At 37.3% G+C, this 60948-nt stretch overlaps 2 protein-coding genes and 2 pseudogenes across 2 annotated transcripts; 2 read left to right on the top strand and 2 right to left on the bottom strand.

Moving 5' to 3' along the window:
• Positions 1-573: 573 nt before the first annotated feature.
• On the top strand, positions 574-19175 carry LOC101601084 (flavin-containing monooxygenase 5-like). The gene is given in 8 exon segments (XM_012947353.2): positions 574-708; positions 1877-2065; positions 2496-2658; positions 4114-4256; positions 7142-7341; positions 10125-10474; positions 13645-13717; positions 18794-19175. Coding segments are annotated over 8 exon segments (1635 nt in total).
• Positions 19176-21505: 2330 nt separating this feature from the next.
• Positions 21506-22763, bottom strand: LOC101600786 (annotated as a pseudogene).
• Positions 22764-25185: 2422 nt separating this feature from the next.
• On the bottom strand, positions 25186-29914 carry LOC105943616 (annotated as a pseudogene).
• A 2254-nt stretch (positions 29915-32168) lies between these two features.
• On the top strand, positions 32169-53815 carry LOC101600489 (flavin-containing monooxygenase 5-like). Its single transcript, XM_045142342.1, is given in 8 exon segments — positions 32169-32303; positions 40248-40436; positions 40856-41018; positions 42367-42509; positions 43742-43941; positions 45591-45940; positions 50563-50635; positions 53425-53815. Coding segments are annotated over 8 exon segments (1644 nt in total).
• The last annotated feature ends 7133 nt before the right edge of the window (positions 53816-60948 follow it).

The following is a 60948-nucleotide window of genomic DNA, read 5'->3' as shown; positions in this document are numbered from 1 at the left end:
ATGGGTAACATGCTTCCTATGCAAGCATGAGGACCTGAGTTTGTATTTCTGGCATCCATGTAAAAGCTAGGCAGAGCAGTGTGTGCCTATAATCCCAGTGCTGAGAAGGTAAAGATAGGATTATCCCAAGGGCTGGCTTGATAGGTAGTCTAGCTGAATTGGTGAGCTCCAGGTTCAATGAGAAATCCCGTATTTAAAACTAAGATGTAGATTCAGCACTCACTGATAATAAATCATAAATATATCTGTTATAATTCTTTGGTATACGTATGATTTTTACCACTTGTTGAAGAGGAAAATAAATTTGAATATTATTGGCATGGATGTGCTTGTTTGTCTCACAGAAGACAATTCAAAGATACAGAAATTTGATGTTTATGTGCTGAGGAAGACCCATAGGAAAATGGTAAATATTCATTAAAAAAATTTAAATGGAGAGTAACTTAGGAAGACATCAGGTAATGAAACAAGTAAAGTTGCATCCAAAATGACCACACTAAGATGAAGAGAAGCAGTGATGTGGCAACATCTCAAAACAAAACTGAAAAGTTCTTCTTCTTTATTCAAGCGACCATGAGTGTGAAAAAAGTTGCAGTGATTGGTGCTGGAGTCAGTGGACTAGGTGCAATTAAGATCTGCTTGGAGGAGGGACTCCAGCCCATGTGTTTTGAAAAGAAAAATGATATTGGAGGGCTGTGGATCTATGAGGTAATTTTATAAATATTTTCACAGACTATATGATGTTATGTGTGTGTGTGACTAGCAAATACAACTGTAATAACATATAAATTATTTCTTAAGTATACTTTTGAAGGCAGTAATATCTCACACTCAAATAAACTCAAAACACTTTGCAGCATTTGCATAACCCTATTTACTTTCATTTTGCTGACAACCCCACATAAAGAAGTTGGGGTATGAATATGCAAATTTTATAGAAGTTTCGCAGACTCAAGCAGCTTGTATAGTTATCCCATGTTAAGCACACATGACAAGAAGACTCTTTTACTCGTAGTTGTGATATTTCCCTCCAAACAATGGCTCCCTCTGTATGTTGTTTACTAGTTGCAAGGGGGAAAAGAGTATATCTAGCAAAAAATGTGTGCTTCATTACAGATGCAGTCACATGACTGAAAGGAGTGGGTTTATATTAAGGGTAGTGTCTCCATGAACAGGAAGTATGTGTTGTCTTATCTCTGATGTATTAATAAAGACAATGCATTTTTTGCATTCTGAAGTATACTGTTTGGTAACTTCCATGTTCAAGACTCCAATATTGTCACTATTATTCCTTTATAGTTTAACATAACCCACATTTAAAAAATATAGAGATAGTTAGATAGATAGATAGTCACTATTATTCCTTTATAGTTTAACATAACCCACATTTAAAAAATATAGAGATAGATAGATAGATAGATAGATAGATAGATAGATAGATAGATAGATAGATAGATATAGATGTGTGTGTGTGTGTATGTATGTATGTATGCATGTATACACATACATACATATTTGGTCTCAGGTCACCTAAGTTTTGTTTTCTCCCTAGGACCTTTACTTAAATCAAATTCCTTTGGTGTGAGGTTGCTTTTGCCCTTTGGTACATTCTCTGATGTGTTATTTTTTTCGAATATTGTTTCCATTTCTTTATTGTTGGTGTCACATTGACACAATCACTATAAATAGAATTGTATGAAGAGAACCCATCATTAGTAAACTAGTCTACTGCCATCATTCTGCTGTGCAATATTGCAGAAAACCAAAAAGTAATAACTTTTCAAAGAAAGCAAATATCATTGGTGTGATCATCCCTTAAACATTCTTCACTGTGTTCTTGGAACCTGGAAGCCATGGGTTTCTTTGCTTACTGTAGGAGATGCCCGAGGTTGGAAATCCTGGGGTATACAAATCTTTGACCAGCAATACTTCCAAGGAGATGACTGCCTTCAGCGACTACCCTTTCCCTGACCACTACCCCAATTACATCCACAACACCAAAATGATGGAGTATCTCAGGATGTACGCCAGCCATTTTGGGCTTATGAAGCACATCCAGTTCCAGGTAAGGAAAGAGACCACTGCCCGTGACCTGCATGAGTCAAGCCAGAGCCAGTGGTGGAGGCAAAGGGTCAATTTGCCTTTCCAATCAGAATGCACAAAAAAATATGTCTTCGTATTCTCATGAGTGTGAAGAATGTTTTTATTTTAGTCTCTTCTCTTACCCAGAGGAGCATTATGTGGGAATATGAACATAAAATCTAAATTATAATTAATGGTATTAAATGAAAGTAGGAAAAAGAAAATAAAAGTAATGCAGCTTTTGCATTCCAGAGTATTTTAACAATTGGGAAGTGACCATCTTAGGACTCCAGAGATCCAAGATCTATGACCATATGATACTTCATTCACCTAAACATGGTATTCTAAGGGAAGAAAGGAAGGCTAGTAACAATACTCTAGAAGTAAGGGCATCATCATTTCTTGTTTCTCAGTCAAAGGTGTGCAATGTGAGGAAACACCCTGATTTCTCATCCTCTGGACAGTGGGAGGTTGTGGTGGAAGCTAATAGGAAGCAGAAAACCTACATCTTTGATGGAGTCATGATCTGCAGTGGTCACTACAATAAGAAGAATTTGCCTTTACAGGATTTTTCAGGTATTTATCTGATAAATATGAAAGAAAAAAAAAAAACCTGCATTCTAGGGCTGGAGAGATTTCTTAGCAGTTAAGGTGCTTGCCTGCGATGCTTAAGTACCCATGTTCTGTTTCTCTCCAGATGCCTCATAAGCCAGATGCACAAAGGTGAGACAAATGCAAGGCTGCACATGCCCAGGTGGTGCAATCATCTGGAGTTTGACTTCAGTGGCTGAGGCCTTGGGGCACCAATTCTCTCTCTCTCTCTGTCTCTCTTTCTCATGAAATTTTAAAAATCTGCCTTCTAATAATCTTAATGACTGTACTATCTCAGGCATTGAATATAAGTGTTTACATGACCCAGAAGGATAAAAAAAAAAAAAGGAGTGCCCTTAATTTTTCCAGACTAGCCAGGCAAAATCTAACAGAAGAAACAGCAAACCTGGAAACTAAGAGTTCCCCAGACCTTCCTGGGATAGAAGCTGAGTATGAGCAACAGTCAATGTGAAATTACTAGGCAAACTTAGATAATGGCATACATTTGATGTGGATGGGGTAGGTAAGATTTAATGGAAAAAAAAACACAAAAGAGCAGAAGGCGGTGGGGAGAGAAAGAAAGAAGATTTGGAGGAGGCAAGTACATGTTCACATATGTATTTTACAAAGATCAGTCTTGCAGTGGTGTGGAACATTAATTAATAGAAGACAACTAAAGCAGGAACATCAAAAGGGAAAACTTTAAGTAGACAATTGGGCTGGAGAGATGGCTCAGTGGTTAAGCATGCTTCTTGCATAAGCATGAGGACCAAAGCCTGCCCAAGTTCATCTCTCCACATCCCACGTAAAACAGCAGGATGGGGCCATATGTGCCTGTAATCCCAGTCCCACAGGGGAGCAGAGACCCAAGAATCAGTGGAGCCTTGGGAAGCAGTCAAAAGAGGTTCAGGCTCAAACTAGAATAGATGGAAGGGTGATGGAATAGGACACCCATTGTTCTACTCCAGCCATTGCAGATAAGCCATCCCTGCCACAGGCAAGTATATGGAGTGGTTCAAGGGCATATACACATGCATACACTACACATGCGACAGTGTATATGATTCACATACAATTTCTTTCACTCATCAGTGCTAAGGATCTTTGTATATTTGTGATTCTTTACATACTTATGATGAAATTCACTTGACAAAAGCAGAAAATTAGAAAAAGGCAATAAAATGCAAAAGTAACAAGAATCAACATACTGAGCAAATTTAAAATTCAATATTTAAAAAGAAACATTTTTCCTGTTTTGAGTTTGGTCTTAGCCACATAACCTCTGCTACTGAATATTATATACCTTGGATTAACTTATTTTATAATAACTGTCCAAGATCAAAGGACACTATTTAAGTAACATGAACTTCAAGTTTAGGAATACATTCGTCTGAACAGCCTTTCCCAGTTGTATTTGTGACTTCAACTCTTCCTTCACAGGGATCCAGAGGTTCCAAGGCAGGTATCTCCACAGCTGGGAGTACAAGCACCCAGACAGCTTTGTGGGGAAGAGAGTGCTTGTGATTGGCATCGGGAATTCTGGAGCAGATGTGGCTGGAGAGATCAGTCGTGTTGCTGAACAGGTTTGGCGTTATAGCTGGTTCTGTTCTGGGAATAACAGTTATATCTGCAGAGGCCATGTGGGTCTAGACTTTTGCTGCAGATTTTGTGGTGGTACCCCAGTTTTGAGTTTTGACTTCTATATCAACAAGACAATGGTGTATTTTTCTTTTTTTTTTTTAATTAGTTTTCTATTCAGCAAATACCGGCAGTTTGGTACCGTTATGAAGCTCATCTGTGACCTACTCCCTCCCCAATGGCCCCTCTTTGTTGATGTATATGGGTCATACCTTGTGGAGTTAGCCCACAGTTATTGGTACGATAAATCTCTCTGCATATCATGACCCAACATGTGTCTCTGACATTCTTTCTGCCCCCTCTTCCGCAAAATTTCCCTGAGCCATGTTGGGTTCATTTTTGGTCTGCTTCAGTGAGGAGGTGTTGGGGGCCCCTGAGGCTCTGGCTCTCTGATTTGGTAGGAGTTGATTTTTCTCTATGTTGGTCTCCTTCCCCTTTGTGCTGGTATCTGGTTCATCAGGAAAACAGCACCCTTGCTTGTTTTGCCAATTTTCCTTAGTTTCAGTTGGGGCCCTTTTGAGGTATGATGGGGTGGCTCTCTCTTTAGGATCTGCATCTATCTGAAAAAGAGAAGCAGATTCCCCAGTGGAGAGTAAGATAGCACCAGGACAAATGAGATAACCCTTACTTTTTTATTAGGGAGTTTAATAGGTGTTGGCCCTCTTGTACCCCATGATTGATGGTAACTTGATATTGGAGAGTGGGCTTATGTTTGGATATGGTTCTGACTTGTTTCCCAGTTCCAGCTAAGGGTCCCGTACCACTGAGGGGATCAGTTAGCCAAATCAAGAGCAGCTGGTTCCCCACCATGGCTGTGTGCCACTATTGCACTTGTGTGGGCATCACAACAGGTTATTTGTTGCTAAGTAGGTTAGACCATGAGTTGCTTGGACAGATATTGGTCATTTCCACCAGTCACCCATGTAGCACCTTCTGGCATTAGACACACTGTCTGGGGACTGACTCTCTCCTGGCTTCCAGCCATGCCATACATTTCTACTGACTAGATATGAATGAAAAGAACAAAAAAAAAAAAAACAGAGCACCAAAATAATAGTGTCCTTTTACACCACACTGCACCAGAATGATGAAATAATGCAATCTGATTAGTCAGGTGGCATAATTACGTAATTACACATAGCTATGCTAGCAAAATGGAAATTAAAACTGAAATGAATTTTATAGAAAACACCAAGTTTATATTGTAAATTAAGTTTATGCAGTAAACAATGAACACAACCATGATTAAAATATGGTCTGCTGATCTATGAATAAGGTATAAAGGACAAAGCAGAAATTCCATCAGCAAATAGAGAAGCACAATCTCTGCTCTGTAGCAAATGGTGTTGACTCCCACAGAGCAGGGAAAGTCATTTTCCACAATTCCAAATTAATTGTTTGATTTTGATTCATCGTCCCACAAAGAAAAGAAATACCGTACATGCCATGCACCATTAACTAGACACTGCTCAAACATGAGTCACATATCTCTGCGGTGACCATCTTACCTAGTAGTGCTTATATCTTCATTTAAAAGCTGCAACCTTTTTAAAAAGTCTCATATAAGTGACTAAAAATAGATATATTTGTACATTTAAAAGACTTTTTTGATGGGTATAATATTTCAGAGACACCCAAGACCCATTGAAATGAAAAAAATAGAACTTAGTATCTAGCACTGCATGTGCCATCTCTATCGTACCCAACAGACCCCAGAAAACAATGTAGAGGAAAAGGTGCATTGACGATGAAAGCTGATCTCATTGCTAGCCTGAGAAACTACTCTGGAGATGATAGTAGACACTGAGGGACTCAAAACTCATCAAAGTAGAAGATGAGAGGTTGCCAAGAGCTCAATACTAAATTAGACTTCCAACATACCCTACAAGGTTCAGGGATTATTTCTGAAGAGGGGATGAGAGGCAAATGATGGGGTGTGCTGTGAGGCACTGTCCTCTGCATATGATTACCATTACTGCCCACTGAGAAGAGCCATCAATGGAATGGAAGTAGGGAAGGAAAAACAAAAGAGGTTAACCTGATAGAAATTCCAAAAATTTAGAGTATGTTCATCTATTAAAGTCCTCAATAAAATTATTTTTAAAAATCAAGCAAAATATTTCTCTAAACATATAATCTCTTTTGTATGCACTTTAAACATTTTTCATGCAACTTTCCACTTCTAAATGTAAGAAAATTCCAGTATAAATTTTCCTACCTAAACTTTGTTTATATTCCTGATGTTTTATTCATGTGTTTCTGTTATCCTGAAATTTTAAATGAAAGACCTTACAGAGAATATGACACTAACTTCTAACTCCAAACAAATATATTAGCCTAAAATACTCCAAACATGTAGCATAACTAAAGAAACCATTGCAATGAAAACAGGTCCATAACAAACAATATTTGAGTTGAAAGGACTTTGAGTAACTAGACATATTTATAGAGTAATAAAGAAGGAAAGAACAACTGGGTGAATAAGGTGATGCTAAAAAGTTAATCCTATTTCCTTTACAGTTATAAACACTTGCTGAGGGCAGGAGAGAAGACTTAATGGTTAAGGTGCTTTCCTGAAAAATTAAAGAGCTCAGGTTCGATTTCCCAAGACCCATGTAAGCCTAATGCACAAGGGGACACACATATCTGGAGTTTGTTTACAATGGCTGGAGGCCCTGGTGTTTCTCTCTCTTTCTCTTTCTCTTTCCCCCCTGCATATTTCTCTGTCTCACAAATCAATAAATAAAGTACTTTAAAAAATACTCACTGAGAATGTGAGTCCAGTGTGATTAGCAACAACATTTACAAAGCACCCATTCCTTTGTTGCAGGTTTTTCTCAGCACAAGGAGAGGTGCATGGATATGGAATCGGGTGTGGGACAATGGGAATCCCATGGATGCCACACTCTTCACCAGATATAACAGAGTCATCCAAAAGTTCTGCCCCAAATTCCTAATCAACAGCTGGACAGAGAATAAATTAAATTCAAGGTTTAACCATGCCAATTATGGGCTACAGGCTACACACAGGTAAGGCCTAGAATGTAAGGAAAGCAAATATACCTACACTACTATAAGTCAACTGAATCTACAAGTTATGTGGATATGGAGCAAAGGAAGCTGTTCTAATTCCTCATAGAATTTATTTTAGTGAAGACTATCAAAATTATTTTCATCCTACTTGGAGCTCTTGGTCATCCTACTAAGGTTATAAAAAAGCATATGTAGGGTGCGTAATGAGGTAGTAAAGGCTTTTGAACTTGTCTTATTTGAGAATCATACAAATGTCATAATGTTACAACTCTCCCTCTGCTTTTTTACTGTTATCTGCTTCATATTCACACTCGAAATTTAAAACTATGATACTCCTATTATCTTCAAGCCTATCATCACAAAAGAAAATTCCATTATTTATGTATGACAACCCCATTTTTGCACAGTGTAGTACCTTGACATCTTCAGCTGAAGAGGAGGCTTCCTGCCCTACCCTATTTTATGATCCTTATCCCCAGCCATCCTAGGTCTTACCTCTGAACATTGTTATGATTCTGGATGTCATCTTAAAATTAATTCTGTGTTTGAAAATTTTTAACTTCCTTTTCTTACTCATCTCTACCCTAACTAGTTCCCAAACCTTACCTAGTCTTTTGTACCCTATCTTCTTCCTGTGTTCCTCCAACTCCAGGACAACCCTTCCTCTATTTTCTCTCTTTCTTGCCTAACCTAACGTTAAAACTTAGTGTCATTCATTAATCCATTCTTGGTCCTATTTCCTTTTCACCATAAGTAAACCTGTCTTAGAAAACAAATAATTAATATTAAGACATAGCTAGAAGAATGCATACAGAGTTAACTATTTAGCACTATGTTTTGAATCCTTGATTCCCAGCTTGTGGCAATTTTGGAGGTAGAACCTCTCTGAAGGAGGTGTGTTTCTGAAAATGGGCTTAGGGGTATTATTGCCAGAGCTCAGGTGACTCTCTTGCTGCTTTCTGCCAGCTGCTATACCAAAAAGTGATGTCCAGCCTCTGCTGCCATGATGAAACTTCCCCTCAATACTATAAACCAAAACAAACCATTTCCTCCTATCACCTGCTTTTGTTTGGATGTTTTGTCTTAGCAATAAGACGGTAACTACAACAGAAAATTGGTACCAGAGAAATAGAGTTATTGCTGTGATAAGCTTAACTATGTGATTTCTAGTCTTTTGGAATTGATTTGCAGGAACAATATAGAACATCCTTGAAATAGGGAAGCCTTGAATTGCTTTTAGGAGAGCTTGATGAATCATTTTGATGAGAGTTGAAAGAAATAAGTGTAGAGAGAACAGGGGAGTTTAGAAGCTTGGATTAAGAAGGGAAGAAAAACTTTGTTGGGACTGAGATAGAGACAGTTTGTGTGAGAGACTGACTATCCTCTTCTCTTGTCCTGATAACTTAAGCAAAGTTAAAGTTTAAAGTAGTGGTTTGATGTCTTTGGTATAAAATAGAGAAAGGATACAATGGATGTAAATTGGTACTGAAAGGAAGGAAATTCTTGGTTTCCAGGGACTATAACCCAGTTCAACTATAATTGTTTGAGAGAATATCATCATTGAGATTGGATCATTTGTTCTGCATTGAGACATTAGCAGGAATGTTGACTTTTTTAAAAGAAGGAGGCATAAAAGATGGAAGCTGAAGGAGTTTTCCTGCTCCTTAAAGTCAGCTTGATCCCCTTCCTGAATTAAAGTTTTGTGGCACATCTGGTACTAGTTTTGGAAGTCTAACAAATGCAAGAAATAGTAATTATATTTGAAACAGAGTGGTTTTGGACATGGCCCGTAAGTGATGTGGAACAGGTAATAATCCCTGGATAGAAGCTATTAGGGAGCCATGGTATAGAACCATAAAGATGAGGGATGGTTTACAGCGGAGACCTCTGGATTTCAGAGATTCCAGAGGTATGAAATGGCTGCCAAGAAGAGCTCCTGGATCAAGATGGATTGTTCACTGGCCTATAAGTGTGCCATCTAGAGGAGTGGAATTTAGATCCTAAAGAATTTATTACTGGTCCCAAATGCTAGACATGGAGCTATCAGATTTGATGTTTGACCTGGTTGCATTGGTCCTTGCTAAGACTTAGTTTTGCAGTAGACATTCTTGTATTTTGATTCTCTAAATCTCACAGTTAAGACTGTCTTGAGTTTCAAGGAAGCTTTGTACTTCTGAGCAGTGTTAGGATTGGTAAAAATCTATGAGATTGTTTAATGTTGGATTAAATGCATTTTATATCATGAGATGGTTGTGAGTTTATAGGGGTCATGGGTGGAATGTGGTAGTTTGAATCAGATGTTCCCCATAGACTCATGTGTTTTCAATGCTTTGTGCCCAGCTGGTGACAATTTAGGAGGTAGAGCCTTGCTGGAGGAGGTGTGTTGCTGGGTTGTGGGCTTCAGTGTGTTATAGCTAGCTCCCCTTTACTAGAGTTCAGCTCACTTTTGCTGATTTCAGCCAGCTAGTAGTACAAAATGTGATATTTAGCCTCTGCTACTGCCAAGCTTTCCCCAGTCATCATGAAGATTCCCCTTGAAACTTTAAGCTGAAATAAGCCCTTTCTTCCCAACAGCTGTTTTTGGTCATATTTGGGATATTTTGGCATATTCTATCCCAGTCTCCATGAAGTAACTACAATAATCATGCTTCTGAAGAATCCCATAATAAGAATAAGAATTATTGAAATTATGGAATAACATCAGGAATTTTTACCTAACCAAACTTCTTTATTAAGAAAATGTATACCTACATCTTGATGTTGTATTTCTTTCCATGCAGAATTCTTGACTATAAAACAGTTTTCAGTGATGACTTACCAAATCACATAATTACTGGAAGAGTACTGATGAAGACAAATGTGAAGGAGTTCACTGAGACATCAGCCATCTTTGAGGATGGCACCGAAGAGAGTATTGATGCTGTCATCTTTGCCACAGGCTACAACTTCTCTTTCCCTTTCCTGGATGATGACTCAGGAATCCTGGACAGCCAGCACTCCATGTTCAAATTAGTCTTCCCTGTTCAGCTGGAGAAGCCAACACTAGCGTTCATTGGCATCCTGCAGCCAGCAGGAGCAATTATTCCCACATCCGAACTCCAAAGTCGATGGGTTGTGCATGTATTCAAAGGTATGCACTGGCCCTTTTAGGAGGAAAGTATGTACTCAGTACACTATGCTTTACAAACCACTCAGAAACCTTCTACATAAATTTATCTGCCCTCTTCTTCTGTCAGTTTGTGGAGTTTCACTATAAGAATATAACAATATTTGCTTCTCTAGAAGATAGATATTTAATTTCTAAGAAAATTCTATTAAAAATCAAAACATCCAAGGAATAAGCTTTTTATTATTGCTTAATTATTGATAATTTTATATATTGTATACAATGTATTTTGATCTCCCCACTTACCCGCTATCTTCCCCTCTCACTAAAACCTTTTTTCCTACTTCCTCATCTTAATTCCATGTCTTGTTTTTTGGCCCACTGATTTAAATTAGAATTATTTGCATACTTGTAGGTGGGAGGATATTTACTGGAGAAAAGGCAATCCTCCAGGGGCTATATCACAAAAGAGCATGAATCCCCTCTCCCAGAATAACCAGTTTCTGCTATATACTCTGGAAGATTTGAGAGTTTCATGAACCCCTCCCTTCCTTATCTATGATGAAATATTGACGTTTTTAAGCCATGAATTGTAATCAGGTAGTATTTTAGTATAATTGACCACCTCTTTGGTTCTTTTCAGCTGAAAGCTAATATAGGATGAGATTTTATGGAAACAGAAAACAAACAAGGTAAAGTAAGTGAAATTACCTTACTTTACTGGCTAACTTAAATTATGTGGCTCATATTCTTGACATAAATTCATATTTCTGAGCAAAACAAATTTTCTGTTAAAATAAAATTAGAGCAGAGTTTGGCAGTTTGTCAAAATTTTACTATCATTTGTAAGGACCAAAGTATATTGAATTGTACTGGACACATTCCCTTATATGCCTAAAGAACTTTGACCAAGTTCTCTACCCTCATGCTCTGAGACATATGATCATTAACTAAGCAAGTCAGGACTTGGGTACACTGCTTTTCCCTAAATGAAATTTGTGTATGTACACAGTCAAGTGGATATAGAAATCAATCATTTTTCTATGTTACATCATTCATTTTCTGAAGTCATGTGGCTATTCATTTCAAGTAATTTGAGTTGAGTCCATTCAAAAACTTCTAAAGCTATACTTAGGTATATTGGGTTTCCTGTTGTATCATACCTCTCTTTCTCCTGGTAAGTATGTATTTTCTTTGCTGACTTCCACCACAAATACATAGCTAGAAATGTGGCATCAACAAATGACAGCAGTAAAATGTTAAATGCTAAAAAATGGGGCTGGAGAGTTAGCTCAGCTGGTAAAGGTGCTTCTTGTAAAGCCTGATGACCTGGGTTCAATTCCCTAGTACTCACATAAAGCCAGATGTACAAAGTGGAACATGCATCTGGAGTTCATTTGCAGGGGCACTTCTGTTCTCTCCTCCTCTCCATCTCTCCCATAAATAAATAAATATTTTTAATTGAAAAAATGAATGGTGTGGTGACCTTATGAAAGATGCAGAATCATTTATCATGAGAGATAATATGATGATAACCACATCTATTAGGTTTATTGTATTTTGAGGTTTCTGCTCATACCTAATTGCCTTTTGGTAATGCAAAATTGTCAAAAGATTTATTTTAGCATAATACAGATGTACAATAGCACACATATCATACATGAACAATTTGCTAGATGAGGGTTCACAATGTCAATACAAACACAATGACTTGACCACTGTTTAGATTAAAAACAAATGGACTGAACCAGATCTCAGAAGCCTTCTTTCTTCTCTTTTTCTTTAGCATCACCAAAAAGAGCAATGTCTCCTTCTTATTGTAGCAGTTAGGTTTGCTCTGCTTCCCTTGTATAAATGAAGTCATAAAATGTGCACCACACATTGTTGGGCTTATTTCTCTTATCAGAATATTGTAAAATGAATCTTTATTTTGCCATCAATCATTTTCACTTAATATATAACTTCATGTGTTCATCCATCCAATGTATAGATATGGATATACATACATATCTACAATTTATTCTATATGGATAGGCATTTAGATTTATTTTGAAAAGTGATACAATGAAAAATCTAATGTATATGTTCACTGAACATGTATACATAGTTCTGTCTGGTATATTCCTAGAAGAATAATTGAAGTTCACAAAGTATGAAAATGTATACAGTAATATTTTAGTAACCTAAATGTCCTTTAAATTTCTGCAACTCTGTTCTTTTAATTGTTTGCACCCTTACTTCTAAACTGTGCTTTGAAAGATATTTGAGAATACTCATGTGTAAATATTATTTTTATACCAATAGGTGTTATGGTATGTGGCACCCAGTGAAACAAAAAAGGGAAAAACTTAGTACTCTTTCTGTCTCTCTGTGATTTAACCTTCTGCTTTCTGTGAATTCTTTGTTTCAGACACATTCACATATTCACTAATTTCCATTTATAATTATTAGCTCTTCTTACAAAATGCAGTTATTACAATATCGGACACACTCCATTACTACTCACTTCATGAATACATAATGAAAACTAAGATAATTTCAACCGTTCTAAATACAGAAAAAGTACTTTGGGATGTCTATGAAATGTTAAAATAAAAGAGTATATTGATATAGTTCACAATATGGTTGAAAGTACTCTGGAAGATTCTTTCCCCACCCCCCCCCAAAAAAAGAGCCATAATATATGGTTTTCTTAGTATCCAAGAATTGTGAGTATGGATGTAAACAAATAAAAATTATAAACCTAGTTTTCTTGATGAGAAGCTGACCCCCTTACTGATAACATAAGAATGATGATGGGAAGGATATTATCTTCCTTAAGGATTTTTTTGTTATTTGTTTTTATTTGAGACAGAGATAGAGGGAAAGGAAGAGAAAATGAAGGAGAGGGAGGGAAAGAGAGTGAGAAAGAGAGAAGAGAGAGAGAATGGGCATGCCAGGGCCTCTAGCCAGCCACTGCAAACAAATTCCGGATGCATGTGCCACCTTGTGCATCTGGCTTACATGGGACCTGGAGAATTGAACCTGGGTCCGTAGGTTTTGCCTTAACCACTAAGCTATCTCTCCAGTCCTTGAGGTTTTTTATACTGGACTTTATGATTTTCATAGAGACATGATTATTACATTTGTTCTATTTTGAAACTATTCTTTCTGTTCATTTTCTCCTGTGGCCTTCCGAACCATCTTTTTCTCAGGACTGAAAAAGTTACCTTCAGAGAGTGACATGTTAGCTGACATCAACAGAAGGAAAAGGTAAATGGCAAAACAGTAAGGAACCTAATTTTTGGTTAAAGTAAATGAAATCTGTCCAAAAGAGATGCTGTGTTTTATATAGTTTCTTTTTTTTTTTTTTCTTTGAAAAGTCTGATTTTATTTTTTCTTAACCAAAAAGAAGTATATTTACGTTAAATTAAGAATGTTTAGCTTTCCACTGATCTTTCAAAATACTTGCCAGAGACAAACAGCGCTAGAACTGTAAAGTTAACAAAACCCCAAACCACATCTTCTAAGAACATCCCCAAGGCATCCATGCTTTTAATTTAAAAAGAACAGAATTTGAACCAGCATTGGAAATCTAAGTACAATAGGCTTCAGGAGTTAAAAATCAGATTTCTTTTAAAAAAAAGTGTTTTTAGGTTCATTTTAGCTTCAACAGACTCATACCCAACAATTCCAACAGAGCACATTATATCCAAATTATTAAATACATCATTTCACCTTAGAGTAGGAAAGCTGTACAAATGGAGCTTCTAAGTTATTACATACAGAAAATATCCTTTTCACAATCATGTTTGCTAACAGAGTTATGCAATAAAACAAATTCTACATTCAGGGTACAAATGACAAATGCTCTCTCACTGTCTCAAGGGTCCATGTCATTCCTTGTTTCTTACCCCATGTTGCCAAATCACAGTTGCCACACAAGTCAATCCATTTACCTGAAGTGCAGTTCAGTGTGCTGGCCTTACATACAGCACACGTCCTGCCAAGAGCCTGGGACGCAGGAGGCGAGAGAATCTATAAGAACACGATCTAGAACACTTCAGAATTCCAAAGCGACACGCCCAGACTCCAGTGCACACTCCTGGTGGGCTACTCACGTGTAACGAGGTGAGTCCAGCATGCACACGGACTCTGATTTGTTCAAGTTGAGTGAAGCAGACAAAGAAAACCTTAATACTAATAGGCAGTGCATAATTAGAACTGATTCCTTTTGCTGCTCTTTTTTTTTAAACATAAACTAATCTTCATCTCCAAAAAGACACAACATTCTCTGATTTCAAGCCATTTTCTTCAAATCCATCATAAGCAAACAATGTTGTGATTTTTTTCCCCGGTGCTGAAGACCAAACCCACGGCCTTGCACATCCCAACCCCATGAAGAATGCTTTGGAATAAAAGAAACATTTTTTCCCCAGAATCCTTTTTTGTATTTGGTGTGATGTATTTTTCATTTTTTTCTTTTTCAAATTTAGAAAGAACTCACATCTGGATGCTATTTAATATTTCTGATATAACATGCTAACAGGACTCACAAATAGGGTTTCCTGTTATATGCTGACATGTCCAAAATTCTAATCACTTTTCCTTTGAGCACAAAAGATGGCTGAGAAGTAAGCAGTTATGATGTTTCAGCACAATATATACTGAAAACATGATTTTTTTTCTTGCCCAAATTTTAAATTTTACTCCACTTCCAATCTTAAAACAAAGAATTACTGGTAAAAGTCCCACATTCCAATGTTATTTTTAACCCAACAATTACAACCTACTGCCAGTAATTATTTACATGAACCTGCATGTTTGAAAGCACTGGCCAGTTACCGAAGAGAACAACTGTATGACTGGTACTGGGCACCGGGTTACCATGGAATAGACAAAAGGATTAGGAAACACCAGCTCTGAAGCGCTTTTCTACCTGTGATGAAACAAAGGCATTTTTACATGTTGCCTTCTCTATGACAGTCTACAAAGTCTAGTCCCAGCTGATGGGTTCATAATAAATCCGTAGGCCACATGGTAATGGAATACCATTAGTTTCTTTATATAGTTTGCAACCAAATGAAATCAAGTAAGATAATTTTAGTTCATTGATATTGTGGTGGGAAATGTGCATGTGGAAATAATGCCTGATTGAGGAACATAAATATCACTTGTTAAATAGACAAACAATACCAAATTTATGCAAGGAACACTACATAAAGGGAAAACCATTAATAAACAAGGGGAAGGAAGCTTCATTCATAGTCACAACTGAGGTCATGAAAGCTATAAGAAATGAGCTAAACTCAGAAGTTAACAGGAATATAGGTACTTCTCAAATGCATAATCAAGAGTAGCTTAAGGACTTGCTTACCTATTTCAACTTGTTAAACATCTACTCCATATACTTTGCAACAAGCTCATATACTGCAAGAAACTTTGGAAGAAATGATCAGGTTATTACAAGTTCATTACTAAAATGACAAAGCTCATAAAACTCTATAGATATACGTATCATTGGTATTTTCTATGATGTCAAGTCTCTATTTACGCTTACTTTTAGTGGGGTTTTTTGTTGCTAAAGTAAATAGATTTTTTCTTTTTATTTTTAATTAATTATTTCTGGGTTTAAAGAAGTTATTCCTTCATGTACAGTAATTTGCTATTGGAAACTACACTTTTTAATATCAATATTTATCTTAGGCTGGTTAAGTATTCAATAAAACAGCTATAATTTTTACACTTCCTTTTTTATGTTTATGTCATTTACCTGATAACACTAGCCTTCTTGTACCATAAAAGATGACCCTAGGGCTGGAGGGATGGCTTAGCATTTGAGGTGTTTGTCTGCAAAGCCAAAGGATCCAGGTTCGATTCCTCAGTACCCACATTAGCCAGATGCACTAAGGGACACACGTGTCTGGAGTTCATTTGCAGTGGTTGGAGGCCCTGGCAGGCCCATTCTTTCTTCCTCTCTCTCTCTCTCTCTCTCTCTCTCTCTCTCTCTCTCTCTCTCTCTCTCTCTCTCTCTCCCCTCCTCTCTCTCCCTTTTTCTCTGTCAAATAAATAAATATATTTTTTAAAAAGACAATCCTAGATAGGGGGCAGGCTCTTCCTGTATTATTTCTGATTTTGTTTAGACAACTTTTAGTGTTTTACTGTTAAGTGTGATATTGTTTACTGAATCTGAGAAAGTGACCTTGCATTCTCTTTTATGTAAAGAAAGGTATGTGTATTTCATCAAATGCCTTTGGCCACATTCTAAAATGTCATGGACTTGCACTGTTGACATGTTGATATCATTAATTATAGCAATTATCCATATGTTAAACATTTATTAATACCTTAGTCAATATATATGGTTGTGTTAAATATTGTTACTGTGCAATTCTTTTTGATAGAATTGTATTTATTACTTGCATAATTTTTATACATTAGACTGGTCAGTGATTATCCCTTTCATTCCCACCTGTTTTGTTCTGTTTCTGTTAACTGTCTTTTGAAGTATATGATGTGTATGCTAACCGTATGAAATTCATGATGAAGGTTCTGCAGAGGTGGCAGAAACCTGGGCTTCAGTAGGATGGTGACGTCACCACATGAAAGCTTGAAATTCATCACTAATGTAAATTTAAAAATTAGACACTATTGAAGAAATAATTATTTTGTATTTTGCATTTTCTGTGGTATTATTGGTTTAGTTAAATTGGACTATTCTGTTAAATATAAAGTCATATTTTATTAGAAAAGTTTGTCATTATCTTTTAATTTTGCCAGTTTAAGCATACATTTATGTAAAATATTTTCTCATCTTATAATTCCCTATTTTTTATTTTTTTTATTAATTAGTTTTGTACTCGGTGAATATAGTCAAGTTGGTACCATTGTTAGGCTCATCCATGTCCTACCCCCTTCCCCTGGCCCCTCCTTGTTGATGTATATGGGTCATGCTTTGTGGAGTTAGCCTTCAGTTATAGGTAGGAGAAACATACAGATCCTAAGGAGAGAACCACCCCATCATACTTCAAAAGGGCCCCAGCTGAAACTAAGAATAATTCCCTATTTTTTTAAATAAAATGTTAATTTACTTAATGTGTATAGTATTTGCTTCCTTTATTTTTTACTAAAGCAGTAAAACATTTATTAATTATTCTTATTGTCAAATTGTCACCTTTGAAACTCAATACTAATTATCATTTTCTCCAAATTCATGAATTTAGTATTCAAAGTTTTGATGCTATTTTCCTTAGCCTTTTTTTTTTTTTTTTTTTTTGAAATAGGGTTCACTCTAGCTCAGGCTGTCCTGGAATTCACTACGTAGTCTCAGGGTAGCATTGAACCCATAGCGATCCTCCTACCTCTGCCTCCTGAATGCTGGGTTTAAAGGTGTGCGCCACCATGCCCAGCTGCCTCTTTATTTTAATGTTCCTGTCTAACATCTTCATTCACCCACTTGGCTCATTAACCTTTAAGTTTGTTTGTTTTAATGACCATAATATCTCTTCACAACATCTTGAAAAGTTTTATTTGAGTTGTTTGCTGTTGTTGTTGTTTGAGGCAGGATCTCACTCTAGCCTAGCTGACCTGGAACTTACTCTGTAGCCAAGGCATGAGCCACCATACCCAAAAATATTTTAAGTTGCTGGTATTTTATTTTTGTCTTTCTTTTATTCAAGTGATTTAGCAGAATGTTGCTTTGGTTATTTATTTATTTATTCATTCACTCATTCATTCATTCATTCATTCATTCAAAGGGTGCCACTATAGTTTAAGCTAGCCTTGAACTCACTAAGGAGCTTGTGATCTTCCTTCCTTAGCCTAACTAGTGCTGGGATTATAAGTAAGAATCATCACACCTAGATTATAGTAGCTTTTCATTTTCGATACTATAGAACAAGTCCTATAGGAGTAATCATTTCTGATGTTCTACAGGCACTCAAAGGAAAAATCTGTGTACAGAAGTGATACATGGCAAAGATATTTTGTGTAGCTTGGAAGCATGGAGTGAACAATAGAGCTTTATACTCTTTCACCTAATAGAGTACTTGATAATCAGACTGATTTCATAGAACTAAATTTTGAGTTTGGAAGGGAAATCCATACACAAGATTTCATGCATTCATTCAACTTTTTCTCTCTGTATATGCCACCTTACTCAGTACTTAGGAACTTTAAAGCCCTCAGGGATTTACATCTTGTGTTAAGAGAAAGTAGTATGCTAAATGTATGAAAATAAAAATTTTAATAAGTAGAAAATAATGAGGTTAATAAGCAAATCAAAATAAAGCACGTAGAAATTCATGGCATAACAGTGACTGACTGTCTGACATGGAGGTTTTCATATCTTCCTTCTGATTTCAGGTTTGTGAAAAACCCAAGAGATGTACGTCAAGTGAGATATATAGACTACATGGACGAAATTGCTTGTGAGCTAGGAGTCAAACCCAACCTGCTTTCTCTCCTCCTCTGGGATATAAAGCTGGCCATAGAGATTTTCTATGGGCCCTGCACCCCATACCAGTACCGTCTACAGGGACCAGGAAAATGGGCTGGGGCTCGGACAGCCATCCTCACTCAGAGAGATAGGATCCTCAAACCCCTGAGAACTCGCATGCTCCAACACTCTGAAGCTGCCTCCTCTGGTCCGTTTTGGAGCAAAAGTGTCTGTGCCATTATTTTATTTTGTGTTTTCATGTTAACTATAACGCTTATGACATGTTGGCACAGATGTTTCTGCAATTAGAGAAGAATAAGACATTGTTGTTTGAGCTATATACCTTAATAAAAAATTATATATGGGAAATGATGTGTATTAGATTTATTATCTTTTGTTTTTGTTTTTGTTTTCCGAGGTAGGGTCTCACTCTAGCCCAGGCTGGAATTCAGTATGGAGTCTCAGGGTGGCCTCGAACTCATGGCAATCCTTCTACCTCTGCCTCCAGAGTGCTGTGATTAAAGGCGTGGGCCACCATGCCCAGAGATTTATTATCTTACATATGAATAGTCAAATGAAAACAAAAAGCATATCAATAATACTTTTGAGGAAAGGTTTGAGAATGTACAATTTACTTCCCCTTTTTTCCAGAAATAATTTGATTTACTCAATATGTGACCAAGAATAATAATTAAAAATAGGATTCAATTTAGAAAGTGAGCAAAGGGCTGGAAAGATTGCTCAGTGGTTAAAGGCACTTGCCGGGAAATCTTTCCAGTCTGTGTTTAATTTCCCAGTACCCATGTAAAGTCACATATACAATGTGGTGCATGTATCTGGAGTTCATGTGCTTCCTAATCAGCCGATCTACAGAAAGTGGGGAAGTCCAGGTTCAGTGAGACACAGTATCTCAAGGGAAAGAAGAAATAACAGTGATACGGGAGGACACCCAACTGTCTTGCTCCAGCCTCCACGCATGGGACATGCACACCTGCACACACATACACTCTCACACCAAAAATGTGAGAGATAGAAACAGAGACAGAGAGACCAGGATTTACAAAATACAGGGAAATAAAGTGTAACACAGAAGAGCAGACAAATTCATTATCTCAGAAAAGACTTTCCCCAAATGTGGAAGGCAACAAGCGATGGCAACTGTGACCTGGAGACCAGAGTAACTGAGGCTAGCATAGCAGGTGTGGTCACAGTTCTCTTATCTGCACTGTCCAGTTTTTGAGTCTATCAGTTCTTCTAGTGAGATTAAACTTTTAGTTCCCAGATTATTTCCTTCAGTACAAATCTTTTGATCATTTCTGCCTTGGAAAGTTACCCATAAATTTCGTTTGGAAAATACTGACAGCACGAACAGTTTTGCAACCACATGAGTCTTGTGAAAGCTAAGCTGAGGAGAAAAATAAACAGGAGTCTTACTTGTAGTCAGTATCACAGAAGAATAAGCTTAAGCCAAGTAAGAAGATAGGAGACACCCACTTCGTATTTCTGGCATATACAAATTCATTACTCTGTCATATCAAGGACTTCAGTCCAACTTTACTTTTAACTTAAGGTTAGTTCAGTGCACTTCAGAAACAAGAACTTTTGTGAATTCTTTCCAAAACAATATTCACCAGCTATAACTTCAAGGTTTCAACTTCCTTTTCCCTCATCCTTACATTCATGAGTAGTATTAAATGTGAAGATTTTAAGTCAGATGTAGAGCAGGGTAAAACCCTTGAGAAGTAGACATTCTGTACCTCCCAATGGCTTAAAAATAGGCTAGGTATTGTCCATCAAAGAAAAAAAAAAAGAAAAGATTGACCCATGGTACTTTTGGAAAAAAAAACAAAACTGAGAAAATTAGCAAATAAAGGATATTTCAAATGAATAAGAAACTCTTGTTTGAATATTTCAACAAATGAAATTAATTTCTCATGCACAGAAAAGAAGGATGCTTAAGGGAATTATTAAATGATTTGGTTCCTACAAAGGAATGCTGATTTTTACATTGTTTGGTAAAATTATAATTGAATCTCTGTAAGAAGCTCCTGTGCATTGGGCTCTCTTTGTGTTTCCTTGTATAGCTCTTATTTTCTGCCAATTTGTAATATGTTGAGAATAATTTCTCATTGAATTATTTTCATTCTGCTGTTGTAGGTCACAAAATGTTCACAGATAAAGATGTCCTATTATACTATTCATATGTTTTTTAACTCAAAGAATTTAAATTTATATAAATGTAAAGCTTTAGCATTAAGAACCTCAACTGTCAGACCAATACCTACTGCTGTAATACAAGATATGATACAAGAGTCTGTATGCACTCCAAAAATTAGTTGAAAATACAGTTAAGAGGATTTTGGATTCAAAGTCATCAGAGTACCAATTTAAAAATAATTTTCATGAACACATTTTCTAAAGGCCATAGGAGAACTTGTCACATTGTCAAAAAAAAAAAAAAATGTCCAGTAGCAAGACTTCTGTTGAGACCAAACAGGACACATAAAGTCAACAAAATAGCTTAGAAATAAAGCCAATATGACTAAATCCAGTAACAGATCACATGAAGTACTTCATGTACAACACAAACCTAGTTTAATAAATAAAGGAACACAGGTGACTGTACTCTGGGAGAACACTCAGTTCCTGATGGCCTGTTTACAGCCTTTCTGAGACTCCACGGCCAGTTCCACCCGGGCAAGTCTAATGAATGGTAGGGCCATGAAGTTTGCAGCCATCTTGCCTTACAATTGCCACAGTGCCAGGCTGCACCTCAACGCCTGCTGGCACGTGACAGATGAGTTCATGCTCATGTGGGTCGTATTTATCACCAATGGGTGCCATCTTCTCCAGGCCATGCTTGGCAAACACACTTTTTTCAGCTTTGCTTCCAAAAGCGACAGCCCATGGCAGACTTTCTCCAGAATGAGCTTCTGGTCCTCAGGCTCTGCTCCTTCAGAAAAACACGCAGTTGTCTTCTCCAGAATGTCTGCCACCTCCACCAAGTCCTTGCAGAAGCTCTGGATTCCAAATCTCTTGGCGTCTTCCACACACCTCTGAGTCGGTCTCCGTATGTTCTCACAATCAGCTACAGCTCTCTGGCATTTTAGTGTTAAATCCTGGACTTCCTTCTCCAGTTTCACAGCTTTTAGCCGTAAGGCTTGTTGGGCAAGAGAGGACCGAAGCTCATCAGGAGGGTCCTCAGAACTGCAGTCTTCCCCAGCAGTTCTCCGGGTTGCAGTGCTGAATGTGTGCAGCTATCCCTGCCATCCGCCACCCACAGCGACCCCGCGGCCATGTCCCAGCGGGGACAGGACAGGCACCACTCACGCGGACTAGCTCAAAGTGAAGGACGCGCTCTGGAAACCATTCATGTTTTTATTTACATAATTTTACTTGTTTTCTCCTACTCTGATTCTTTCTTCTTCTTTCATATCTCCTTTACTGTGCAAACACCATTTAGCCCAAGCTGCTCCATCTCTTGGTATTAGAATCTTTTATTTTACAAAGGCTAGAGAAAATGGAGATGCAAGAACCATTAATATGACAAAAAAAAAAGATAGCCAACTTCCCATCACCAGATTTAGCACCTCTACCACCTCTGCCTGAGCCCAGGAGAAATTGCAGAGGAAATGTGATGTGACATGGGTACTGCTCTCACTTCTTGCCTTACAACCAGCTCCAGGACAATGGTGACAGGCACTGCACGCAATCAAAACCCAGCAAAGCAGAAATCCAGAAGTTGCAGAGAACTCAACGCTAAATCCAACTGCCAACATGCTTTCATGGCTCAGGGAACATTACAGAAGAGGGGGCAGAAAGTATGTAAAAGCCACAAAGTGGGCAGGAATACCCTAAGTAGCCCTTACCCCATATCCCACAGAGACTGACCTTCATGACCCCATAGTGAATAATGTAAGCCCACTGAGAAGGGCCCCAAGAAAACAGGAGCAGGGATAAGGGGATGAAAGAGTGTAAACTGTTATAATATATAAAATACAATTTAGAAAAGAAAAAAAAAACTCAGTGTTTTACTATCACTACTTTTCCCCTAATATATTTTTTATTTTATTTTATATTTTTATTTTATTTTTTAGAGAGAGAAAGAAGTAGAAAGAGAAAGAAGGGGCATTAGGACCTCTAGCCACTGCAACAAACTCCAGATGCATGTGCCACTTTTTGCATCTGGTATTGTGTGGGTACTGGCAAATTGAACCTGTGTGTTCACTGAGCCAGCCAGGATTTTTAATAAGCCTATTAGAGGAAAAATTCTTAAAATTTAACCAGAAGAACAGTTAATTTTAACCTTTCGCCTTTTGTCCTAAACATACTTTGTAGTCCCAATAACTTTGCTTTAGAGAAAGAGCTCACTGTCGATAAGTCAAGTTCCGTAGCTACTATAGCTTGGCATTTTGAAAACTGATCTGTCTAAATTATATTTTAATTATATATTTATTTATGAGACCAAGAGAAAGAGGCAGACAGAGACAGAAAGTATGGGTATGGGCATGCCAAGGCTACTTGCCACTACAATTGAACTCTAGATACATGCGCCACTTTGTGCATCTGGTTTGATGTGGGTACTGGAGAACTGAACCTGAGCCATCAGGTTTTGCAAGCAAGTACATTTAGCCATTGAGCAATCTCTCAAGTTCCACTGTCGAGATTTGTATTGTTCTATCCATATTTCTACAGATCCCTGCATTTTGGACCCTACCAAAATCCCAACACACTAGAACAAAAAGTTTAAGCCCCACAAGATTTTAGCCCCCCACCAAGTGTAACAGGCGCCCTGCATCACAGAACTCAGGTGTTCCAATATGGTGTAGAATGTAGAATCATGAAGCACTAAAGTATCAGAGCTGTTTTTTCCTTTTGGACTAAGGGCATAGGGTTAGTATGTGGCTTTGTGTATAACATCCAGACCACATGGTGGTATCTATATTGTCCATGCCACTGACATGCCCTTGTAACACTTCATTATACAGTGCTGGGAAAGAGTTCTAGATTCTCCTTCTAATACGTCACCCCGCATCTTGGCTCACCATGACCTTTTTAATTTTAATTTTTTATTACACACACACACACACGCACACACACACACACACACACACACACATATATATGGGCTATGGACATACTCAGTGTGTAAACAGCACATGTTGGTACCATCCTTACCCTCATCCCTGTCCCCCAACTTTTGGACCTGTACTACATGCTCCTTTTGTTAGTTAGTGTGACTGCTAGACAAGAGGAGTGGGGATCCTGTCAGTGCTTCTCATTGCACTGTACCTGTGTGCATGGTTTTCAGTCCAGGCCTGTTAACCCTACTGAACATGCCACAGCCTGAGGCCTTTGGCATCAGAGAAGCGGATGTCACATTTATCTAAGGAAATATTCATCCCCAATGGCTACTACTACTCCAACAGGGAGTGAACAATGGTGGCCACCCCGGTCCATCGAGCTGCTGGGGTTTACTTTATGTTGTAGGGCATTTGCATAAAATGTGTCAAAAAAAAACCCTATTATCACCAAAGAAGTTATATAGACACACTATTGTGCTTAGCTATAGCCAAAATCAGTATTATTTACAAAATTAACATACCAAATATACAACTTCAGCCATCCTCCATTGCAGGTGCCAACTCAGCTTCCTCTAGCACCTGCTTCCTCCTTTACCTTGGACACCAACAATTTGCCTTTTGGGCTGGGGTGCATGCATGAGTTTGGGCACTCAACTTCTAAAAACACTCCTTTTTCTTACCAAGGTGTACAATGTTGACTTCTGTGGTACTCACACTAATCTTATCCACCCCCATATCCCTTACTTCTTGGGCCAGGCAGTGAGAGGCTCTTTCATTTCTTCTTTCCCTTTGCCAATTCAAGCAATTCAGATTCCAAGAATTGCCTGATGGTCATGGCTTTCTAAGTATACATTTACGATATCAGCCTTTTTTTTACTCATTCTTTTCACACATATTTATTTAGTACTTACTTTATGACAGATGCTGTACCAAGGTATTGAAATTTTACAGCTTTACAGCTTAAAAATAAATGAGTGAATTCTATATTTATTTCAAGAGGTATGAAAAGAGTAGGAAGAAGAGTGTGAAAAAAAAAAAACTTAGATTACATTTTTCCCCCCTTGGATTTCATTCTTCCTACCCCCTTCTTTGTTATAATTTCTAGAAAGAGTAGTGTTTGACTTTTGAGTCTCAGAATAATGCTAATATTTTGTCAGGGGACCAAAGATCACTCTTGTGCATGCAGACAGGAAGCAGATCAGTTTACATTTAAATGGTAAAAGAACTGATTGGCTCTATTGACCCTCAAAATCCAGAGGGATTTCATCCACATTTTGTTTTTGTCTGCTCCAGGGTCCATAGGCCATTTTCACAATGGAGTTTATAAATGAGGCTTCCCTGAGGACTACAGGATTGAGTTGAGTCACGTGTAGAAAAGCATGATGCTTTGTGTGATTCGGATGGCAATCTCCATGCCCTTGCTCATGTCACAGTTGGCAATCAGGAAGTTGTCTGTGGCTTAACAGAACTTGACAATGTTATAAGGCACCTGAGTTACAATGAAAACTATAACTAGCGTGAGCAGAACTTTGAGGGGTTGAGACCTTTTATTTTAGAGAGAGCAAGAGAGATACAGAGACACAGAGAGAAAACTGGCACTCCAGGGCCTCAGCTACTGCAATCGAACTCCAGATGCTTGTGTCCCCTAGTGGGCATGTGAAACCTTGTGCATACCTTACCTTTGTGTGTCTGGCTTAGGCAGGATCTAGAGAGTCCAATGTGGGTCCTTAGGCTTTGCAGGCAAGTGCCTTGACCACTAAGCCACCTCTCCAGCTTCTAGACTTTTTTTTTTTAATGTTTGGCTTCTTGATGAGTGTCCTGCTCATGATAAAGTAGAATACATCATAATAAGAAGGGAAGGTACAAACACAATGAAGATAGCCAACCTCTGAATTAATGCTTTCATTTTAAGTAGTGAGGAAAGATGGGAGTGCACCTGGCATTGTGATTTATAGTGTAAAACACCAGTTGGGCGTATATACAAGTCAAAAGCCAGTTAGACACAACAAGAGATGACCCAGCAAGGTATACCCATTCCTGATTGGCTGAGGACCTTAGTTACTTCCCAATATCTGTAAATACTGAGACAGTCTAGAAACTGCCTTACAGAGACAAAGTGAATAGAAGGAAAACTGAATAAAATATCTACCACAGCAAAATTTAGGATGTACACATCTGTTTTCTTTCTCTGTTTCTTGTAAAAGATGTAAGTGCCACAAGTATGGAATTGCCGGTGATGATGAAAGCTGATGTGAAGAAGGCATACTATCATTGCCAGGTACAGGATACTTCCCAATATTTGTTTTTGGTCAGAGAAGCCTACAAGGCCCCCAAAACAATCCAGGATATTGCCATGGCTGTTGGCTGCACACCAGAACTTAACAGTAAGACTATTCCTGAAGACACTAGCAGTCTGCTGGCAGAGAAAAGTCATCAATAATACCATCAATCAGTGAATCCTGCATTCTATAACATGGACCCACTCAATATGGTGTGTCCTCTGATGCAAGTTTGTACTACAGTAATAGTATTAACCAATAGACCCACTCCATAGAAGGGAATTCATGTCTGAACTGAAAACCAGGTCAGAAGTGTATGGCTGGGGAGAATTCATCCCCTAGGGAAGAAACTACGATTGTTGTACTGTTAAACAGATGTGCTGGCAAACTGCCTCCGAAATATTTATAACTACTTATATAGATCAGTTCTACTTTAAACTCCAAAGTAAAAAGCTTTCCTTTTTTTCTCAATTTGGCAGTGAAGGTGGACAATTATGACTGTTCAAATGTTGAAAATAAGTGACTGATAAGTGTCCAGCCCTAAATGGTAAACACACACACACACACACACCATACACTCCAAGGCTCAGAGAATATTGAAGAAGATGGGACAGAAAGAATATAAGAGCTGGAGGATAAGGAGGAGGAGTGCTGGGAAGAAGAGGGAGGCAGGGGGCTATGGAGGATAGGAGAGAGCAATATGGGGTACATATGATCAAAATATAACGTAAGTATAAAATTATCAAAAAAATGAAAAGGGAGGTGGTAATAGGAAGGGGATTAGTAAAAAAAAATGAAAAAAAATTAAACTGAATATGTTCTCTTTAAAACTTTAAAGAAACATTTGGATAGATGAGACAATTTGAAAGCTCAGAGACTTAGGACAGTGGCCTGTGGTGTGGTGGACTGAATGGGGAAGATCTAGCCTCACTGTGGGTAGGCACCATTCAATGGGCTAGGAGTACCTGAAGCATGTAGAAAGGTTGAGAAAGGAACAGTGCTATTTTCCCCCCTTCTCCTAGAGATGGGACTCTCCTCTGATCTCAGCATGAGAACTACAAGTTGCTGAGCCATGGGACTTCATAGTACTTGCCCAGTGCTGCATCCATCTCACATTTTCTTGGAACTTCAGCCTCAGAAAATTGAATCATTAACTTCCTTGTTTTGAGGCCTTCAGACCTGTATTGAGCCACTCTACCAGCAACACAGTGTCTCAAACTTACAGACAACTTTGCATCTACTTACATGTCTTTAGGTATTAGTATATATTATGTGAATGTGTGTCTTACTACACCAGTCTAACACCCTTTATGATGTTCTTATACACATGAAACAAGAAGCATATCACTTTAGGAGTGAGAACAGTGCTTTGCCATTGAAGATTCCTCGTAAGATCACTAAGGGGACTTCTCTTGTGCTTCTTAGGTACAGAGAACTTGCAGACAGATCTTCCTCAGACATGATTTGTAGCTGTTATGTGGAAATAGTCCTCGTCTACCTGCAATGATCACACATTCCAAGTAAAGGGGTGTGACCTCCTAGGAACAAGTGCAAAGACCTTAACCTCCCATGGAAAAAGAGGGACCATGTAAGTATAAAAGAGGATTGAGAGTGGGAAGGCTCTGATAGCATCACGGTTCCTCTGGAGATTGGAAGGACACCAAAGGGGAGACCACAGAGAACTGGCTGGCAAGAGGAGTAGATTGCATCTCTGTCAGGTGCTTCCTTGGTACATAACCCAACCTGAGATCACACCACTGGACCCAGGACCAGGACATTCCCTTCCTCAAACACTGTAAGTTGAACAAACTTTCCTCTGAGATATCAGAAAATTGTGGTTAGCAAGCTGGATCCGCCAACTTCCACAGTTTCTTCCATCCTTCCTCCCCAAATTCCTATTGCTATAAGTTCATCATTCTGCTCCAACAACCACAACAGATCCTAGAATTGACAGGATTTCTTGATTGTTAAATAGCTTGTCCTGGACTGAGAGATGAGTTAGATAGCTACAAATGCTGCTTTTAGGAAATGTAGAAGTTGTCTTTCTTTGTCTCATACTATACTGTCTTCAGTCTCTGGTGCAACCTAACTTAGGTGATAGTAGAATCAACTAAGTAATAACTATGAAGTAACAGAACTTTCATAACCAAAAATTAAATTTAGAAAAGGAAGAAAATTTGAGCTTCTTTGTAATCGTGGTAATCTTGAAAACTCCACAACTATTAAAATTCATTAATTCACTTAATACATATTTTATAATAGTCTTTATGTACATGGAAATTTGCTCACAAATTTTTTAAGTAGATGATGTACTATAACTAGTATGTACCATGAATTATAACTAGTAAATAATTGCATAGATACATGAAAGATGACAGATAAGTAGGTAGATAGATGATAGATAGGGGGCTGGAAAGATGGTTCAGTGTTTAAGGGTGTTTGCTTGCAAAGCCTGACAACCTGGGCTTGATTCCTCAATACCTTCATAAAGTCAGATGCACAAAGTGGTGCATTTATCTAGAGTTCAGTTGCTGTGGATAGCAAGTGTTCCTTTCTCTCTCGCTCTCCCTCCCTCCCTCCTAGAAAATAACTAAATAAAATAACTAGAAAAAGCAAAAAGGAAGGATGAGAGATAAATTAAAGTATGTACAATAGGAATGCTATGTTTATGTAATGTGCAATTTTGTATTAAATTTCACTTGGTATTTTTTTTCAAGGTATAGTCTTGCTGTCGCCTAAGCTGACCAGGAATTCACTGTGTAGTCTCAGGGTGGCCTCAGACTCATACAGATCCCCCTACCTCTACTTCCTAACTGCTGGGAGTAAAGTCATGTGCCACCACACCAGGCACAATTGGAACTTTTTAAAAATAGTATCCATCTAAGCCAGGTGTGGTGGCACACACTTTTAATCCCAGCACTCATGAGGCAGAGGTAGGAGGATCACTGTGAGATCGAGGCCACCCCTAGATTACATAGTTCGTTCCAGGTCAGCCTGGACCAGGGTGAGACCCTACCTCAAAAAACTAAAAAAAAAAAAAAAATTAATAATATCCATCTAATACTTATGAAATATAGAAAAAAGGAATAAAAATGATTGTTCTGCCCATTGTAAAAGATCATAAGTTATAGTACCCCTAGACAAATTGGTGATGTTATAGCTATTAAATAGATATGAAAATTAAAACAGTGCAAATTTTGGTTTACTCCAATCTTAAAGAATTTTGAATAAACATAGAATCTCTAGTAAGAAAAGCAAAGGTTCAATTAAATACATAACTGATAGGGATGTGGGGATACTGCCTACATGTCTCACTTGGTGGCTCTAATCAAGTAATGAATGAACATTGAAGGAAAATGGGAATTAAAATCAGTATTAGCTTTATTGCCGAAAGTACAAGGCTTCTCATTCAAGAAGGATTAGAGAACACGCCTTACCCTACAACCTGAATAGAATTTCCATTTTTTTCTCTGAGAAGCCTAAACATTGGGAGCTGTCTGGGAGAAGAGATCCTCAGAGAACCCATCATGTCAGATGTGCATGGAGACAACAGTATACTTCAGACCCTTGCCAGATAGAAGAAGGTGCTTTGTGAAAGGAGCAGGAACCCCAGTTTGCCTTAGATAATCCCCACTGAATAGCAGAGCCTGTATCTCACCGATAAGAGGAAAGAGACTTTCCTCATGAGTCATGATCAGACCTCAGATGGAGGAAAAGTAAGAGGTAACACTCTCATCATATCCCATTACTGGGAATGAAACAAGAGGATCACACACAAACACACACACACACACACACACACACACACACACAATATTGCTGTATTGAGTTTGGCCTTAACAAAACTGAACCAATTTGTCTGTCATTGAGTCCCTGTGATATGTATGCATTGCTACGATGACGAGATCTCAAAGAGAATGATGATGTCTCAATTCTCAAAGCTTCATCATCTAGATTAAGAATGAATATCATACATCCTAAATAACACCAAGGAACAGAAAACAAGAGTGAAGTTTTTAAGTCACATACTATCAACTATGGGTATAGAAGACAAGGTCAAAGAAAAAATTTAAATATTCAAGAAATACATCCATGAGGGGATAAAATCAGAATGTTATTATTTCTCTTATTTATGAGATCTGGGTCCTGATAAATAGATATAATTGGATATATGTGGGAAAAAAGAAGACTTTCTGGACAAATTAACTAGTAAACAGGAAGATGCCAAAATAAGGAAGTCACAATGTACTGGTATAATGTAATGATGGAATGGGAAAGGATGGTAACATGCAAGAGGGAGGTGTGGCGTCAAAGAAGATCAAAGAAGTGGGTAAAGCCTGACTTATTAAGAGTCTTGGGAGCAAGATATAGATGTTGAGCTCTGATGTAGTGAGGAAGGAATACACTCTTTCTATCAATTGTCCACCAAAGCCATCAAAGTAAACAGCCCCAAAGTTTTCATCTCAAGTCTCTAAAGGAAAAGTAAGGAGAGATTCTAACTCAATTTTTTAATTTAATTTTTTCTAAGTGCTGGATTGGTGATATTATCCATCTGACCTAATTGGGAGAAATTAAGTCAAAAATAGAATTTAAATAGAGTATAAGTAAAATGGAAAAGTTTCAATTAAGACACAATGCAACATTCCTGCTCATTGGGGGAACTATAGTGTCTTCTTTCACTAAATGATAAGTAGCCTATTTTAGAACCACTTCATTTTATAAAAATTGATTTTTAAAATTAATTTTAACAACATATGAAAAGTTTAGAGATTTCTACAACAAACTGCTGTGAGTTAACTGGAAACTTATCCAAATTTCACATTGATTAAATGATACAACTTTTTAAATTTTGATAAAATGACCGCTTCTATATATATTCAATCCTGTACATCAGCAACCAGGATTAGGTTCCAAGATCCAAGCACATAGCTATACCAACACTTATGGAATATTACATGCCTCTTGTGAACTGGTGTAATTGTACTTATTGTTACATACTTTAAATGAAATTTAGATTATTTATAATACTTAATATAAGTACTATACATGTAGTCTTTTGTATTTGCAAAAGTGAGAGAGTGAATGAGCACACTAAGGCCTTAGCCACTGTAAATGAACTCCAGACACATGCACCACTTTGTGCATTTGGCTTATGTGGGTCCTGGGGAACTGAACATTGGTCCTTAGGCTTCATAGGCAAGCACCTTAACAGCTACAGCATGTCTACAGACCCTATATACATAGTCTTATATTGTATTGTTTTTATAGGAAGTAATTGAAGAAAAACTCCTTACATGATGAATACAGGTGCAATTATTTTCTGTTGTCTGAAACTGGATGAAAAAAAACAATGATATGGAGGGCTAACTGTACATATGTGCCATATACATACATACATACATATATATATATATATATATATATATAGATATAGATATAGATATAGATATAGATATAGATATATGTGTGTGTGTGTGTGTGTGTGTGTATATATATATATATATATATATATATATATATATATATATATATATATATATATATTCATTCCAAGATATCTGTAATAATAAAAGCAAGTAAGCAATAAAGTAATTCTATCAAAAAAAATGGGCTGGAAAAATGGCTTAGCAGTTAAGACACTTGCCTGCAAAGCCAAAGGACCATGGTTTGACTCCCCAGGACCCATGTAAGCCAGATGCACAAAGTGATGCATGAATCTGGAGTTTGTGAATAGCAGCTGGGGGCCCTGGCGTGCCCATTCTTTCTCTCTCTCTCTCTCTCTCTCTCTCTCTTTCTCCCTCTCTCTCTCTCTCTCTCTCATAAATAAATAAGTTTTAAAAAAACACGAGAGGGCTAAAATGGAGAACACTGACATGGCAGTGAACCTTGACTTCATTGCTCAAAACAAAACTAAAAATTTCTTCTTTATTCAAAAGACCATGAGTGTGAAAACAGTTGCAGTGATTGGCTCTGGAGTCAGTGGACTAGGTGCCATTAAGAGCTGCTTGGAGGAGGGACTTCAGCCTGTTTGTTTTGAAAAGAGCAATGACATCGGAGGACTGTGGCGCTATGAGGTAATTTTATGAATATTTTCACAAATTATTTGATATTATCTGTGTGCATGGGAGTTGTTTTCGTTTGACTGTGGTGATATGAGTTAATTTTACAAATGATTTTTCTCATAAAGTATAAAGTTACCTGTGTATAAGAAAGATGCTTTATCTAATAATAAATAGAACTCTAGAAACATTTAAATTGTTTAGTCCTTACATATTCTTTTCAAGCTAGCAATGTCTTATACAATTTTTTCAGTTGCTTTCAGAATTATAATTCCTTTTCATATCTCTGACAAGTCCAGAAAGAATGATTATCATATCAACTGCAAATTTTACAGATTAGAACATTGGAACTCAGAAAACATATAGTTATTCCACTTCTCTCACTTGGTAAAGAACAGAAAACCTCCTGAACATTGGTTGCAACATTTCCTTCTATATCCCATATGTTACTTTGTGTTACTAGACATTAATTTTTTTTTTTAATTTTATTTTATTTATTTATTTTTGCTTCTCAGAGACTTCTTTTTTTTTTTTAATTTTTATTAACATTTTCCATGATTATAAAATATATCCCATGGTAATTCCCTCCCTCCCCACCCCCACACTTTCCCGTTTGAAATTCCATTCTCAATCATATTACCTCCCCATTACAATCATTGTAATTACATATATACAATATCAACCTATTAAGTATCCTCCTCCCTTCCTTTCTCCACCCTTTATGTCTCCTTTTCAACTTACTGGCCTCTGCTACTAAGTATTTTCATTCTCACACAGATGCCCAGTCATCTGTAGCTAGGATCCCCATATGAGGGAGAACATGTGGCGCTTGGCTTTCTGGGCCTGGGTTACCTGACTTAGTATAATACTTTCCAGGTCCATCCATTTTTCTGCAAATTTCATAACTTCATTTTTCTTTACCGCTGAGTAGAACTCCATTGTATAAATGTACCACATCTTCATTATCCACTCATCTGTTGAGGGACATCTAGGCTGGTTCCATTTCCCAGCTATTATAAATTGAGCAGCAATAAACATGGTTGAGCATGTACTTCTAAGGAAATGAGATGAGTCCTTTGGATATATGCCTAGGAGTGCTATAGCTGGGTCATATGGTAGATCAATCTCTAGCTGCTTTAGGAACCTCCACACTGTTTTCCACAATGGCTGGACCAGATTGCATTCCCACCAGCAGTGCAGAAGGGTTCCTTTTTTTCCACATCCCCGCCAACATTTATGATCATTTGTTTTCATGATGGTGGCCAATCTGACAGGAGTGAGATGGAATCTCAATGTAGTTTTAATCTGCATTTCCCTGATGACTAGTGACGTAGAACATTTTTTTAGGTGCTTATATGCCATTCGTATTTCTTCCTTTGAGAACTCTCTATTTAGCTCCATAGCCCATTTTTTGATTGGCTTGTTTGATTCCTTATTAGTTAACTTTTTGAGTTCTTTGTATATCCTAGATATTAATCCTCTATCAGATATATAGCTGGCGAAGATTTTTTCCCATTCTGTAGGTTGCCTCTTTGCTTTTTTCACTGTGTCCTTTGCGGTGCAAAATCTTTGTAATTTCATTAGGTCCCAGTGGTTAATCTGTGGTTTTATTGCCTGAGCAATTGGGGTTGTATTCAGAAAGTCTTTGCCAAGACCAATATGTTGAAGGGTTTCCCCTACTTTTTCCTCTAGCAGTTTCAAAGTTTCCGGTCTGATGTTAAGGTCTTTAATCCATTTGGACTTAATTCTTGTGCATGGCGAGAGAGAAGAATCTATTTTCATCCTTCTGCAGATATTTATCCAGTTTTCAAAACACCATTTGCTGAAGAGGCTGTCTCTTCTCCAATGAGTATTTTTGGCATTTTTATCGAATATCAGGTGGCTATAGCTACTTGGGCTTACATCTGGGTCCTCTATTCTGTTCCACTGATCTACATGTCTGTTTTTGTGCCAGTACCATGCTGTTTTTGTTACTATGGCTCTGTAGTATAGGTTAAAATCAGGTATGGTGATACCACCAGCCTCTTTTTTGTTGCTCAGTATTATTTTAGATATTCGAGGTTTTTTATGATTCCAAATGAATTTTTGGATTGTTTTTTCTATTTCCATGAAGAAAGCCTTTGGAATTTTGATAGGGATTGCATTAAATGTGTAGATTGCTTTAGGTAAGATTGCCATTTTCACGATATTGATTCTTCCAAGCCAGGAACAAGGGATGTTTCTCCACTTTCTAGTGTCTTCTGCAATTTCTCGCTTGAGTGTCTTAAAGTTCTCATTGTATAGATTCTTTACTTCCTTAGTTAGGTTTATTCCAAGGTATTTTATTTTTTTTGATGCAATTGTGAATGGGAGTGATTCTCTGATTTCATCCTCTGTGTGTTTGTTGTTAGCATATACGAAGGCTACTGATTTCTGTGTATTTATTTTGTATCCTGCTACATTGCTGTAGGTTTTGATCAGCTCTAACAGCTTGCTAGTAGAGTCTTTAGGGTCCTTTATGTATAGAATCATGTCATCTGCAAATAATGATAACTTGATTTCTTCCTTTCCAATTTGTATCCCTTTTATGTGTGTCTCTTGCCTTATTGCTATGGCTAAGACTTCCAAAACTATATTAAATAGAAGTGGAGACAGTGGACACCCTTGTCTTGTTCCTGATTTTAGTGGAAAAGCTTCCAGTTTTTCCCCATTTAGTAATATGTTGGCTGTAGGCTTGTCATAAATAGCCTTTATTATATTGAGATATGTTCCTTCTATTCCCAGTCTCTGTAGGACTTTTATCATGAAGGGATGTTAGATTTTGTCAAATGCTTTCTCCGCATCTAATGAGATGATCATGTGATTTTTGTCCTTCAACCCATTTATGTAATGTATTACATTTATAGATTTGCGTATGTTGAACCATCCCTGCATCTCTGGGATAAAGCCTACTTGGTCAGGGTGAATGATCTTTTTGATATACTCTTGTATTCTGTTTGCCAATATTTTGTTGAGAATTTTTGCATCTATGTTCATGAGGGAGATTGGTCTGTAATTTTCTTTTTTTGTTCTATCTTTGCCTGGTTTTGGTATCAGGGTGATGCTGGCCTCATAGAAGGAGTTTGGTAGGATTCCTTCTTTTTCTATTTCCTGGAAAAGCTTAAGAAGCAATGGTGTTAGCTCTTCCTTAAAAGTCTGGTAAAATTCAGCAGTGAATCCATCCGGGCCTGGGCTTTTTTTAGTTGGGAGATTATTGATAACTGCTCGGATCTCCATGTTTGTTATAGGTCTATTTAAGTGATTAATCTCATTTTGATTTAATTTAGGTAGGTCATATAGATCAAGGAAATCATCCATTTCTTTCAGATTTTCATACTTTGTGGAGTATATGCTTTTATAGTATGTCCCTATAATTTTTTGAATTTCTCTGGAATCTGTTGTAATGTTACCTTGTTCATCTCTGATTTTATTAATTTGTGTCTCTTCTCTCTTTCTTTTGGTCAGATTTGCTAAGGGTTTATCAATCTTGTTTATCCTTTCAAAGAACCAACTCTTTGTTTCATTAATTCTTTGGATTGTTCTTTTTGTTTCTATTTCATTAATTTCTGCCCTAATCTTTATTATTTCTTCCCGTCTACTACTTTTTGGTTTGCCTTGTTCTTCTTTTTCCAAGGCTTTAAGGCGAAGCATTAGGTCGTTTACTTGCGACCTTTCTAATTTCTTAATATAGGCACTTAAGGCTATAAATTTACCTCTTAGAACTGCCTTCATTGTGTCCCAGAGATTTTGGTATGTTGTGTTCTCATTATCATTTGACTCTATAAATTTTTTGATTTCCTTTTTGATTTCTTCATTGACCCACTCATCATTTAGTAGTGTATTGTTTAGTTTCCATGATTTTGTGTATGCTCTATAGCCTTTCTTGCTACTGATTTGTAGTTTAATTCCATTGTGGTCAGATAGAATGCAAGGAATTATTTCAATTTTCCTGAATTTGTTAAGATTTGCTTTGTGTCCTAATATATGGTCTATTTTAGAGAATGTTCCATGTGCTGCTGAAAAGAATGTATATTCTGCAGCCTTTGGATGAAATGTCCTGTATATATCTGTTAGGTCCATTCCTTCTATGACCTCATTTAGTCCAGATGCCTCTCTGTTTATTCTTTCCCTGGATGACCTGTCAATTGATGAGAGTGGGGTGTTAAAGTCACCCACCACCACCGTGTTTGGTGTTATCTGTGACCTTAGTTCTAATAGTGTTTGTTTGACGAATTTGGGAGCCCCCATGTTAGGTGCATATATGTTTAGGATTGTAATGTCCTCCTGTTGTAGTGTGCCCTTAATCAATATAAAGTGACCTTCCTTATCTTTTTTGACTAACTTCGGACTAAAGTCCACCCTGTCTGATATTAGGATAGCAACCCCTGCTTGTTTTCTAGGCCCATTTGCTTGAAACACCGTCTTCCAACCTTTCACCCTAAGATAATGTCTATCCTTTGTAGAAAGGTGAGTTTCTTGAAGACAACAAATTGTAGGATCCTGCTTTTTAACCCAGTCTGCAAATCTATGTCTTTTCGTTGGGGCATTGAGACCGTTGATATTAAGAGATATTATTGAAAGGTGTGTATTTATGTTTGCCATTTGTGTGTGTGTGTGTGTGTGTGTTACTTGTTCTACCTGTGCTCTCTTCTGTTAACTGGTATTTGAGTATGGCTGGTTTTTTCTAGGTTCCTTATATGTGTGCTTTTCCTTTTGTTCGGCATGGAGGATTCTATCAAGTATTTTCTGTAGAGCTGGTTTTGTCTTCAGATATTCCTTTAACCTGCTTTTGTCATGGAATGTCTTTATTTCTCCATCTATTTGGATGGATAACTTTGCAGGATAAAGTAACCTTGGTTGACAGTTGTTATCTTTCAGAACTTGGAATATATCACTCCAGGCCCTTCTGGCTTTAAAAGTTTGTGTTGAATAATCTGCTGTAATCCTGATGGGCTTGCTTTTGTAGGTAACTTGATTTTTCTCTCTAACTGCTTTCAATATTTTTTCTTTGGTTTGTGTGTTTGGAAGTTTGAGTATAATGTGGCGAGGAGAGTTTCTTTCTGGGTTTTGTCTGGCTGGGGTTCTAAAGGCTTCCTGTATCTGTATTGGCACCTCTTTCCCAATTTGGGGAAAATTTTCCTCTATGATTTTGTTGAAGATGCCTACTATGCCTCTGGAGTGGAATTCTTCTCCTTCTACTATGCCCTGAATTCTTATATTGGATCTTTTCATAGTGTCCCGAATATCTTGAAATTCCCACTCATACTTTTCTATAAGTTTGTCTTTCTCTTTGTTGGCCTGCATTAGGTCTGCCACCTGATCTTCTAGCTTAGATATTCTGTCCTCTCCCTCATCCATCCTACTGGTGAGATTTTCTACAGAGTTTTTTATTTCATTAACTGTGTTCTTCATTGCTAGTAATTCTGACTGGTTTTTCTTTATTATTTCTATTTCTCTATTTATGTCTTGTATTGCCTTCTTTATTTCATTAAATTGGTGTCCTGCCTCTTCTTTGATTCCTTTGATTTCCTCTTTGATTTCTTCTTTGATTGTTTTCATGTGTTCTTTGACCTCTTTGAACATATTTATAATTATTCTTTTGAACTCTTTCTCAGGCATTTCCTCTAACTCTTTCTCACTGGAGGACATTTCTGATGCATTAATACTTTTAGGTGGATTTATATCGTCTTGCTTTTTAGTGTTTCTTGTGTTATAATGTATATATTTTTGCATCTTGGATTAAGTTAATGCTTGGATTTTCTAGCTAGCTGTGTATTCTTAGCTGTATCAATTGATTTGATGTAATATATTTTCAGGGTAGGACCTTAAGGTATTAGGTGTGGCTCTTAAGACTCTCAGAGTATCTACAAAGATGTTCTTAGGGGTTGAGTTTCCCTGCTATAGGAGTATTCAAGCAGGCTGCGTGGAATAATATACTGGTAGATTCTAAAATTTAACTAAACACTGTACCCATTCCATCAAAAACAGCCCCGAGTATGTATGCAAGAGTAGTTATTATAATGACCAGATCCTCTATCAACAAAGAGGTTTAGATTTCTGGTCTGTTGAGGTATCCAAGTCAGCTTGTGACCAGGTGAGACCCTTCCCTGGTGCAATCCCAGTTACCTTGGGTGATTGTGGTCTCAGTCAAGTTGCTGCCTGGGTCGTCGGGCTGCTGTTCTGATTTCTGGAGCTGGGCACTTGCTTTTCCTACGGGGCAAACTGAGCCGCTGCTGCTGCCTCTGCAGCTGTTGTAGCTGCCACCCCCGGAGCCCCCACCGCTGCTGAAGCTGCCGTTGCCGTGTCCACCGCTGCTGCTCACCCCGAAGCTGCTGCTGCGGGATCTGCCACTGCTGCCGCTCCTGGGTCCGCTGCTGCTGGGGCCACTGGTACCAGTGCTGGAGCCGCTGAAGTTGCTGCCGAATTCTGCTCCTGCTTGGGTCCCACCGTCAGCCCAAGTTGGCGTGGCCGGGTCCCGGGCCACTGCTGTGTTCGCTGGAGCTGGGTTCAGGCGGCGGGGGAGGAGAGGGAGCCGCGGCTGCTCTGGTTGTATCGGTTCTCCACGTGTGCTTTACCTCGCGGTCTGCTCCTCCCTCCGTTGCTCGCTGCCGCTCTCCCCTCACGTTTCCCAAGTTGCGGAGAGCACGGTGTGAGGGGGAAATCCCGCACCTGGCTTGTTCTGCGGCTCGAGCCGAGAGTCCGGCGGTTTTCTGCCGCTCCGCGGCTGCGGTGGGTAGCCGAGCCGCCCCGTAGCCGCTGTTCCCGCCTGTGCAGGCTCTGGATGCTCTATAACTCTTCCACTTCTCCGCTGCCGCCTCGACTTCCTATACACCTCACTTTTTAGTAAAAGTGTGTATTTTGCTGAGTTTTTTTTGGTCTTTCCCCCCCCAGGCTGCTTTGGCGTGGTACCTACGCCGCCATCTTAACCGGAAGTTCTCCGACATTAATTTTTTTAAAAACTGCCCCTACTAAGAAGGGGGTGTGTGATTGTGACTGTAGTCATATAGAACTATCATGGATACTATCTTTGTCATATCTGATCGCTGAGACAAAATTGATAAAATTAACAAATAAGAAGGTAGGCTTACCTTGGATCATGGTTCAGAAATTTCAGTCCAGAGTCACATGGCCTCCTTCCTGTGGGCCTATAGAAGTACAGGACATAGTGGTGGGAGAATGTAGAAGAGGAAGCTCGCTCTGCTCATAACTGCCTAGAATTCAAAAGGAAGACACTAAAGTCCTAGGAGTTCCAATCCACCAGGCTCCACATGCTAAAGATGCCTCCACCTCCCAGATAGGGAACAAGCCTTTAACATATAGGTCTTCTTTGGGAGGGAAGGTAGTCTAGATCCAAACTTTAGGAAATATCACAAACAGGCAATGAAATTAAATGTGTAGCTGAGATTATAGTTCAGTGATAGAGTACTCACACAAAGTGCCAAGTCAGAAAGGATTTTTAGAAGACCAACAATGTAAAGTTGTGAAATATAAGCATTTCTAAAATGACATTTTTTTTCTCTTAAATACTTATTGTGGGATATTTTGTTGGTATCACTTAACATTTTTAAATATCTCACATTTCCATATTTTTGTCTGAATGATTTAATACTTTTTCCATCAGCTATTCTTATAAACCAAATTTCTTTAGTTATGATGCCAGTTTTGTTCCTTGGAAATTTCTCTTCCTGCTCCTTGTCATGTTTATTTGATTTAGTTCATTTTCTTTCTCTTTCTGGTATTGTAATATTTTGGTTATGATTTAATAACTAGCATCATTTTGAGCTCAATGCTTCCACCTTGTTGGGAAAAAATGATAGAAAACTGGAAAGTGTGATTTTTCAATGAAAAATAATCCTAAAAACACAGGTGTGATTAGCCCTACCATAGTCATCACCGAGGTCTTGGAGCCTCAAAACATATGGGTTTCTTTGTTTCCTGTAGGAGGTACCAGAAAGTGGAAGTCCTGGGATTTACAAATCTTTGACCTGCAACACTTCCAAGGAGATGACCGCCTTCAGTGACTACCCTTTCCCTGACCACTACCCCAACTATATGCATAACACCAGAATGATGGAGTATCTCAGGATGTATGCCAGGCACTTTGGGCTTATGAACCATATTCAGTTCCAGGTAAGAAAAGAGACCACTGCCCATCACCTGCAAGTAGTCAAGCCAGAGCTAGTGGAGCCACAGTGGCAATTTGCCTTTCCAGTTACAGTGCAGAAAGAAATGTCATATCTCTCCTCATTCTCATGATTAGTGATTTGTTTCTGCCCTATTTCCCCCCAGACCAAAAGCAATGATTGCCTGACAGTTTGAGCCTTAAATCTAGTATTCTATTAATTTGATTAAATAAAAATATGGGTCAATAAGTCAATAAATGTTCTACTCAAATATTGTATACTTGAAGATTATTATTTTTAAAAGTTTATGTGCACAGAACTCCTCAATGAAAACAGAAGGCTCCACATATGTGTTTTACCTAACACAAGGTGCAGATTGGAAAAAAATGCTCTAGAAGTAAGGGCACGTTTGTTCCTGTTTCCCAGTCAAAGGTATGCAGTGTGAGGAGGTGCTCTGATTTCTCATCCTCTGGCCAGTGGGAGGTTGTGGTAGAATCTGATGGGAAGCAGAAAACGCACATCTTTGATGGAGTTATGATCTGCAGTGGTCACTACAACAAGAAGAATTTGCCCTTACAGGATTTTTCAGGTATTTGTCTGATGATTATATAAGAAAAATACTTGAATTGTAAGAATCTCAATGCCTCTAATAACACAGATAGTGAACAGAAGCATTTACATTGCACAGTGGGCATATAAAAGAGGGGGCGGTGACCTTCCAGAACAGTAGAAGCATCAGTGGGGCAAGAAAACAAGCCCTGTGTTCCCAGGCTTTCCACAAAGAAGAAACCGTGTGTGAAGGGTGACAGACGTGAACATCTGGGAAGCTCAAGGAACAATGGCACACAATTGATGTGTCTGGAGCAGGTTATAAGACAGCAATAGGTATGCAAGCATCATTGGAAACCTGTGTGTAGGTGTATGCTTGCCAAAAGCAGGTAAATGGTCGTGTGTGTGTGTGTGTGTGTGTGTGTGTGTGTGTGTGTATCATATATATGGGCAGTCTGATGGGGTGTGGATTAATTAATAAGGGAAGTGTAAACATAGCAGCAAGCTCAATAATTAGGATTTTTTAATTGTTATATTAAAAGAGACAATGATGAGGATTTCAAGTAAAGTAATGATAGTAGGACTCAGAGAAGAGGAAAACAATTTTGGATAAAACAGATATTTGACAATACACAAAAAATGATAGATTATGCCAAAATAAGTTCAGGATTTGTGTCATAATTTCATGTTTTGAAATAATATTTTGTGTATTGATTAAATGTTAACCTCTAAAGTTATATTGTGGAAAATAAAATATGTCAGTAAAATTAATGTGAGTTTTAGTGCCGGGCATGGTGGCACACGCCTTTAATCCCAGCACTCAGGAGGCAGAGGTAGGAGGATCGCCATGAGTCAGAGGCCACCCTGAGACTACATAGTGAATGCCAGGTCAGCCTGGACTAGAGTGAGATCCTACCTTGAAAAAGAAATTAATATGAGTTTTATATGCATTTTTCATATGAATATTATAAACATTAAAGGTGTCTACATGATCTGCATGAAGGTTCTTTTGAACAACACTGTCAGATATATATATTCATATTTGTGTATTTCTTCATAGAATTACAAAAATGAACCATTACATATCTATGGGTAAAGAATAAGAAAAGGTCAATAACATGCTAAAGTAAGAAGATTTAACATACTGAGCAAATTTAAAATTGGATATTTAAAAAGAACATTATTACCATGTCTTGCTTTCAGTCTCAACCATACCATTGCATCAATGAATACTTGGTTCTTTAAATAATCCCATTCAATAACATTGTTAGCAAGTGACCAACAAAAAGAAGGAGATTTAAATAACATTTACTTAAGTTTAGGAATAGATTCCTCTAAACAGCCCTTCCCACTTACTTGTATTTGTGACTTCAACTCTTCCTTTATAGGAATCCAGAGGTTCCAAGGCAGATATCTCCACAGCTGGGAGTACAAGCACCCAGATAGCTTTGTGGGGAAGAGAGTGCTTGTGATTGGCATCGGGAATTCTGGAGCAGATGTGGCTGGAGAGATCAGTCGTGTTGCTGAACAGGTTTGGCATGATAGCTGATTCTGCTCTGGGCGGAATAGTGATATCTGCAGAGGCCATGTGGGTCTAGACTTTTGCTACAGAATTTGTGATGGTTTTCCAATATTGACTGTTATGTTGTCAGGGCAATAGCACATTTTTCTACTGATTAAATATGAGTGAAAGAACACAAAACATTAAAATAATGGTGTTCCACATCACAATGTGTTGAAGTCATGTAGAATCATAAAACTATAATTATATCTGGGTGATGTGAAAAATAATATTTTAACACTAATTTAAATAAATTTTATTAAAAATACCAAGTGTTTCTATTAGAAATTAAATTTCATCAGAAAAGAATATTCACAAGCATGAATAAAAACACTCTTAGTCATAAAAATAGAGTTACTAGGAATGAAGCAAAAATTCAGTAGGCTCCCACTGACTCAGCAAATGAACAAAGCAGGAAATCTCTGTCGATTCCTAAAGAGCACCAATAGTCATTTCACGCAGTCAATAATTAAGTTTTGATTTTGGCTCATGATATCTAACAAGAGATACAAGATTTCCCATACCTGGTTTGCTGTTGGAGTGGTATATAGCCAACTATTTGTGGAGGATCTACCCATGCCAGGCATTCTGAACAGATATGCTGCTATATGTGTCTGTGGTTATGATTAGGACCTTATAAGACAATCATTGAAAACCTGCAACCCTTTTCAAAATATCTCAAATAATTCAAATACAGAGCAAAATATTTCTCAAAATTTATCTTCTGGCTTTTATGCACTGCATACCTTTCACATAGAATATTTGTAAATTCCTAGTGTACGCTTTTTTACTTTACTTTCACTGTATTTTCTCAGGCTTTGTATTCAGATACTTATTCGTCATCCAGAAAGATAGGATCATAGAGCTCAAGCTAGGGAACATTGATATTAACTTGTATTTCCCAACAAAACAATGCCTTCGCTTCCCTTTGCTTTTCACATTCTGGAACCTCAGAGACCGCAGGCTTGTAGCATGGCTAGAGGAATCACTAACCTGACAATGGGTCCAACAAAGAATAAAGTGAATTGACAGTACTTTAAGTAACTAGATATGTGCAGTAAGTGAGAAAGGAGGACGGGAAGCAGACTATGTTTGGAGATATTGTGAGATGTCAATCCTACTCCCATGAATATTTTTAAAATACTCAGATTATAAAAACAGGTTGAAAAAATTGTCACTAGACAGCAACTCCTCTCTTACAGGTTTTCCTTAGCACAAGACGAGGTGCATGGATATGGAATCGGGTGTGGGAAAATGGAAATCCCTTGGACACCTTCCTTTTCACTCGGTATCACAGAGTCATCCTAAAAATCTGCCCCAAATTCCTGATCAACAGATGGGCAGAGAATAAACTAAATGCAAGGTTTAACCATGCCAATTATGGGCTACAGGCTACACACAGGTAAAAGTTTAAAGTCTAAAACTTAAGGCAAGCAAACAATATTTTTAATCTACTTGGGTAGTTAGCAGAATATTTGTGCCATCTGTAAAGAATTTCTATAGGCAGCATTCTCATTCTTGATAGATTTTACTTTGATGGGAGACTATCCATACAGGTCTTGGCCATTCAACTAAAGTGTAAGAAAATGATAGGGGGATGGAAAGTAGAGGAGTAAAATTTTAAATACTTATATTATTTGAAACCCATAAGGTGCCACTATACCAACCTCTGCTTACAATTCTTTTACTTTTACCTGTCAACTCCTTTCTGTTTACTCTTTAAACTCTATATGAGTATTGCATAATTACTTTCAAACCAATCAACAGCAAGAATATTTTTCTAAGCCTGCATATATGACTACCCAGTACTAATGCAGTACAACATAATGACCTTTTCAATTGTGCTGGCATCCTGCTGGGCTCCCATTATATCATCCACACAAACTATCACACCAGAATTGACCATCCATGGCTGCCAAGTTTCTGGATGCCATTCCAGGATATCCTTTTACTTTCCCTCCCCTTGTTGTAACTCTACCTCCAGCCAGTTCTCTGACCTTAACTAATCCTCTCATCCAACCTTCCCTTTTCATTTCTGCACACACTGTGGTCACTCTGAGATTTTCTATCTTGATTCTTTTACCACTTGACACTCCAAAATTGACAATATCCATGTATCCATTCTAGGTTCTTTCTCACGATTCTACGTCTTTTCTCACAACCTCAGCCTGGCTCACTACTTACTGTTATATAAATACCTCATACTAACAGATTGTGCAACTGGAGCTGTTCTAGGTTCTTTCTCACTGTCTCCCCTATAGAAACCCCTGCATTAAAGCTTCTAAAAAGTAGGCAAAACTAATGCATAATTAATTTAGGCCATAAAATGAGAAAATCAGTTTTAAGAAGCATCTAGAACAATTCATACAGAGCATCATGTCTAACAGCTAGATTGTGTGACTCTAATTTCCTTTATAAGGATGAATTACTCCAAAGATGGAAGATACACTAAATAATAGAAAAGTAGAGGTGAGACTATGACCTTCAACTATTAGTCCACAGCTGGGACCTTAGAATTACCAAAGGTTGACCTATCACAAAGCTTCTCATTGAAGGTTCACTCCTAAAGCTAGTTTGACTAATTCTCTGACACTTGGAAAATATTCATGGCCAGCTAATTTCAACCTTTATAAGTTAAAAATCAGCATATTTTATGTCACGTAAAAATATTCTCATCTAAAAATTTGCATCATGTATCATCACCTAATTTGTACAATCTGATATGACAAATAGGAAGTATTTAATGTTTTTAATCTGATGTGATTTTTATATCCTTATTATAGTTAACACAGATTAGGAAACTGAAGTTAAAGCGTTTCATAATTTTCCCCAATTTCACAACTGGTAAGCTTATAGAAACCACACTGAGACCTGACTCTAATGTAGTAGTCAAATTCTTAACCAATAAACTGAATCACCGTCCTATAAATGCCAATAAAAAGTAGTAAATTCAGTGAACTATTCTCCAGTTTCCTCAGCATTTGGCTACCACAAATGATTTAGGAAGAAAAATCATGCTCATTCTTTGATACTATGTTCTCTGTTACACAGATTTCTCAGCCATCAACCTACCTTCAGCGATGACCTGCCAAATCACATAATCACTGGGAGAGTGATGATAAGACCACACGTGAACGAGTTCACCGAGATGTCGGCCATCTTTGAGGATGGCACTGAAGAGAACATTGATGCTGTTGTCTTTGCCACAGGCTACACATTGTCATTCCCTTTCTTGGACGATGACTTAGCAATCCTAGACAGTCAGCACTCCATGTTTAAATTTATCTTCCCTCCTCATCTGGAAAAGCCAACACTAGCTTTCATTGGCATCCTGCAGCCAGTAGGAGCCACCATTCCCACCTCTGAGCTCCAAAGTCGATGGGCTGTGAGTGTATTCAAAGGTATGTACTGGCCTTTTCAGGAGCAAATGTGTTCTTAACTGTGCACTTAGATGATAAAGGCACTGGTGGAGGGGGGCTCTAATTTATTTTTCTTCCCTCTATCTTGTCAAGTTGCCAGAAATGTTATCATTAGAAATTGATTACTTTGGAGGACCCTAGTAATTTGATTTTTAAATTCTATAAGAATTACATTTAAAGCATCCAATAAACAAAAATTATGTGTTGAATATCCATTCACTTTCTTAATCCAAACAGAAAGCTTATCTAGGGTGAGGCTTTATGGAAATTAAAATTGTCCAATGTAATGAAGTTACTTTACTTTGATGATCAATTCAAATATGCAACTCATATTCCTGACTCATTTCCAAAATTCTTACCCAAATTTATATTTCTGAGAATCATAGAATTGTACTGGAAAGAAATCAAGCTCAGGCAGGCAGAGTTGCATTATGGATTTTGAGGACCAGAGTAAACTGATTCAGTCACCTGGAGCCATTTCCCCTCTTCTCCCAAAGAACACTGACCAAGCTCTCCATGCTGCATCTCATGAAAAGTCAGGATTCTGTTTTCTCAGGGCAGCTCTTGCCTAACGGGCCAGTATGTAGATGCCCTCACTAAGTCAGATCTCTACATTCGAAGGCATAAAAGTTCCAATTAGGTAGCGAGGTAATTATAAGGTACACTTGTTTTCACTAAGTAAGACTTGAATGTGTACCCAGATGGCTTATACTGTTTATCTCATATCACTTATTTTCTAATGCCATGCGGTTATTCTCTCCATGAAGTCATTTTAAGTAATTTCACTCATTTCCCATAAAAAAATTTTCACAAAATAACTCTTCTTTGGCATACTAGTTTCCACATGTATGTCATGCTTCTCTTTCTCTGGCCATGGAAAGATACATTTCTTTTGCTCACCTCCATCATGAACCTATCAGTGGAAATATAACATTAACAATGATACCAGTACAATGTTGAAAAGTGAGAAATAGATGGCATGATGGCAACCACATAAGATAATGATGAACAATAAATAATAAAAAACAATAAATTATATTTATAATATTTTCTATTCAATATTCATATACAATGTCCTTTCTGAAAAGAGAAAGCTTAGATTTTGAAAATACAAATTTGCCAAAGATTTATTTTTCATAACGTACACATTCAAAAATACATATATCATGAATGTAAATCTCATTAAATTTTCATAAGTGCAGCACATACATATACAACCATGATTTGGATTAAAAGTAAAGAAGGCAGAACCTAGCCTCAACTTAGGAGCACCCCTTCCATTCTTTTCTACCCTAGTACTACCTATGTCTATTCGTAATGGCACAAATTAGTTTTACTTTTATTTCCTTCCCTATGAGTAGAATAATAGAATATGTACTCCATTTTGCTTGGCTTCTTTCTCTTGTATTTGTAAAACTCACCCACATTTTAAAGACATCCCAAATACATTTCCATTTGAGATATTCTTTCAAATACATGTATAAATCCATAAATTATTATATGTATATAGGCAGCACAACTATTATAAACAATGATTACATGACAACATAACCCGTACTTTTACTGAACACATATACACATTTCTCTTGGATGTGTACCTAGAAGAATAATAGATTCCTCAAAAGCATAAAACGATATTTCAATATCCTATCTACTCTATACATATGCACCTTTGAAGTATGGTTCACTTCAACCTCTAAGTGATGCTTTGTAAAGATACTACATAGCACTCATGGTTAGGTCAGGTTTTGCTTTAGTGTTATGTGACAATCTTAAAGCATCCTTACGTCCCAGAAAAATTGGGTTTCCATTATAAGAGTAGCTAGCAACTCTATTCAATTGAAAGTATAGGGGAACTCCTTACACAGGAGATTTCTTGTATACGTGAGGTACTCTAGTCCAAAAAGTGACCAGGGAGCCCCTCCCACAGAAAACTTTGTTTTAATGGTAAACAGTACTGTGGCTTGTACCTGTCTGGCATCTAATCTATGACTCCTGCACTATCACATGGACACTGATAAAGCAACATTTCCTCCCTGGAATAATCCAGGGATCAAACACACCTAGAACTTCCTTGTGCTTCTTGAACAGAAGAAAAATCAAATAGATCCCCACAATAGAAAATAAGTTCAAGGTTTTTTTTTTGTTTGTTTGTTTGTTTTTTGGTTACTAATCCTGAGAATGGAGGTTACAGTGAGTTCATAAGGTGGAAATTTATCTCTAATCAGATACAAATGAAGAGTTTGCAAGAACTGGAAGCATTTAAGTGTTTGCAGACAAATATCTGTCTTCTTTAAAGAAAGGCAGGAAAAGTAGGGGAACCCTGTCCTCTACGTAGCAGTGATGCATCCAAGTTCCTGACTCTGGTCACCACGAGCCTGAAGACTTTTGTTTTGCTGTTCTACTATAATGCCTCCGAAGCAGCTTTTCCTGTGTTCTCAATACACTAATGAAGGCATGAGGTCAGCATAGACATCAAAAGGACTGCTCCTCTTACTCTGCTCCCCTGGCTGTATTGGGTCTTTTCTCACTCTAACCTGCATTCCCCATGCCCTCTCTCCCACTGATCTACATACGCACATACAAATAGCCTTCTAAAATTTTACTGGCTTATCTTCTGCCAAATGCAGGCATTGGTGCCATGGGATATTTTTCATTACTGTGTACTGTATGAATACACAGAGAAAACAATTTTTTCAATTGCTCTTGGGACCAAGAAGGAAACTCAACACCAGGAACTGTTCAGAGAGTTGAGGCAGATTAGAGTGTGAGGTCCTCTGGAAGGTTTAAAAATATGCAGGAGATTCAGGGGAGATGGTTCAGTGTTTAAGGGTACATGCTGCTTAAGAATGATGTCCTTAGAGGGCCTGAGACTGCTTAAGTTTGATTCCTCCAGAACCCATGTGCAAAGCTGAACCAGGCCATATGAGTCTGCAACTCCAGTCTGTGGAACAGGAGTGTGGGAGACTGGAGAACTTCTGGGGCTCACTGACAGAACAACAGCAGTTCCCAGTTAAGAGAGCTAGCCTATCTCAAGGAAATAAGCAAATAAGCAGTAAAAGAAGGGCACCTGAAGTTCTCCTCTGGCCTCACTTTACATACACATGGTACACACAAACACACATGCATACAACACCTAGCACACCACACATCATAAGCCACACACATGTATACATACACACACACACACACACACACACACACACACACACACACACACACCAAAAGATGCAGCAACCATACTTGGATACAAACCCAAAGGAAAGATATCAACATGGCAAGGAGACACCTGCATAGACTGTTTACAATGCTCAGTATACAGAATTCACCTAAATATCCATAAAGGAATGAAGATATAAAGAAAATATGGCATAAATATACAATTAAGTATTAGTCATAAAAAAGCATGAACTCTTGTCATTTGGAACAGTAAAAATGGGTCCATGGGATAGGATATTAAGGAAAATAATTTGTACATAGAAAGATGAACATCAGATGATATGATTTATACCTGAAATGTAAAATAGTTGGTATCATAGAAATTAAGAGCATAGAATAATGGTTACCCAAGACTCGTGAGATTGGGGGGTAAAGGAAGAAGTAGAGAGAAGTTGTTCAGTGGGTGAAATGTCATAGTCGTAAAGCAGTGGTAAGGTCTGGTGCTCTTTAGTAAGTCAGGTGAATATGGTTAACAACAGCGCATTTGTAAACCTCAAAACAGTGAGATGAGAGTGTTAAGGCTTGAATAAGAAGTGTTTTCTCAAAAGGTCCATATGATGGGTGCTTGGATTCCCAGCTGACTGGCTCTATTCCAGGATGGTCTAAAAACTTTAGGAAGTGAAGCTTAACTAGAGAAAGTAGATCGCTGAGGGCGCATTGTTGTGTGGAGGGGTTGTGTCTTTTCCTCATTCTCTGATTCTTGTCCACTATGGGGTGAGCAGCCTCTGCCTCATTCTCCTGATGCCATGGCATTCTACCTTGCAGTGGACCCAGAACTAACAGAGCCAGACAAACTTGGGCTGAACCCTCTAAAATTATGAGCCAAAATAAATCATTCTGCTTTTAATTTACTTCTGTCAGGCATTCCATCATAGTGATGAAAAAGTGACTAATAGGAAAAGGATCTTGAATGAGTATACACCATAAAGAAAGGCAAGTTTAAAATGATGATTAATGATAATTATACTACTTACTATGAGTTGATTACTGTCCCATTCACACATACCTACCTACCTACCTACCGACACACACACACACACACACACACACACACACACACACACGCCTCATAGTGTACCTCATTAGTAGTAGCAAATGTTAGTTGTGAAGCAAAAATAGGATAATAAGGAAAAGGTTTAGTATTTGAGACTTTGGGATGTAGATTTAAGCTGAGACACTATTCAAAAGCCTACTTTTATTAAGGTAAAGCTAACTTGTCAACCTGATGATTGAAAAATTTATCTTCATTGACATTTCTATACAAGGCTTTTATTATGAATTTCGCAAATATTTGAATATCATAACTTTTTCTTTCAGAACCATTTTTGTTTGCTTGTCTGCCTCAGACCCCCAACAGTCCTCAGGTTTCTCCTCTTTTTCCACAGGACTAAAAAGACTTCCATCACAGAGCTTCATGTTGGCTGACATCAACAGAAGGAAAAGAAAACTAGAAAAAGAGTAAGAAATCTCATTTTTGGCTAAAGGAAATTAGAATTAGATTGCATTTTTCTATCTCTCACTATGTAGGTAGTACCTACCTAAATGAGATTTGACCATTCTGATGGATTATATGGCAAGCAGAGTACAATGGCTTCATGTGTAATTAACACCTGGTTGTAGAACATAAATCTCACTTCATGACCAGCCACAGAATGTCAGATTATGCAATGAGCAGTCTGACCAGTAATGCTCCTCAAGAATTCCAGGTCAGCCTGGGCTAGAGTGAGACCCTGCCTTGAAAAACCAAAAAAAGAAAGAAAGAAAAAAGGAAAAAGGAAAGAAATAGATACAGGAAGAGTTCATCCATTTGTTATGAAAACTCATTAAAAAAAATTACACAAGAAATTAGCTAAATTCAGAATCTAAATAAAAGCACCATTTTTCAAGCAAGCAGTGCCATCTCTCCAGTCCAAAAGAGCAACAATTTTCAGATGTGTAAAAAATATCTTAAGAAGTTGTACACTGAGGTCAACTGTTAATAAAATTAAATTCAAGAGGACACTTAGAGGAATTTTAGATGAAATTATAGATAACATTAATATAATTCCTTAATTCAACAATGTAAAAAATAAAACTAGATATGACAAAATGTTATTTGTGAATTTTATGCCTCTACTAAAGTTGATACTTAGTTCACTTTTTATTGACAAAATTAATGGATTTATATTTTAACTAATTATTTCTGGCTTTGAGGAAAGGTATTTCTTCATATACACTAATTTTATAAACAAATATCCCTTTATCCTTCTGTTTAAAATATATATTGATTATTTTAGATTTGCTAGACAATAAAAATGACAAATTCTCATTCTTTCTTTCCTGTACTTGTGATTATTTTTGGTGTCATGACCATGACCATAGCTGAAGCTTACAGGAAATCTTAAATAATAGAGAATAGTGCATCCTTACTTTGTTCCTAATTTTTTTGAGGCAGTCTCCAGTGCTTCACATGTAAGCATAGTATTGTCTACTGAGCTTGAGTAGTATCCATTTGTTCCTCTTTTGCAAAGAAATGATATTAAATTTCACCATATGCTGTTCTGCATATTTTTTAATGATATGGATTTCTGTTGCTGACATATTAATGCTATGAATTATAGTGATACATTTTCTTTGTGTGTGGATGAATGTGTTTGTATGTGTACACATGTATTTGCAAATGGATATGTACATGTGTGCATGTAGGGGCCAGAAGTCAATATCAGGTGTCTTCCTTAATCATTCTCCATTTTACCTTTTGAGAGAGGATCTCACTGAACCCAGAGCTCGCTGTTTAAGACTGGCTAGCTAACTAGCAAGCAACCCCTAGGAATCCTGTCTGCACCTCCTGGGGCATTGGGATCACAGCCATCTGCAACCTGGTCCAGCTTTACACAGGTGCTAGAGCCAAGCTCAGGTCCTTGCTTGCATGGCAAGTACTTCACTGGCTTAGCCTATCCCTAATGATATATTTCTTAACAAACATTCTTTAATTTCCAAAAGTAAAAGACTACTTGGCCACTGTGTATGAGAATTTTAAAATACAATTGATAGGATTGCATTCACTGTTTTTGGAACTATGAAATATCCATAGTTCTGTGATTTTTCTCTTTTTATCACAATTCTTTTTTATTATAGTCAGTTATCAGGCCTATACCATCATTACAAAAAATGGAAAAAAGTTTACTATTACTTGAATGAAACTTATGTGGACTTTAATAGAATGAGGATGTCTAGCTACTTGAAACTTTCAAATAATTAATATACATATTAGAGTCAAATGTTCTGTTTAGAGATAACTACTAAACCACATTTTCATCATCACCATAATTATTGGCTTAGGTGAATTTTTCCACCATTCTGTTAAATGTAAAACTATAATATAATAAAATTATCATATTTTTCTAATTTTCCAAAGTTAAAGAACATGGTTTCATACAATATTAATTTTAATCATGTCTTTTTATAAAATCCTTTATGATTAACTTTTATGTGTGTAGTATTTAACTTTTCTCTCTTAGTCCTTATTAAGTCTTCAAGATATTTATCTATTTTATTGTTCATTTTTAATTCCAAACAACTACCTTCAATACTTGTTAATTTCCCTTTGTCCTGATTCTTTCAATTTCAAATTTAATCCTACTACTATTTCCCACACCAATTTTATGTTCCTTTATAATTGATTGACTTGAATGGTTGGCTTGTTCACACATTATGTTGTTTATTTGAATAATAATTTGTCTCCTCCTAACATTTTGAAAGAATGAAATATTTGTAAAGTGCCCCATAATCCCAGTTTTGTTTTACTTAGTGATTGACCAGTGATTTTCTAAAATTTCTATGTAAAACAGTTTATGACCATCTGGACATATAAAAGAGCACAATTTATGGACAGAATGAATTAACACATGGAAAAGATGTTTTGTGTATCTTAGAAACATGAAAAGAGAGCAAGCAGTTAAAACTATTACACATGCTAATCAAATTTATATAGTGGAGTCTGTGTCTGGAAGGGAAACCACAACCTAAGATTTCATCAGTTCATTTATTCAACATTTCCAGGATACATGTCACTCTTCTGGGGACTCGGGGAAAGTTAAGTCATTAAGGGGTTGGTCCTAGGCCTCAAGGCTATCATATTCTAGGGAAGTCACAGCATATGAAACTAAGATCATTCAATACACATAAGATAATGAAGTCAATAACAAACATTGAAATAAGTTCTTTGGATACTCAGGGGACAATAGTGACTAAATTCTGAGATAGAGATCTAAATAACTTCCTTCTGATTCCAGGTTCGTGAAAAGCCCAAGACATACAAGTCGAGTGCAATATATTGACTACATGGATGAAATTGCTTGTGAGCTAGGAGTCAAACCCAATCTGCTCTCTCTTCTCCTCTGGGATACAAAGCTGGCTATAGAGATTTTCTACGGGCCTTGCACCCCATACCAATACCGTCTACAGGGTCCAGGGAAATGGGCTGGGGCTCGGTCAGCCATTCTCACTCAGAGAGACAGGATCCTCAAACCCCTAAGAACCCGTGTGCTTCCACAGTCTAGGGCTTCCTCCTTTGGTCTGTTTTGGGTGAAAAGTGTCTGGGTTATCATTTTTCTCTTTGTTTCCATGTCAGTTATAATGAAAGTGATATATAATTAAGCTCACTCTGACATAGATGTTTGTGAATGAGACAGAACAAGGTATTCATTTTTATTTGATCTGTATACCTTAGAACCAAGTAATTACATGGGAAAAGATATTTCTAAGATTGGGTATCTCACATGTGGACATTAGAATAAAAACAGAATTGCCCCAGTGATTTCCCCTAGCTGTGTGTATAAAGAGAGTTTTGAAAATGTAAGACTTATTTTCACTTTAATTCCAGAAGTAATTTTGCAATAAATAGTCATTATTAGTGGAGATCATCAGATAAATAAGGAAAACTGAAACCAATTATATAGTCAAAAATTACTTTGAATGGCATCAAAGTATCACTCACACATATAATTTTTATTGCACAGGAGAAATGTGGTTTTTCAAGGGAAAAATCTGACAATTATCACCTTAATTCATTGATCAAATGCAGTTATTGTTAGAAGCACAGTGGGAAAAAATTTCAATTCCTAATATGATGCAATAGAAAGTCAGACATCAATATCTGCGGTTGGCATTGCCAGAACATTTGTCTAGCATGCCTAAGGTCATGGGTTCCAACCCAGCACTATGTTAAAAAGCTAAAGTCCAACAGCATATCTCTACTGTTATACAAAGTGTTTAACTTGAATGTAATCATGAGGAATGATCCAAAAATGAAGAAAACACATTCTAAGCCATCTTGCTCAAACTCTGACACAAAGTCAATGTCACTAAAAAATTTAACTGAAGAGAGCAGAAATTATTTTCTAAGTGAGTAAAGACTAATAAGACATGGGACCAAATATAATATTTCAACATAGATTTATAGTTTTAGGACACATCAGGAAAGTTTAATATCCCCTATATATGACATAGTCTTATTGTATATCAAGGGTAATGTGCTTCCATAATAAAGCAGCCTTATTTCATAAGATGCATACAGAAAAGGAAGGAATAAAATATCAGGCTATCTATAATTTGGATTATTTTGAGAGAATGTATAGGGAGAGACAGAATAAAAGGGATAACTTCTCAAACACTGGTGATTCTAGAAAAAAGTGTCAAATGTCTATTGTACTATTTCCTCAGTTCTTGTGTAAGTTGAAGAATTTCAAAATAAAAATTTTAACAAAAACATATTTATGTGATGATTTTTGTGATGTATGAGCTACAAATTTGAATTCAATGTTTATTAACACAAAAGAGAAGCTTAGGTAACTAATTAATAAGGAAAATAGTAACTTTATTAGGCATCAACAAGACAGAAGGGTTTCTACAGGGAATTCTAAGTGAGGACTCTGACTTTAATAAATTTGTTTCAAGACACATTTAGACTAATTGTAATAGAATCATTATTTCCATTTCTATGACATTTTCATACATAAATACCATTGATTGCTCATATTTAGCCCTATACTACCCTCCTCCATCCATACCCCTTCTTTCAACATCAGATGGACAGCAGGGACAGGTGAGTGTGCCAAACACTGGCAAGGGGAAACTGACTATAACACCCATAAGCTGCCCTCAACAACACACTGCCTCCAGGAGATGTTGATTCCCAAATCTCCATCACCTGGGAACCTAGCATTCAGAACACCTAAGTTTATGGGGGACACCTGAATTAAACCACCACACTAGGCCTATAAATTGAAATGTGTTTCTTTTTTTTTTTTTTTTTTCCTCTAGCAAGTCTCATTGTTTCTGGTTTTAAATTAGTCTTTGATCCATTTTGAGTTATTTTCTTACAAGGTAAGATATAAAGATCTATTTTCACACAAAAAATCTTTTTCATTGATTTGTTTAATTTTTTCACTTCATTAATTTCAGCTCTTATCTTTATTCTTTCCTTGTTTTCTTGTTTTGGGCGGTTGTAAACTTCTGCCTTAGTATTACTTTCATTCCAGTTACCATTTCTGGTTTGTTGTATTTTCATCTTTGTGTGAATTTTTTAATGACTCCCTGTTTATTCCATGATCTATTGATTCTTCATTCAATGGGATGTTGAGCAGTCTCCATGTGCTTTTACATTTTCTGAAGATTCTCTAACTGTTGATTTCTAGTTTTATTCTGTTACCTAAAATATGGTCAATTTTGAAGAAAACTCCATGGATTTCTAAGGAAAAAAAAATGTATTCCCAAGCTGTGAGGTATAATAACATAATAATGTGTAGGTGTCAGTTAAGTCCATTTGGCCTGTAGTAGCTGTGGATTTTGATTTCTTTTTCTTGACTTACTTAATTTGAATGACCTGTCTATTCATGAGAATGGGGTACTTAAGTCACTCATTAGTGTTGTTTTGTGGTCTATCTTTGCTTATATATCCAATAATGGAATTATTTTCTTGGTTTTATTTTATTTTTTTTTAGTAAATTCAGCATGCTGGGTTTCAGGCATATAAATTTACTATGGCCTTATCCTCTTAATATATTGCTCCCTCTATCAATATGAAATAACTTCCTTTGTCACTTATGACTAATAATGATTTGATGTCTGCTTTGTTAAATATTAGCACAGCCACCTTTGCTTGATTTTGAGTTCCATTCATTTTAAATACCTTAGCCCACTCTTTCACTTTCCGACTGTTTTGTATTTGCCAAGTAAATGTGTTTATGAGGCAATAAAAGTTGACATTGCCTTATATTGTTTTGTTTTCTTGATCTAATGTGTCAGTTTATGTCTTTTTTTTTTTTTTGATTTTTGTAGTCAATGAATCGGTCAAGTTGGTACCATTGTTAGCATCCACAGGGACCCTCCATGTTGGGGTATATAGGTCGTGCATTGTGGGGTTAGCCTTTAGTTTTGGATAGAAGGAAATGTCTCTGAGTGTCATGACCCAACGTGTGGCTCTAACATTCTTTCTGCCCCCTCTTCCGCAAATTTCCTTGAGCTATGTTGGGTTTGTGTCTTTTATTTAGATAAACATACCATTAACATTGAGAGTTATTGCTGAGAGGTATGAAGCAACTCCTGTCATCTTGTTTTTGATTCAATCCTAATTCTCATTTGTTTATCTTTTACAGGAATTTATTCTTACCTATACTATGATCACACTTCTCTTTCTCTTCTGTGTACAGGATTGTTTTATGTACCTTCTGTGTGGTGACTTAGTGGTCATTAATTCCTTTAGTTTGCATGCATTATAGAGGATTTGTATTTATTCCTCAACTGAATATAGTCATCTAGGTTGGAGTTCTTTGCTTTCAGAGCTTAAAGTACTTGTTCTGTGCCCTCCTGAGTTAGAGAGTTGTGTTGAGGAATCTGCACTATTCTGATGGTCTTACCTTTATCAATGACTTGATGTTTCTATTGCATCTTTCAATAGTCTTTCTTTGCTCAGTATATTCAGTGTTTGAACTATAATATGATGGGAGGGGATGTTTCTTTCTGGTCTTGTCCATTTGGCATTCTAAAAGCTTCTAACATCTGCATGTCAATTCTTTTCCAAAGATTTGTTAGATTTTCTGCAATTATCTTGTTAAATATTTTTCTACATCTATATTATGTATAAATTTTCCCTCTTGTATTTCTTGGGCTAATAAAATGAACAGACAGTTCTCAATAAGAAAAATATAAGATGAATGCCATTATTCATCACATTAGTCATTTAATGACACTTGACATGTCTTTTTTTGATTTTTTATTTTTTTGGTTTTTTGAGGTAGGGTCTCACTCTGGCCCAGGCTGATCTGGAATTAACTATGTATTCTCAGGGTGGCCTTGAACTCGTGGTGATCCTCCTATCTCTTCCTCCTGAGTGCTGAGATTAACGGCGTGTGCCACCACGCCTGGCTTTTGACATGTCTTATATGTTGTTTGCACTGTTTTTTTCTTTCCTTTTATTGTTTGAATGTTGTAATTAATCCACTTTGTCTTAAAGTCCTAAAATTCTTCCTACCACTTGATACAGACTTTTGGTGAGGCATTCAATTGTGTCGTGTATCTGTGTGTGTTACAGATGCATGTATGTATGTGAGTGTTCATGTGTTTGCATGTGTCCATATGTGATAGCCAGAGATTGATGCTGTCTTCATTATTTTGCTTTCTATTTACTTTCCTGCAGCCAAATCTGTCACTTGAGTCCAGAGATCACTGGTTCAGTTAGTGTAGCTGGCCAGCTTGCCCAGGGACTCCCTTTCTCTACCATCCCTAAGTGGAGGTTTCAGGTAGCCTCCACACTCACCTGGCATTTATGTGAATGCTGCTGTGGATCTGAACTTTGACCCTCATGCATTATTGACTGAGCCCCTACCTTGAAAAAAAAAAAATCACAACTCCAGCGACTTTAGATAATAAAGGAAAAAAGAGTTCTGAGGGTACTAAGAATATATTAGTTAATAAGAAAAACACAACAGGACTAATCCCAGTGATTACTATTATAAAAACAGAGAAAAATAGAATAAAGAAAAGTAAATGCTAGGGGAGATGAGAATGAAAAGGGAGCAAATTAGGACAGGTTTCAATAAGGTAAAGTAAGGAAATAAAGAAATGAAAAGAAAAAAGAAAGGCAGTGGAAATTGCTCAGTGGTTAACAGCACTTGCCTGCTTAAGTCTGAAGGCTCCTAAGGACAGAGACTGCCCAGAACCCATGTCAAACTGTGCGAGACCAGGCAGGTCTATAATTCCAGTTAGAGCAGGAGCCAAGACCAGAGAAGCCCTGGGGCTGGCTAATGAATAGTATCTGGGGGTTGAGCAAAGCCTATCTCATGGAAAGAAATACATGGATGAGTCATAAGAGAACACCCTACATTCTTGTGTAGCCTCCACAAACATGTACACGTGTATACACATCACACATACTCTACACACCTACATACACACACACGTACAAAAAGAAATCCTAGGACACAGATTTACAAAAGAAAATATAGATGGTGAAAGATATTAAAAAGAAACATAAAGACAAAGATACTCTGATTATAGACAGAGTAAAAATAAGATGGGGTTGGGAAAAAGAAATGGAAGATAAGAAGATTAAAAAATAAGTATTAATAGCTAGATATGGTAGCTCTCATCTATAATCCCAGCACTTAGGAGGATAAACCAGCAAGATTATCAGGCTGGTCCATACCCAGGTAAAGAAGTATGATTAACACCAAGTGAGATACTGAAACTTCACCTGAACAAGTTGCTGTTATCTCTCATGAAAGGAGACAACAAATAGAAAATCTGGTAGATTTGGATATAGAAAAATAAAATTCTAATTTTCTCATTTTGATAATTCTATAGTATCCCATTCTTGAGAATAAGAAAGTCATGTTTATTAGATAATAGACCACATTCTATTCTATTGTCCTTAAGGACCCTGAGGTAACAAAAAGTGAAATTCCTTTCATTCTTCCCAAACACTACAAATATTAAGTCCAGAGGTCCTAAAAACTGTCTTTCCTTTTTGTTAGAATGATTTCCTAAAAAGTCCACGACAAGACCACAAGAGCTGCAATACTAGTTCTCACCATCACTGATGCAGAGGTGCCCATAATCCCAAATAACAGCATCATAGATGGAACATAATTTAATTATCAGTTCCTCTTCAAGTGAGACAGATGTTTTACAAAACCAGGATATAGCTCACATATCTCAGTCAGGAGCTTCTCGTGAAAATGACTATAGCTGTGATCCATAGCACATCTCCTTAGCCCATTCCCAGAGTACATCTATTCGCATACTCCTGTTCCAGATAGAGCTCTTTCTGCAATTTATTCCATTTCTCCAGGAAACAGCCCTCTTCTTTCCCTTTTCATTCACTGTAATTTTAGCACAGGAAAATTTCCAATGAGTTCTGAAGAGATTACTTCTTCAACTAGCCAATCAACACAGACACATAAATGTGAAATAGCAATTAACCTACATGGGACAAAGCCTCACCCCAGGAACAAGACAACGAGTCCCTAATCATAGACCCTCCAGACACTACATAACACTACATAACACCTTAGATACTTGCTGGGGGATAACAGGTTCTGCCCGATTTAGTTCTCAAATTTGGGAATAATGTCCAAACCCTTTCGGGGGGTTCTACCAGGGGACCTGAGGCTGAACTTTTGGAATGGACCACCAAGATGCAAGGGCTTTCTAATCCTGAAAGTCAGGCTCCAGCCCTGGGTATATAAGAGTTGGCAAAGCCTTTCACTCTATATGTGATAGAAAAGCACATAATTTCCAATGAGGTGCTTATTGACCCAACAGCTGGGATCAGAACTAAAGTCAGCTACATGCCTAACTAAAAAGTTGAATGGACTCACCAGACAATGCCCCCCAGTAGTGGTAATAACCCTTCTAGAAGTTTCATTCCACCAAAATTACACAGTTTAGCCTCTGGAGGTCCAAAGACCCCACCAAGTGGAAACCCATAGAAATGAAGGGGCATTTGTCAACAGCAGGAGAAAGATTGATTTTCGCACCATTTTATTAGATAATCCTTCAGTCACTATAAAAACCTAAAATATGTTTGGATTCTTGGTTAGAATCCAAAGGACTGCCTCCAGGTAATTTGTACAGAAAAGAATTCACGCAAAATTTCTCAATTATTGTTGTTCAGAATACATAGAACACAAAGCCAATTAAAGCCATATGAATTTCAGTAAATCTTATTTTGATTTAGAAATTTTATTTTGTTTTATCCTCTAGTGAAAAACACAAAGTCCAAGAGATTTCCATAAAGTTTTATATAGGGACATATGTGCTCTTTATTTATTGGTTTAAATACTATAAATATAGATTATCTTGTGATCAGTACTTTCAATGGCTTTCAAATCCTGTCTAGTTTGTTTAGACTCTCATTATTTTGTCTTTTGAATCAACAAATTAAGCATTGTCTTAGCCCAGTTCCTACATGTATCTATTCACAAAATCTTATGCAGCTATTTTGTTGTGAAAGCATAAAACAAACCACTTTCCTGTACCAACTTTGCAAAGCAATACTGTCTAAACAATGTTCTATGAGCTGCACAGGATCAATATCTGACACATGGCAGCTACAGCCTAGAGTTTGGGAGCTGTGAACATTGTCTTCTAACACTACTTTTTAAATATTTTTTTTAATTTTTATTTATTTATTTGGCAGAAAGAGAGAGAGAGAGAGAATGGGCATGCCAGGGCTTCCAGCCACTGCGAATGAACTCCAGATGCTTGTGACCCCTTGCACATCTGGCTAA

Source organism: Jaculus jaculus, chromosome 1 (genome assembly GCF_020740685.1).
Source record: "Jaculus jaculus isolate mJacJac1 chromosome 1, mJacJac1.mat.Y.cur, whole genome shotgun sequence".
Taxonomy (NCBI): domain Eukaryota; kingdom Metazoa; phylum Chordata; class Mammalia; order Rodentia; family Dipodidae; genus Jaculus; species Jaculus jaculus.
This window is presented reverse-complemented; position numbering and strand designations above follow the sequence as displayed.